The 72089-nt window shown below is 42.1% G+C and overlaps 1 protein-coding gene and 1 pseudogene across 1 annotated transcript; both read left to right on the top strand.

The window, feature by feature from the left end:
• The first annotated feature begins 1918 nt into the window (after window positions 1–1918).
• On the top strand, window positions 1919–17239 carry LOC136693809 (zinc-alpha-2-glycoprotein-like). The gene is made up of 6 exons (XM_066666983.1): window positions 1919–2115; window positions 5736–6020; window positions 7539–7829; window positions 10738–11025; window positions 11165–11257; window positions 15681–17239. The coding sequence occupies exons 1-6, from the start codon at window positions 2052–2054 to the stop codon at window positions 15779–15781; spliced, it is 1122 nt and encodes a 373-aa protein (XP_066523080.1). The 5' UTR covers window positions 1919–2051; the 3' UTR covers window positions 15782–17239.
• A 16944-nt stretch (window positions 17240–34183) lies between these two features.
• On the top strand, window positions 34184–70645 carry LOC136693808 (H-2 class I histocompatibility antigen, alpha chain-like; annotated as a pseudogene).
• The last annotated feature ends 1444 nt before the right edge of the window (window positions 70646–72089 follow it).

The following is a 72089-nucleotide window of genomic DNA, read 5'->3' as shown; positions in this document are numbered from 1 at the left end:
CACTTATGGCCCACTGTTCAAATAAATATTTAAAGCAGCTCCTTTCCATTAATGAACATGAGAGAAATGGTGCTAATAACTTACAAACAGTTGTAATATTCAGCACACCTCCCATGAGCACTCAGTCATAGTGGGTGTATATGACACAGAGTCAGTGCCTGTAGCTACAAGTGAGGTGAACTTAGTAAAGTGGAAACTCACTGTAATGTAGTTATGGTTTAATGAATTCCAAGATAGTGGTGCAATCTTTCAGGAAATTTGGCTCAATTAAGAATATAAACAGACATTCAGAGAAGTTCACTGTACTTCATTTAGTTCCTCTGTGTGGTTTTAAATGATTCTTTATAGAAGTATGTCCTTGTTGTAGAGTATTGTGTATTACTCTTTGTGTTCAGATGATCACACATGCTTTGATTTGGCATCAGAACCAGGTCCTGGAACACAATACTCACAAAATTAGTTTAATCAAGTTTGTTTGAACAGGTAGAATAGGATCAGAGTTGGATAACACTGACTTAGACTGTCAGAAAGCCTCTCTTTGTGAATTTGTAGAAGGACTATCATTCATTCATTCATTGTCTGAAACTGCTTATCCAAATCAGGGTCGCTGTGGGTCCAGTCCGGAGCCTAACCGGAATCACTGGGTGCAAGACAGGAACACACCAGTCCCTCACAGGGCATACACACACTCTTTCACGTCACATGCAGTGTGGCTCAAACCCACAGGTCCCTGGAGCTGTGTGACTGCAACACTACCTACCGCACCACCGTGCCGCCCGAAGGGCTATCAAATGATTTTAATATAGTTAATTTATTAAGTTTAATTTATCTCAGAAATACACCATATGTACAAATATTTGAGGACAAATTTGTAATGAATGTATTCTACATTAAGTTATACCCGTTACTAACACAGACGTGCACACACTGCCTCTCTAATCCCTGTAGAGAAACACTGACAATAGAACTGGATTCTCTGGAGTAGAGAAACATGAACCTAATGCCAGGTGAAGAATATATAGCCCCCCAGCACTGAGCTGTGCTGATGAACCCATATTTACTGTCATGTCTCTTGTCAGGAAGTGAGTAGTAGCCTCTATGTGAGCAAACATTATCATTCTCAGTGTGGTCTCAGTTAAATGGTTATTCTCTTTATTTATTGCAAGAATTTCACATATTAATCCAACCACAAACAAGTCTGTGAATCACATGATCCTGAAAATGTACTCCATATAATGTATTCAATGTTTACAAGGTACAATATTAACACTGAACACAGAACAGTTATTAGATGGTCACCAGGCACACAGCTGTACTACAAAATACACAATAATCAAACACAGTGTCCCAAAGAACTCACTGACATTCTCTTAAACTTCCAAAAAAACGCTCAAACAGAGCGATCTGAGCTGCATTAGTTATAGAAATGTGTTAGAAGAAAGAAAATAACTAGGATACCTATTTTGTGCAGGGCATTTTACACAAAGCAGGACGTCACAGTTAAACAGACAGCCTGGGTTTCTAAAAGTATCAAACTATACACACTGTCTGAACTGTGGTGTATAAGGTGCCCTGCAGTCTAGTATCTGTGTCTTAAGAATTGAGGTGAGGGCCCTACAGTCCAGTTTACATACCTTAAAAATTCTGGGGTGAGGGGCATGGCGTAACCACAAACATCGCATTGACCCTGAGACCCTGCTCATCAACACAAGCTTTTAGAAACAGCTCCATATCAGCCCTGTTTTTAAAAACAAATTAAAAGGGTTCTTTAGTCTCTGGGTCGTCTCCAGAGCCTTTATGACAACTACATATCTCGAAGCCAGCGACGTGCTTGAGTCGTGTTTAAAATGTTCTTCCGCCCTCACTTGGAGCTGTACCTCCCACTTGGAGCTGTCTCCGGCCTGCAGAGATACCCTTCTCAGCGGATGCGACTCTGGTCTGGGAAAAGCTGTAATGGCGGACTCTGTTTTTGGCGGACTGTGTATTTGTTGTTGTTTTTTTCTCGGACCCTGATGAACTGAGATGAGCGATTATCGGAACTCCTGTGTAAGATGCTCTTGGACCGGGGCTGGTGTTGTTTATTCACTATCTTGGTCGCTGTTCTGGTTCAGAAAGGTGAGAAACCGCGGTGTATAAACGGTCGAAGTGAAAGTGAAAGTGAGTCGTGTTTTCAGAAAATTTAACTATTCAAATTGGAAAATGCTGCCTTCGTCAGGTGAAATTACCCGTTATAAGATAAGTCTGTCTGGCTGACTGCAGCACCGGACTGACCTATGTCGGTAAAGATAGGTTTATATCGGATATTAAGCGGATATTCGGGTTCGCTCTTGCTCAAAAACAACGTCCTAAAATCTCTGTACAGTACAACTTTAGTTGTAGATGTGTACCTCGTATAAATGTCTGACTGTAACAATTTAATGTTTGAAAAAAATTAAATTGAACTAAGGCATATTTTTATGAAATAAGGTTTGTAGTATGTTGGTTCGATATGTCTCTGTGAACCACGCCTGTTTTTATAGCTTTAAGTTACATGAATGCTTCACAGTAGTGGTTTCTTGGCTGTATAATACGTGCTTTTGAAAGCCGTGTGCATTAGTGACAGCTCACAGTGCACGTTTGAATCGTTTGTCATGTACAGATAACACCTGAGATTTACATGTTCAAAGTGTACGAACGCAGTCAGTCAGTCTAATGTGATGTGACATGGGAACAGTTCTGTCAGCATACACTCTTTTCAGCATGGTGTGCTGTGCCTCAAATGAGCTGTTTATCAAACCTAAGCACACACACACACACACACACACATGGAGAGAGAGAGAGATTCTTGTAGAAACTGAGCATGGTGTTGATAGTATCAGCAAAGCACAACTAAAAACTGTGAAATTACCAGGCAATTTAAGGACACCGGCTATTTCCTGACATAATTTTTCACATGCATGTCTGTCTTTTCACGACATATGGAGTAGATCTGCAAATACTTTTGGGAAAACAGGTCGTGAAATTGAGAAATAGGATCACAAGACTGCCCATGCTGTGAGACAAGTGACCAAAAATTCTTACATGTCAGAAATCCATCCGATCGCCCAACTGGTCAATCAGGGCTCATTTGGGCAGTTAATCAGACTTCTCACACTGCACGTCAGACGTCAGCCAATATCTGGGCCGATTCTGAAATCCAGTCGGCTACGATCATATCTGGCTTAAAATCGAGCTAAAATCTCAGTGTATTCATGACAACAAGCCGCACTGTGAGCTGCACCATAAGCTTGAGATTAGGGTTTTAAAGCGTGCGTCTGGCGTAGATTCTCTTCGTATGTCAGTTGATTTTTGTATAGCAGCCTGTGTCTTGTAAGACCTGTGTCTTGTCTTTTTTGTGGTTTAAACCATCAAACAAAAATTCTATTCGCGGTCCAGGGACTGAGCACTACAACAAAACTGTCAACCTCAAGATTTCAATATGCCTTGAGTTTTCTAAAAAAAATTAACCCTCTGGTTATGTTCGTTTTTCAGGAACAGCAACGATGTTCGCGGGTCAGTTTGACCCCGGTGCATGTTTAATTATCCAAAAGATGTCTGAAACTAAAAAAAAATCCCAACAAGCAGTGTGAATATGTAATTACTAACTCCATTACTAATTATTCAATCAATATTTAGTGCAGTGGTGTTCCTTACCTCTAACAGGTAATGGTTCAATGTAATGGTTCAATTAGGATAATTCACTCGTTTTACATAAAAAATATAACTTTTTTTTATTTTTCACCACTTTATTACTTTTGAAAGACTGGCTGTCGATTCATCCTTTGACTTATAGACCCCAGCCAGGATGAGGAGCCCCAAATATGCATCTACATGTGTTTTATTTAACATTACGCTTAAAAAGTGCTTTTCTAGAAACCCAAGGACGCTTTTGAATCAACACTCAACATTCAGTCCACACACACTGTCGAGAAGCAGCAGCTAAATGCGCAGTGTACTCTCAACCAGGAACGACCGTCCACCTGGAGGACTGCATCGAGCACTAGGGTTTCACCCAGGACAGAGCACTGATCCATTTCTGGGCACACACACATTCACTCACACAAACAGACATTCTTTCACATACACACTCTTTCACTCACACACCAGGACAGTTATGAGAGAAGCCAATTCACCTAAACTCCATAATTTTTGGACTGTGGGAGAAACCAGAATCCCCGGAGGATTTGTCATTCATTTATTGTTTGTAACCACTTATCCAATTCAGGGTCTACTCAGAATCACTGGGCGCAGATGGGAACACAGCCTGGAGGGAGCGCCAGTCCTTCACAGGGCGACACACACACTCACATATTCACACCTACGGACACTTGAGTCGCCAATCCACCTACCAACGTGTGTTTTTGGACCACATGAGGAAACCGGAGCACCCAGGGGAAACCCACACAGACACAGGGAGAACACACCACACTCCTCACAGACAGTCACCCGGAGGAAACCCACACAAACACAGGGAGAACACACCACACTCCTCACAGACAGTCACCCGGAGGAAACCCACGCAGACACAGGGAGAACACACCACACTCCTCACAGACATTCACCCGGAGGAAACCCACACAAACACAGGGAGAACACACCAAACTCCTCACAAACAGTCACCCGGAGGAAACCCACGCAGACACAGGGAGAACACACCAAACTCCTCACAAACAGTCACCCGGAGGAAACCCACGCAGACACAGGGAGAACACACCACACTCCTCACAGACAGTCACCCGGAGGAAACCCACACAGACACAGGGAGAACACACCACACTCCTCACAGACAGTCACCCTGAGGAAACCCATGCAGACACAGGGAGAACACACCACACTCCTCACAGACAGTCACCCGGAGGAAACCCACGCAGACACAGGGAGAACACATCACACTCCTCACAGACAGTCACCGGGAGCGGGACTTGAACCCACAACCTCCAGGTTCCTGGAGCTGTGTGACTGAGACACTACCTGCTGCACCACCGTGCTGCCCCAATATCAGAATCATTTGAATCAGAATTTAGCTCAAGATAGCCTTCGTCTTCAGACACATCCTCCTCTATTTCACTGTCATGATCAATGATGATTCCAGAGCCTCGTGGACTGTCATCATTTTGGTTCGGCTGCTCATTTTGTAAAGGTCTGTCTGACACAGTGTAATGTTGGTAAGACTCCAATGCAGAGAATCTTTTATGTTTTGTCCCTCCCCTGTTTAGTGTCCACTGAATGTGGGTGGAGTTTTCATGCGAGAACATGAAGAGTTCATGTCAAAAGTCATAACATCTGCACCTGTGTAACTGTGTGTGTGTGTGTGAGATTGGGCTGAAATGTGTCTCACAGTTGCAAACAAAGAAATACTCTGACATTTCTGACACCCTTTTACCTCCAGTTTGACTGCCAGGTCAAATTGACCCAAACAGTATCTATGTAATATAAACATGCAGGGGGTGGTTGCAAATATGTGAGATGAACAATTTTCATATTATATGTTGATTACACTAATTAAGGCAAGCAGAAGAAGTTTCATACTGAAAAAATAATTTTAACTACTTTTCCAAGATCTTCAAACTTTAAAATGGGTCAATTTGACCCCAACATAACAGGAGGGTTAAACATTTGTTGTGATTAGCAGATGCTTACATAAAAACATAAATGGTTCTCAGTGTGTGTTCTAGCTCTTCTGAAAATTCCTAACAATAAATCTCATTTTACTTCAGTCTCCCAAACTCCAGAGAAGCACTCTCTGATCTACTACTACACTGAACTGGCGAAGGATCTTTCCCCTCTGGGCTTTACTGAGTTCACTGCACTGGGTCTGCTCGATGACAGGAAGCTGTACTACTACGATGGTAAGAACCAGATCACTGGTGCTGAGCAGGACTGGAAGAAAGAAGACTTGAATGTGGATCACCTGATCCAAAATCCTGAGGAGCTTCAGTGGTTAAGAGACTGGTTTAGAAAACAGAGCCAAATTGTGGCGAACTGCACCTGGCCGTGTCCTGGTAAGTTCCTTGATTTGTAGCTGTGTCCTACTGCAGGACGATATGAATAAAATACACACTGTGATATTTAACAGTGCCAAAGATTGGTTGGTCTGGTTTCAGTGATCAGTTGTTAGATTACACTATTCCTTTATTCATCAGAACATTAAGAGAGGGGACAAAAGATGGTGGTGTAGTCTGCAGTCGGCTTTCCTGAGCTCCACACCACTCTGTGTCTGTTTCTAATATAATCAAGGATATTTAAGAGTCCTTAGGTGTTAGTCATTGTAATATAAACATTGATATATGAATATTTTTGAGGCACTCTGACACTTTGTCGTCAAAACTCCCTGTAAAACTGGTTCTGAACGTTCCAGTCATATATCAACTTATGAGCAACTATCATCACTGGGTAATGTACACACATATGGTAAAGAACCTCAGTTTATTGAACAGTTTATTCATACATATATGTAAAGAAATTTGCCCCTTGTCCTGTTTTTAATTAAAATTGTATGTTTGAAAAAGATATTTGCAAATTCTCAAAATAAGCAAAACAAATCAAATGTACTACGGCTTAAACATCTGTTGTTTGCTGGCTTGGCATATTCTGGGCAAGGAATACTAAGGCTACGTTCACACAGCAGGTAAAGAAGCCCAGTCATATGTGGCTGTGTGAAAAGAACAATTCACATTGAATCTGACTTTTTGAATCTGCATTCTGAAAGACCAGGTCAGAATTCATGTGATTTTCTCTCCGGCTGCTGAGAATAATCTCTGGACTATGATCCAAAGCATTTTTGTTTTCATTTTAATGTGAGGTGTTTAGGAAGTGGAAATGACCAAGTCAAAGGATTTTTGTTTTGTAAAAAATACTGGAAAACGAAAAACCTGTGAAACTCCTGAAACCAGGTTCCTATTTATCATTTATGAGAAAACATGTGGAAATTTGTATAAAGGTGTTGTTTTTTTTAAATAACTTTTTTTTAGTAGTTCTATATCAGTCTGATATTGTTCGTGTCAGTATGAAGCTGTATAAATGTGGCTCATGGAAATATTAAATTAAACTCATTATGTCTGTGCTCATCATCTTCTCTTTTTAGACTCGTGTTTGTGACAGACCCAGGAAATTTGTGCTTAGAGTGAAAGAAAAATCAGTTCACGTTTTCATATTCTATAGGAGTCTTTAATTAATACTCTGTTTTTAACATAGAACTCATTTGGAATAAAAAAGGGAGGTTTTTTGACACTCTGTTTGTTGGGATTGAAATAAAATATAATATTGTGGTCAGCGAAAATCATCGCAGTTATCTCAAATAATCACATTGATGAAATTATGTAATAATCGCGACAGGTCTAGTAACATCAAAAATGTCTCGTGGAAATGAGTCTTATCAGAAATGACTTGTGGAAATGAGCAATGTCGGAAATGAATCATGTAAGAAATGGTATATTGATAAAAGATGTCAATATAAAACTGAATGACCTAACGACTGTAAACCGCTAATCCTTTATCCCATATTTTTATAATGATTTTAGATCTTCATGTGCTGCAGAGGAGATTTGGGTGTGAGGTTGAGGAACATCAGGATGGATCAGTTCAGTTTTTCAAGGCCGTTGAAGAGTATGGCTTTGATGGAGAGGATCTTATCACCTTCGACACTGATGCCCTGCAGTGGAAGGCTGAAGTTCCAAAAGCCAGAACAATCAAAATGATTTGGGATAAAGAACAAGGGAGGAACCTGAGAACCGGCATTTACCTTAAGAATGAATGCAGAGAAAACCTGTTTAAATCCCTCAGCTTCAGCAGTGGGAGAAGAAAAACACCTTGTGAGTTCTTCACATTAGTTTTTAATTTTTTAAATATTTATTTCTGTGAACCATTGGTTCACAAAAATGCACACACAATATTTATGAAAGTGATTAAATTTTTTTTTGACTATTATGTCAAGTGTAGCTCATTGGAGGAGAAGTGTTTGTCATCCCTAAACAATTCAGTTTAACTCCAGAGAGCAGGTCGTCTACATGGGAGTAGAAATGTTAACAATTCGTTTAGTACAGAATCTCTGAAACATCAAGCCACTAGGTGTCAGTATAACAGCTGCTACATAACATGAAAAAGTGGAGAAAATGACTGCTTCTTTAAATTCCAGCTGTCTTCACAGGTACCTGACCTACATGACAAAAGTCTGACAGAGAGCCAAGCATTGCTTATTAGAACAATATGCCACGTCCCCTGTTATATATATATATACAAACAGGATTCCAAAAAAGTTGGGACACTAAACAAATTGTGAATAAAAACTGAATGCAATGATGTGGAGGTGTCAACATCTAATATTTTATTCAGAATCGAACACAAATCACAGATCAACAGTTTAAACTGAGAGAATGTATCATTTTAAGGGAAAAATATGTTGTTTCAAAATTTCATGGCGTCAACAAATCCCAAAAAAAGTTTGGGACAAGGCCATTTTTTACCACTGTGTGGCATCCCCCCTTCTTCTTACAACACTCAATAGACGTCTGGGGACAGAGGAGACCAGTTTCTCAAGTTTAGAAATAGGAATGCTCTCCCATTCATGTCTAATACAGGCCTCTAACTGTTCAATCGTCTTGGGCCTTCTTTGTCACACCTTCCACTTTATGATGTGCCAAATGTTCTCTATAGGTGAAAGATCTGGACTGCAGGCTGCCATTTCAGTCCCCGGATCCTTCTCCTACGTAGCCATGATGTTGTGATTGCTGCAGAATGTGGTCTGGCATTATCTTGTTGTAAAATGCAGGGTCTTCCCTGAAAGAGATGACGTCTAGATGGGAGCATATGTTGTTCTAGAACCTGAACATAGTTCTCTGCATTAATGGTGCCTTTCCAGACATGCAAGCTGCCCATGCCACAAGCACTCATGCAACCCCATACCATCAGTGATGCAGGCTTCTGAACGGAGCGTTGATAACAACTTGGGTTATCCTTGTCCTCTCTGGTCCGGATGACATGGCGTCCCAGTGTTCCATAAAGAACTTCAAATCGTGACTCATCTGACCACAGAACAGTCTTCCATTTTGCCACACTCCATTTTAAAAGACCCCTGGCCCAGTGCAAACGTCTGAGCTTGTGGAGCTTGCTTAGAAATGGCTTCCTCTTTGCACTGTGGAGTTTCAGCTGGCAACGGCGGATGGCACGGTGGATTGTGTTCACTGACAATGCTTTCTGGTAGTATTCCTGAGCCCATTCTGTTATTTCCTTGACAGTGGCATTCCTGTTTGAGGTGCAGTGACGTTTAAGGGCCCGGAGATCATGAGCATCCAGTAGAGTTTTATGGCCTTGACCCTTACGCACAGCAATTGTTCCAGATTCTCTGAATCTTTTGATGATGTTATGCATGATTGATGATGAGAACTTAAAAGTCTTTGCTATTTTACGCTGGGTAACACCATTCTGGTATTGCTGCACTATCTTTCTGCGCAACAATGGTGGAATTGGTGATCCTCTTACCATCCTGGCTTCAGAGAGACACTGACACTCTGAGAAGCTCTTTTTATACCCAATCATGGTGTCAATTGACCTAATTAGTGTTAATTGGTCTTCCAGCTGTTTGTTATAGGCTCAATTTCCTTTTTCCAGCCACTTATTGCTACTTGTCCCAACTTTTTTGGGATTTGTTGAATCAACATATTTTTCCTTTAAAATGTTACCTTTACTCAGATTAAACTTTTGATCTGTCATCTATGTTCTATTACGAATAAAATATTGATATTTGCCATCTTCACATCATTGCATTCAGTTTTTATTCACAATTTGTTTAGTGTCCCAACGTCTTTGGAATCCGGTTTGTATATGTTATAACCAGATATACTAGTTTTTACCACAAATACTAGTTTAATGTTGTATAGATATATTTAACAATGCTGTCTAATGCATGTGAAAATTAATTTTTACCTATAATATTTGATCAAATTAAATATTAATACTTTGGCTGAATGATTTAAGGGGCCTCATATAAAATATGATACATTTTTCACTCTCTGGTCTTCAGGTTTTTTATTTTAGGAGAACAAGTGCCAGAATAATAATTATTGTGAAGTTTACAGAAGTCGTACTGACCAGATCTCTTACTGCTCTCTCTACACGGCTCTGGCTGCTCTGGGTGTCCATGCAGAATTTTGCCCAAAATTAATCAGTACCATATTCGCTATATACTTCACCCCATAGAGAGCAGTGTAGGGAATAGAAGCTCAAAAAAAGATCCTTAACATGACAGTAGTCTGGGGAAATATCCCACCATCTTGAAATGGGCCGTACAGAAAAAAACCTAACGCTGATTGGACTGTGATACTTATGGTGGGACAAACCGTCTGGCAGAGCGTGGATAATACAGAGCCATTGGTGTTTATTGTAGTAGAATGAAAGGAAAAAAATTCCTCCCTTTCCCTTTTGGTGGTGCTTCACCCCATCACCCTCATGAATGAACCACGCTTGTAGAAGGGGACCCCAGTGGTTTAGCTTATATTTAGACGTAATAATAATAGTGATAACATTAACCCAAAACCAAATGCACTGTTGGAGAAAATGTGCTGGTATTAGATCTGGTCCAAGATGGGTTAGGGGTCTTTTAGCCCCAGTTTCCCTTCTAACACACAGTATCTACTGATGGTAACTGTAGCAGCTGGGTTTTTTAAGCCACTTCACATGGTAAAGATTTACAGTGTACTTCCATTTTCTTTCTTTTCATGCAAGCTGAACCTGGTTTCCATAATTCAGTGTTCCCAAAAACGTCCTTTGGAAAAACCAGACTGACACTGACCTGCATGGCCTCGGGCTTCTACCCCAAAGACCTGAAGATGAGACTGAGGAGATTCAACACTTCACTCCCTGATCATCTACTAACATCCTCAGGAGTCAGACCCAATGGTGATGGAACCTACCAGCTGAGGAAGAGTGTGGACGTCCAGGAGGAAGATGCAGCAGGATACGACTGTAGAATAGAGCACAGCAGTCTGGACTCACCAGTCACTGTTCCCTGGGGTAAATAATGCCTTTTAAATATGAATCCCCAGACTTAAAGATACCTGAGATGATTTTCATAGATGCATAACAGGACTTCAGTTTTTAAATTGATTTCTTTATTAACCTGTAGTTTGTTATTTATTTATTTTTTAAACAGATGGCAGAAGGCGAGACTCTGAGGGGAGGCATCGGATCGTATGGGTAGTTTTACTGATTGTTGTTATTGGGATCATCTTCTTCGTATGTAAATGTAAGTAGTTCCACCTGATTATTTCTGTTTTATCCACTCACTGAAGTTTGAAGTCCTGGTGTTTGAGTAGGTCAGTCACACTTTAACAACCCTAAACACTGTCTAAAACAGGATAAATTAAATTAAGGATAAAATAAGTTGTGGTTTTTTACCTTGCAAATAAGAAATTCAAAAACAGTAGCCTAGGACAGGGGTGTTCAGTTCCTGCCACAAGCACTCTTAGGTTTCTTAAACATAAGTTATTCAAATCCACTGACCACACAGGAGCACTTTGCAGTTATACAATTACAGACTGTAGTCCATGTAGTGATGCATGAGCTAAGTAATTTTTAAATTACTGATTAATTATTAATTATTTATTAATTAATCTACTAGTTGGTTAAAGCATATAACTTCATTCAACTATGAATATGCAATTTCCCAAAATTAAAAGGTGAGTTCTTGGACTTGGTTGTACACTTGACCTTTATGAACAAATTCAACACAAACACAGAACACTGGTATTGTACAGAAAAGTTGTTTATTTGGAGAACAATAGTTTTCACAACATGAGACTAATAATTAAAATTTCATAGATGGGCAAATTGGTGAATCAATTCTCTTTATGACCTTCAATGATGTGCATTTGAAGGAAATTACTGTGTAGAGTGTGTTAACTAAGACTATTAAGAGATTAATTACGACTGGTTACGACTATTACGACTAAAAGAGGCGTGTAGTCGTTAAGGTTAAATTGGATCTCGCATTCACCCTGAAAACACGCATGAGCGCCTGCCAGACCACTGAAGAATGAGCTTTTCACAGTGGTTCTCCAGATGAAGTTCCGGTCTGAGGTTGGGATCCTGACAGTGCCGACCTTTAGCTTCTTAGTTAGGGAAACTGAAGGCAATCTCTGGTGGAGCCCTGAGAAGCGGTGAATCCTTGTTGGAGGTCTCAAGCCTTTTCGGGTACGCCGTCAGTTGTCGATCTGGGCTGGATGGTCTTTCTGCACTCTAGATGGTGGGCGGTGGCTTGATGAAACGCTTGTTCCTGGGTGAATGCTGACATCTGGGAACTATACTTCTGTTCTGTAAAAACTAATCTCAGATGTGCTCACTTGTTGGGCCAAAAACAAGCTTTTGTGGAGCAACAAAGGACGAATAAAAGAAATAAAGAAACAAATAATATTTTTAAAAAATACTATATTTTTGCAGAAGGCTCAATACTTAAAATTGTGTCAGTTCTTTTCTGAGATTTTCTTGGTGAAGTCAGAGTTTTTCTCAGAGCAGTTGACTGCTGTTGTGGATCTTTGAGTCGATTCTCTTTGTTGAAGCTTGGCTTTTGCTGTCGTTGATTCCATTCTCCATTCGACTCTTGACTGACTCAACTTATTCTGAGCGCTGTCTTTTCATGGGTTACTTGGCTCCCTCCTCATTGCACCCTGAGATTTTAGACCAAGACATTGATTATTTGTTCATTCGTAACGGAGTGTATTCATGATAAAATATGTTTCTTAGTCACTTGGTTTTTCTCCTGGTGTGTTTTTCTACAGAGTGTTGTACATAGCATATACACAGTTTTAAAACAAATACAGAATAATACATGGAATAAGGGAAGGGTTTCTTTCAACATCATGTTAAACCAGGCACCTACAGTTCATCCCCTTATTCATTCAACTGAGTGTTGCCCGTGGAAACAAAAATGTGCATCTGTACAAATACAGGTTGTATTATATCAGGGGTTTCAGGAACAGGAGTATGTTTTACCACCTGGATTTGACAAGATTAAATTGTAGGAAGGAATTGTCACAGACGCTAGAACAAAAGACTGCTTTGATGTCGTGTGGCGTTGTAGCTTAAAGCTTCATCCCATGTCGTTGCAGTCTTTCTTAAAAGTTTGTTTGTTTGTTTTGTCATTTTAATTGTCGAGTGAAGACTCTGTGTTATGTTGTAACATGTATTATTTTTAAAGTTGAAGTGTAGGAACTCCATGTTTTTAACTTTGGTCAGGAAGACAGGGAATGTCTTGATTGATGGTTTGATTGATGTCTTGACCCTTTGTGGTGAGGTGGATCAGCTCAGTAGACTCCTAGGTGTGGAGTCACAAGGTGTCCTGTGAGTGAATTTCTGTGTTCATGAATATAGAATTGACTCCAAAGGTTGTGGGGGAAAGCCTTCCCCCCTTTCGCTTTGATCATCTGGTCCTTGTAGGAGAGGCAGACCTGTGGTCTGACCAAAAGGTCAGTTTTTTTACTTTTTCCTCAAAAGGAAAACAGAACATTTTAATTTTGGACATCAACTCGAGAGGTGTTTGATTTAAAATTTCAGGTCCTGACTTCACTACATCCAGCACATCACTCTTTATGTTATTAATGTTAGATAGGGGTTAGATAGACACCTGCTTTTCTTTTCTAAGAGGCTAATGCTTTGCTAGTTATCAGTCAGGCTCTGTCCACTGTGTGAGTGTACAGAAGAGTACTGTGTGTGTGTATTATGTGGATTAGCTCATTAATATTATAGAGTTATAGAATGAAACAACCAAAGGGATCAAGAGATAAATGATGCTCACCCAACTCCTAACATGGTGTGTGTGTGTGTGTGTGTGTGTGTGTGTGTGTGTGTGTGTGTGTTTTATTAAAGCAAACGTCATCCACAAGATTGTCATAAGTTTTAAGCTGTGAATATAATGAATAAACACAAAGCTTATGAAGGGTCTGTGGAAAAGTTTGACTAAGGAAAAGCAACCAAACTCCTGTGTGCTGTGACACCACTAAAGGAAAACATGTTTTATTATAATAATATACATTATTTAATGAAAAATTATAGAAAACAGTGTCATTTTTGTTGGCCAATTCACAGTAAAAAAATTTGCCCATAATGACTCAGCCTAATTTCACAATGAAGTTCAGAAATACTTTAGCTTTATAAAGAGACCAATCAACCCTAACCCCGCATTTTGCGGGGTAGAAACACACCTTATATAATCAGCTTTGTAAGTCTTGAATGTCTGAATGTGTCTGTGAGCTCCGTATACCGTTAGAAAGCGCAGATCCTACCATTTCTAAAAATAGCGCTCTTATCGCGGTGCTGTGAAGCCTCTGGGAGTAATCCAGTGTGAAAAACCACCTAAAAATCAAGGCGCTCCTTCAAAATTTGTGTGTCATGTTCGTCATGAAAGATTCTAATGATATTCGCTAAAATCAGAAATAAAGACGCTGCAAAGGAACAAGAAAGACGGCGTTTACTTTCAGTTTCGTTTTGACTCAAATGATGTCATCTCACGCTGTCTCTGAGCAGAAAAATGAATCATCAGCAAAAACATATTCCTATTATTGATTTATAGGTTTTCAAGGTTTTTGTAGGTTTCACATCAAATAATAATGCATTAGATCAACAAATATAAACTAAAAAGCTTAAATAATTCTTTATTGTGTATTTTTATCTTTAATAGCTATATACATAGGGTTCCTGCAGACAGACATGGATGCAGTGTTTTTTTTTTTTTTTTTTTTTTTTTTTGCTTTTGAATTAATTGTTAAATTTCTAAGGTGTCTCATTGTGTGATTAAAATGTTAATTGTGGGTGTTAATTTACGCGTGTGTGTGTGTGCGCGCACTATGTTTGTTTCTGTGGTATTTCATTTGTTTGCTAATATGTTCATAGTGATTGCAATTGTGGAAGTTAAAGTGGTTGCTATGGTATGTCAGATGGTTGCTGGGGTGTTGCTTAGTAGTTGCTGTGGTAGTTCATGCGACTGGTTCATTATTATCATTGGTTTGATGTTGGTTTTGTGGACAAAGTGGACACCATAAGTCCATGCAGAAAGCTGTTTAGAAACGCACATCACACAGACAGGCCAAACACTCTGGACCTGGAGTGCTGTGTAACGTCCTGTCTGTTTTCCTCACCATGTGCTCATGTAGCACATGGCTCTGGTTGTTGTTCTTGTCTCTGCCCTAGTCCCGCCTTAGCTCCGCCCTCTCATCAGTGTCTCCTTTGTAGTCCTGCCCTCTCGTTATTGTCCCCAGGTGTTCCTTGTCAATACTCTGTGTATATAGTCCCTTTGTTTCAGCGTTCACTTGTTGGTTCTTGTGTGCGTAGATGTGTTTTTCTTTCTCTGCGTCTCCCATGTCTACCCCTGTTCTCGGTTGTCTGTCTGTCTGTCTGTCTGTCTGTCTGTCTGTCTGTCTGTCTGTCTGTTTCGTTCGTGTGGTTAGTTTGTGAAACTCCTTGCTCGTGTTTGTTTTGTTTTTGGTCCTGTTAAATAAAAGATTCCTTGCCTTTACGTCCACCTCCCTTGTCTGTCCTGCCCAGCCGTGACATGCTGCTAGTATCTCAGAAACTGTGAGATGTGTTAATGGACAAATATCTGGCAGAGAAATAATAATTATAAACAATCAATTGGACTCATTGTTGAAAAATAAACATCTTCTGTTTCTTTGCAGGCACAAGCGACTCAGGATGCACCTTTGAACTGGAGGGACTCCTAGGTATGCTGAGCCTTATGCAGACTCGGGCTCTACATCAAAACCCTTACAACTTTTAAGATTCAGCCTTTGACTTTCTTTTTTTAAAAAACTTCAAAAAAGGTCCATACCTACACTAAGTGGTCGGTTCGAACGTTATGACCAGCATTAGACCAAAAGATAACTCTTAAATCAGTTAAAGAACCCCGGGGAGTGGACACCAAACCTATCAACTGATAGAACTCCCTGGATCAGAGTTCAATCCAGCCGGAACAGCATGGACCAACAGTGCCTCCAAGTGGACATTTGGGAAATCATATGTCACCGAGAGCACCCGGTTCTCTCTCTCTCTCTCTCTCTCTCTCTCTCTCTCTCTCTCTCTCTCTCGTTTATCGCTGTCCCAAAAAAAGATTTATCTTGGATACTTATGCTTTTCTGAATCCAGTTATGCATTATGCAATGTTTTATTATTGTCCATCATATGTTATACTCAGGTGAATATATACTAACATTTGATGAATTAATGTGCCTTTTCAAATCACCAAGACCAATTCCTTTTTCAAGTTAAAAGAATGTTAATTAATCTCTAATAACTAGAATAGTTGGTATAACTATATCAGTATACTCAATGTATTATCAGAGAATGTCTACCTCCCAAGTGGGCATAACGGCGCCACATAGAAAACAGTAAAACGGCTGAAAGGGCGCATGTCAGAGTCGAGGAGTCACAGAGAAGTCAACAGAAGTCGCAAGATTCGAGCAGCTGAACGGAGTCAACTCCACACCTTCTGAAAGACTCTGATAACGGACCAATCTTATAAAACTGAACAAGGGATGCTTTGGTCAGTTTAGCATTGCTTAATTTAGTGATTGAGTCAGATAGTTAAACCTGTAGAAATAACTCTGTCAGCTATTCTCAATTTACTTTGCTGTTTGTTTTTTTGTTGCCCAGTCAAAGCCTCGTTTTTACGACTGATCAAAGCAGGTGAAACATATTTTTGGCCAGAATAAGATACCACCTCTGAGATTGGTGATTTTTTTTATGAACGTTATACACGGACTTTAAGACATCACCTCTGAAAATTCGAGACAAAAGAGCCTCTTTTGACACCCCCTTTAAGGGACTCCCCACCAGGACAGTGAGCCTAGAGAAAATTCTCCAACTGATGTCACAACGCTTCCCCCCGTAAGTGATGCCTCCTTGGCGAGCTCAGCCTTAGCAGCTCCCACTGGGAGAACAGGACGAGCAAGGCTTGGACCCTCTGCTGCCACCACGGAATCGCTGTGCCCATCAGTTGGTCGACCTGCTCTAAGAGTAAACTCCAAAAATATAATTTTCAGAGCTGATGTCTAATTAAGTTTCTTGATAAATTTACATATTAATCATTAGTTATATTTCATTTAGCAACACATATTATTCACAAGCCCAATAGCCTAGCCACTTATTAGATTCATAAGGGTTCATCTGTGTTGATCCCGTTTGTGAGATTATGATAATTGTGCTATGTTTATTAACTGATAATTATTCTTTTCCAATAAAGTGTTCTTTGATTTGAAATAATACTGTGTAGAAAGTTTGTCCATAAACTCTGAAGATCCTGAAAACTCACACCCTAGCGTGAATAGTATCCAAATTTCTGATAAATTATCAATATTGTTATTGTCTAAAATTAGTAATAATAATAATTTATCATTGATAACCACAATTAAGTAGAAATAATTCAAGTATTGTTACCACGCTACACCCTGGACAATAAACGTTTCACTGATGTATACAAGGTTAGATCTTTTTTAAAGAAAATACTGCTCATACACCCTTAAACACTATGATTGAGTTGATCTATCCTGAAATACCAACAAAGCCCACTGTAATTAAACACACATCAGTAATTATGTTTCACATGAATTGTAAGAGTCTCTTGGCCAGCACCTAGAATCCCATTTAAAATGTTTTCATCCGTTTGGATGTTTGCCCTTGTATTGCTTTCATAAATGGATTCATGCTCAATATAATTTGTCTTCACTGTCAATGGAGAGAAGATACCACTCTTGGAAGAGCAGCCAATGTGAAGCCTTAGAACGTTGTATTATGCCAAGCTCTCAGAATGGAACATGGATCACTGTATCATTACACAACTCTCAGAAGGCCTGGCAAAGGTAGACCAAAGCCACCTCCCAAGAAAACTCAAGTTCTGGTGCTTTCAGTTCACCCCTTACCTGATCTTACCTGTGTAACGTCTCCCTAACTATAGTACAGGGGATGGATTCTCATCTGGTCCACGTGTGACATACTTTCAAGCCTTTGGAGTTTACATCTGTGATAAGGATGTAAAAACCCCAAACCCCCAGCTTGCAGGACATTCTTTCTGAGTGTAATATAGCTTTGACCCAGGGCCAGAACGGGTGATTCCAAAACCAAATGCTCAAGGAACTGACAGGTTTTGGAGAGATGTAGGATAGAAGCCAACAGCAGCATGGTCCATACTGAAACCAGAATGTGAATAGCAGATGAGGGTCAACCTTAACTTGAACATTTGGTTTTGGAATCACCCATGCTGGTTGTGTTCAGTCAGAAGTAACCACAACTCCCTTATGGCCAGATGTCATCTTGTGGTCCATGCCTGCCACAACAGTAATCATGGCAGAGTGCACTGTACAATGGAAGGAAATGATCAATAAATCACTCAAATCATATTTATATAGACCTTTTCACAACAGAATGTCATTACAAAGCAGATTTACAGAGATCCAGGTCCAAGCCTCCTATGAGCGAGCCAGGGGCAACAGTGGCAAGGAAAAACTCCCTCAGCACACGAGGAAGAAACCTTGGAAGGAACCAAGACACATACGGGGAACCCATCCTCCTCGGGTCGACACCGTAGATAAAGCAGAGAACAGAACAGAAGTAAAAGTGAAATGATGACAGGTGAAGGGGTTGTAGTAATGTGAATGTAGAATATTAGTGATATATGAGTCTGAGGAAGGAGGAGGGGATCAGTGATTCTGTGGGAGTTTAAAGTATGTGCAGAGTTAATTTGAGATAAAACGACATGGCCAAGCAAGTGTAGGTGAGACAAGGCCAGGATCTTGTACAGGATGCATAGGGTTAGGGGCTGGATCAGGGCAACACCTGGAGAGCAGCAGGAACAGGACATCTCAAAGCATGAGAAAGACAGGAGAAAGAAAACCAGACAAAGGGAACAAACAAAAATACAGAGGTTAGTGGATTCATGGTGAAGCACAATAAATTATGATTTTCTTGTATTTTTGTAGCATCATTATCAATATTTCTCCTCAGTACATAATATAGAAGCAGGAACAAAGCTGTGGAGAGGGATCAGGGGGAATCTCAAATATTCCTTCACTTCAGTAATAAAATTCCTACTGTGCCCTTTTAATTCATGAGAACTAATTGCATCCTGGTTCCCTTTTCCACCCTTGGATCCTCTGAATTACAATTTTATGAACGAGCTGAAATGTGAAGAATGCTGAACCTGCAAGTACAGTCCAACACTATAACCAACCACTCGCCCCTCCTTAAACAGGAGTCTGACCCTATGTTCACACTAACAGAGGAGACATGTCGCTTACATCGCTCCACATTGGTTGTTGCCTGTGGGTGTGTCAAGAGAAGATATAGTGCAGGGATATGGAAGTGGGTTACAGAAAACTTAATATAATATATACAGTAAGGAGTGCGTTGTGTTCTCCCTGTGTCTGCGTGGGTTTCCTCCAGGTGACTGTCTGTGAGGAGTGTGGTGTGTTCTCCCCATGTCTGTTTGGGTTCCCTCCAGGTGACTGTCTGTGAGGAGTGTGGTGTGTTTTCACTGTGTCTGCGTGGGTTTCCTCCAGGTGAATGTCTGTGAGGAGTTGGTGTGTTCTCCCTGTGTCCCTGTGTCTGCGTGGGTTTCCTCCGGGTGACTGTCTGTGAGGAGTGTGGTGTGTTCTCCCTGTGTCTGCGTGGGTTTCCTCCGGGTGACTGTCTGTGAGGAGTGTGGTGTGTTCTCCCTGTGTCTGCGTGGGTTTCCTCCGGGTGACTGTCTGTGAGGAGTGTGGTGTGTTCTCTCTGTGTCTGCGTGGGTTTCCTCCGGGTGACTGTCTGTGAGGAGTGTGGTGTGTTCTCCCTGTGTCTGCGTGGGTTTCCTCCGGGTGACTGTCTGTGAGGAGTGTGGTGTGTTTGCCCTGTGTCTGCGTGGGTTTCCTCCGGGTGACTGTCTGTGAGGAGTGTGGTGTGTTCTCCCTGTGTCTGCGTGGGTTTCCTCCGGGTGACTGTCTGTGAGGAGTGTGGTGTGTTCTCCCTGTGTCTGCGTGGGTTTCCCCCGGGTGACTGTCTGTGAGGAGTGTGGTGTGTTTGCCCTGTGTCTGCGTGGGTTTCCTCCGGGTGACTGTCTGTGAGGAGTGTGGTGTGTTCTCCCTGTGTCTGCGTGGGTTTCCTCCGGGTGACTGTCTGTGAGGAGTGTGATGTGTTCTCCCTGTGTCTGCGTGGGTTTCCTTCGGGTGACTGTCTGTGAGGAGTGTGGTGTATTCTCCCTGTGTCTGTGTGCATTTCTTCCGGGTGACTGTCTGTGAGGAGTGTGGTGTGTTCTCCCTGTGTCTGCGTGGCTTTCCTCCGGGTGACTGTCTGTGAGGAGTGTGGTGTGTTCTCCCTGTGTCTGCGTGGGTTTCCTCCGGGTGACTGTCTGTGAGGAGTGTGGTGTGTTCTCTCTGTGTCTGCGTGGGTTTCCTGTGGGTGACTGTCTGTGAGGAGTGTGGTGTGTTCTCCCTGTGTTCGCGTGGGTTTCCTCCGGGTGCTCCAGTTTCTTCACACAGTCCAAAAACACACGTTGGTATGTGGACTGGAGACTAAAAAGTGTCCATAGGTGTGAGTGTGTGAGTGAAAGTGTGTGTGTGTGTCTGTGTTGCCCTGTGAAGGACTGGCGCCCCCTCCAGGGTGTATTCCTGCCTTGCGCCCAATGATTCCAGGTAGGCTCTGGACCCACAGCAACCTTGAATTGGATAAGCGGTTACAGATAATGAATGAATGAATGAATATATATACATATAAACATATGGGTTCTGTACACATGAGACACACAAGGGCAGCCTTAGCAGGTATTGCACTAAAACATGAAAATATATATTACAACACAAGCCAAACATGTCTATAAGTGTAAATTACAATGTAAATGTCAAGTACAGAGCAGCATAATTATTATTGCTACTAGTGGTGTTCAGAGGCAGTGAAGTTGTCAGTAAATCTATTCTTAGTACTAGGAGCCACAGAGACAAAAATGGTCTGTCCAGAGAGCAGAATAATAATGTGGACCATTAGCAAGTCAGACACAAAGCAGTGACAATGAGTGCATCAGGTCATGGTATAAATGACAGTACACACTGGACATGTAACAGTACTGTGTAGATCAGCACAGTTCAGACAGCAGGAGATCAGTCATGTCCCTGCAGTAAGGAGAGACTTGTTGTAAAGCCTTATTGTTGTGGGAAGAAATAACCTCACACCACAGCGCAGCTCTATCAGTTTTCCACTGAACGTGCTTCTCTGTTTGTCCACTAAAGTGTGCAGGGGGTGTGAAGGATTGTCCATAATGTCCAGCAGCTTGTTAAGAGTCATTATTCTGTCACCACCTCCAGAGTGTCCAGTATGACAGAGCAAGCCTTCCTTATTACTTTGGTCAGAGCACTTTTGTTAATGCTGTAGCTCCAGCACACAACAGCACAGAACATAGCACTAGTGACAACAGACTGGTAGAAAGACCACAGGGGTTTAGTGGACACTCTGAAGGACCAGAGTTTCCTCAGAAAGTACAGATGGCTCTGTCTTTTCAAAAACACTGCACAGGTGTTGGTGCTTCAGTCCAGTCAGTCATCAAATCAAATCAATTTATTTGTGTAGAGCTTTTTAGAACGGATGTTGTCACAAAGCAGCTTCACCTAATTCCTGTAAAGACAAAGGTTTAACATGAAACGTGAAATCCCCCAGGTGAGGGAGGCCTGGGTCAACAGTGGCAAGGAAAAACTGAAAGATGAAACCTTAGGAGGAACCAATGTGTGTCTGTAACCACCTCCTCTTCCACTCTATTCCACTGGTGACTGATGATGGGGCAGGTCTAATATTCCACCACCATCTCCTTTGTCTTACTGATGTTCAGCTCACACCAGCTGACAAAGTCTGACACCAGGGACTTTGGTTCTGGGTGTTTTGCGATGGTAGTGTGGATGTGTAGAATATGTGCGGATGACTGCACTGCACTGGGGGAAGGTGGAATGTACACTGTTTATTTAAACAGTACCTATTGTTTTGCTAAGTACGAGCAGTAAGCGGGAGATGGGGTGGGGAGTGACAGGCTGCACTCTGTGCTTCAGAGAAGAGTCAGAGTTTACCGTGCAGCACTGGACCAAAGTGTTGGTTGTTTGTATTTTAGCCGTCGTGTGCATTTATGTTTAAAAAAAAACACCTGGATGCACATGACGGCTAAAATACAAACAGCGCCCAAACAGTTAAACATGTCCTAGACTTTCTCTCGTCCAAAGCTGGTATTTTGAGGAGATAAGCTCTTGCAATAATATGGTGAAAATGTGTGGTGCTTGAAAGGCAGGATATGTGCACGTTGGTGAATACTCATTTACTCGATGCCAGCCAAATAGCGGACTCTGAGTATTTCAATAAGAAAGGAAACATTTTCACCAACGAAGGGCAGGGGAAGAAATATAGAGATACACTGTACCAAATTCAAGATAAAAGGCAAATGTTGCAAGGTTTATTTATTTCTTTATTTTACATAATAATAAAATATAAACTATGAAACAAGAAATGAATCTTGATATAGATTAATGATCTACAAGGGTTGGACAATGAACGTGAAACACCTGGTTTTAGACCACAATAATTTATTAGTACGGTGTAGGGCCTCCTTTTGCAGCCAATACAGCGTCAATTCATCTTGGGAATGACATATACAAGTCCTGCACAGTGGTCAGAGGGATTTGAAGCCATTCTTCTTGCAGGATAGTGGCCAGGTCACTACGTGATGCTGGTGGAGGAAAACGTTTCCTGACTCGCTCCTCCAAAACACTCAATAATATTTAGATCTGGTGACTGTGCAGGTCATAGGAGATGTTCAACTTCACTTTCATGTTCATCAAACCAGTCTTTCACCAGTCTCTCTGTGTGTATTGGTGCATTGTCGTCCTGATACACGGCACCGCCTTCAGGACACAATGTTTGAACCATTAGATGCACATGGTCCTCCAGAATGGTTCGGTAGACCTTGGCAGTGATGCACCCATCGAGCACAAGTATTGGGCCAAGGGAATGCCATGATATGGCAGCCCAAACCATCACTGATCCACCCCCATGCTTCATTCGGGGCATGCAACAGTCTGAGTGGTACGCTTCTTTGGGCTTTCACCACACCGTAACTCTCCTGGATGTGGAGAAAACAGGAAAGGTGGACTCATCAGAGAACAATACATGTTTCAACAAGACGTGCACCAACAATTTGTCCTCTTTTCAACTCTGGTATGTCACCCATAATGTTGTGTGCATTGCAATATTTTGAGCAAAACTGCTCTTACCCTCTGCTAATTAAACCTTCACACTCTGCTCTTACTGGTGCAATGTGCATTTAATGAAGATTGGTCACCAGGCTGCTTGTCATACCTAACGAGTCTCCCTACCTCTCTATTAACCCTCAGGACAGGTTGGACTTCAATTCCCAGGATCCCACTCTGTCCCAAGTTCCTGTCACATGCCCACAGTCAGTCAATCAGGGAGGGCTTTCTCGTTCATCATCCCCTGAGTTCTAATCTGTGTCACCTGGATAACTCAGCATGAGGGTATATTAGGACAGACTGTTTTATGCTCATTGCGAAGTAGTGCCTTTGGTTGCGTTGCTATACTGAGCTGCTATTTTTGGACTTCGATTACCGTGCTTCTTTCGTGTTTGTGTTTTCCGTTGTTTTCTGGCTTCTGTTACTGTGACTGTGTGTTCGTGTCATCAGTTATCTTGTATGTTAGGTTCTGCCTCATGTATGTTCTTCCCTGTGTGAATAAATCCTGTCTTCAACTGCAAGCGTCTGCCCCATTCCGGTGTCGTTACAGTAATACTTCGCCTAATTATGCAGACGGCGGATACCGACGGGATTCATACCGCCGTTAGTACCCAGGGACAATTACTGGGACAACACCACCAACTTCTGGATTCGCTAAGTAATAATAAGTAGTAATAGTAAATAATATGGGACAACTTGTTTCTCAGTTTCAACAACAGAATCCTACGAGCTTTCCTGCTCATCCCCCTTCTTCCCCTGATACAATTGAGCAAAGTCCTTTCTTGGTCAGTAAACCAGAGATGTTTAACGGTTCCCCTAATCAATGCAAGGGTTTTTTGTTACAGTGTTCTTTTTTTTTTTGCCAATTCTCCTCCTAGCTCGGATCAACAGCGCATTTCATTTTTGATTTCTCGGTTAACAGGCAAGGCGTTAGATTGGGCTACGGCCGTTTGGACCACCGTTCAGCCTTAAACGTATGAGAAATTTATCCAGGAATTCAAAACTGTGTTTGATCATCTGCATGAGGGACGCTCTTTAGGGGAACTACTGTTACAACTTAAACAGGGTACTCAATCCGTGTCGGAGTATGCGCTAAGATTTCGGACTCTTGCAGCCGGTAGTGGTTGGAACAACCCTGCCTTGATCATAGCCTTCCGAAATGGATTAAAATCTGACATTCTGACTGAGATGGCTTGTAGGATGATGGCTTGTCATTAGACGAGATAATTTCTCTGGCTATTCGGCTTGATCAATTGAGACGTGGTAGAGGTTCACGGAGACTCCCTACATCTAATTCAGCCATCAGCTCTCCACGTCGGATCGTCCCTGTGCATTGGGATCGCTCTGAGGACTCTCACCCAGATCCAGAGCCACCCCAACCTATGCAATGGGATGGGTTTCGCCTGTCTCCAGAGGAGAGGCTCCGTCGTCTGCAGAGAGGTCTGTGCCTGTACTGTGGGATTCCCGGTCATGTGATATGGGAGTGTAGGAGTTGCCCTCGTAGAACCATGGCACCGACCCCAGGAAAGCGCGTGGAATCTATTCCACACGCTAATGTGGTGAGTATACCCACGTTGGGGTTGGTATCCAAGTCCTTTTTCCTCCCTGTGATGTTTGACTGCTCTACGTCTCTTGGTGTGGTTTCAGCCTTAATAGATTCCGGAGCGGAGGGAAATTTTATTCATTCCAGGCTAGTGGAGCAGCTCCAGATCCCTGTCGAACATCTTGATACACCATTGAGACTGTCGGCTGTGGATGGGGATCCAGTGGGAGAAGGAGTTGTCTCTCTAATCACCAGACCCATTTCTGTTTCTGTTAGTGCTCTCCACAGAGAGAGAACGTGTTTTGTTGTCATTAACTCAACTGATTATGAAATAATCTTGGGGTTACCCTGGCTTCAGAGACACAATCCTGTTATCTCCTGGGCAGAGAGGGAAATTATATCCTGGTCAACATATTGCCATTACCACTGTCTTAAATTCCCCTCAGTTAAACTTCAGTCCACCACCATAGAGAGTCCAAATACTCTTACCCCTGTTGATCTTCCCTCAGAATACAATGATCTTATAGAAGTGTTCAGTAAAACTAAGGCCACCCAGCTTCCTCCTCACCAAGAATATGACTGTGCTATAGACCTGATAGAGGGTGCTATTCTACCCAAGTCCCAGGTATATCCCTTAACTCAGGGTGAGGAGAGAGCTATGGAGGAGTATATCAAGGAGGCTTTAGAACAGGGTTTTATACGGCCTTCTACCTCTCCTGTTGCAGCCGGGTTTTTCTTTGTTAAAAAGAGGGACGGGTGGCTTCGACCTTGTATAGACTACCGTGGGCTTAATCAGATATCTAGAACCTATTCTTATCCTTTGCCTCTAGTCCCGGTCACCTTAGAACAGCTTTGCGGTGCTACTATATTTTCTAAATTAGATCTCCGTAGTGCCTACAACTTAATCCGAATTCGTGAAGGTGATGAGTGGAAGACGGCCTTTATTACCACTAGGGGGCACTACGAATACACTGTAATGCCTTTTGGGTTAAAAAATTCACCAGCAGTGTTTCAGGCCTTTTTGAATGATGTTTTAAGGGAGATGCTTGGTGTATATGTTATTGCGTATATCGATGATATACTAATTTACTCCCCGAATAGGGAGAGTCACGTTCAACATGTGAGAAATGTGCTTACCCGTCTCCTGGAACATCAGTTGTATGCGAAGGGAGAGAAGTGTGAATTTCATCGTTCTTCTGTATCATTCTTAGGTTACATCATCAGTTCCCGAGGGGATTGTAATGGATGATCATAAAATTGATGCTATTTTGAACTGGCCGACTCCAACTTCCATCAAGGATCTACAGAGGTTCCTAGGGTTTGCAAATTTCTATCGCCGTTTAATACGATATTTTAGCAGCAAGGCCTCACCCTTGACTAATTTGCTAAAGGGTAGTCCTAAAGGGTTGATCTGGAATACGGAGGCTCAGGGGGCCTTTGAGAATTTAAAGGAGATGTTTACTACCGCCCCCATTTTAAAACATCCGGACCCCTCTCAGCCCTTTGTTGTTGAGGTAGATGCCTCAGAAGTGGGAGTTGGAGCCATTTTATCACAAAGGGTTGGTGAACCTAAGAGATTGCATCCCATAGCCTTTTATTCGCACAAAATGTCTTCCACTGAACGTAATTATGGTATTGGTGACAGAGAGCTCCTAGCCATTAAATTAGCTTTAGAGGAGTGGCGCCATTGGCTGGAGGGGGCGTTACACCCTTTTGTGGTGCTCACAGACCACAAAAATCTAGAATATTTGAAAACTGCTAAAAGACTGAATCCTCGTCAGGCTCGTTGGTCTCTATTTTTCTCTCGTTTTAATTTCTCCATATCCTATCTCCCGGGCACCCGTAATATTAAGGCTGACGCCCTATCTCGAATATACATGCCTTCTGAGTTGGCCACTACTCCCCAATGGGTGTTACCACCGTCGGTTTCGGTTTCCTCTGTTCGATGGGAGATAGATGAGGAGATAGATCAGGCACTTTCCCAGAGTAGTATTCCTCCTCAATGTCCTAGGGGGAAAAAATTTGTACCTAAGCAGTGTAGAGACAAGCTCATTACTTGGGCCCACTCAGCCCTCACTTCTGGCCATCCAGGGGAAACTCGCAACATGCAGTTAATCAAGGGTAGATATTGGTGGGAGGACATGTCTTCTGATGTGCATCGCTTTGTTTCTTCTTGCTCCACGTGCTCTCAGTGTAAAATACCTAGAACCCTCCCTGCAGGCAAGCTTATGCCCTTACCAGTCCCATCTCGCCCCTGGTCACACATTGCTGTAGATTTCATCACTGATTTGCCCTTATCACAAGGCCACACAGTTATACTTACAATAATAGACAGGTTCTCACGAGCAGTCAGGTTCATCCCTTTTCCTAACCTCCCTACAGCTTTCCAAACCGCTGAGACATCGTTTAACCAGGTCTTCCGTCTCTATGGTATCCCTGAAGATGTAATGTCAGATAGAGGACCCCAGTTTACCTCTTGAGTGTGGTCAGCCTTTTTTGAGATGCTTGGAGTGAATGTTAGCCTCACTCCATGGGCGGAGATTGCTCAGAACTCTCTAACGAGCTTGGTTACTGGTTTAACTCCTTTTGAGTGTATTTTAGGCTTCCAACCCCCGCTTATGCCTTGGACAGCTTCCTGCAGTGGATGATTGGATGCAGCGTAGTGAACAGGTGTGGGAGCAAACTCATCAGCGAATCAAGGAGGTTATACGCCGTCATAAGAGACAGGCAGACAACCGTCGAGGTGAGACACCCGTGTATCTCCCAGGGGACCGAGTGTGGCTCTCTACTAGGGATTTCAGATCTTCAGAGGGGAGTAAGAAGTTGTTGCCCAAGTTTATTGGACCTTTTAAAACAATTTGGAGAGTCAATGAAGTGACCTATAAACTTCATTTACCTGTTCAGTATCATGTATCTAATACATTTCATGTCTCCCTCTTAAAGCCGGTGAACCCCGGTCCGTTAGACGAGTCTACGCCTGACAGCGTGCCTCCGCCTCCAGCTGGTCTCGGGGGGGTCTCCTGTGTATGCCGTCCGACGGTTGCTGGATTCCAGGAGGAGGAGAGGTAATCTCCAATATCTAGTAGATTGGGAGGTCTATGGACCGGAGGAGTGTAGTTGGGTACCCGCCGGAGATGTGTTGGATCCTGGCCTTAAGGAGGACTTCCATGAATGGCATCCAGAGAAGCCTGGCCCCAGATCGAGAGGCCGGCCTCAGAGGCGCGTGAGGAGTCCCTCCACAGGTTCCTCCAACCTTTTTCCCAGAGGGCGCGTTTCTAGGGACTCCTCTGTTCCACACCAAGACGGATCCACGGGGGCCCAACTGGGGGCCGCAGGAGGAGGAGGGCACGCTCGTTGTCGGCGTCCTCGTCTTTCGGCATCCTCGGACTCCTTGGGGGGGAGTATTGTCATACCTAACGAGTCTCCCTACCTCTCTATTAACCCTCAGGACAGGTTGGACTTCAATTCCCAGGATCCCACTATGTCCCAAGTTCCTGTCACATGCCCACAGTCAGCCAATCAGGGAGGGCTTTCTCGTTCATCATCCCCTGAGTTCTAACCTGTGTAACCTGGATAACTCAGCATGAGGGTATATTAGGACAGACTGTTTTATGCTCATTGCGAAGTAGTGCCTTCGGTTGCGTTGCTATACTGAGCTGCTATTTTTGGACTTCGATTACCGTGCTTCTTTCGTGTTTGTGTTTTCCGTTGTCTTCTGGCTTCTGTTACTGTGACTGTGTGTTCGTGTCATCAGTTATCTTGTATGTTAGGTTCTGCCTCGTGTATGTTCTTCCCTGTGTGAATAAATCCTGTCTTCATCTGCAAGCGTCTGCCCCATTCCGGTGTCACTACACTGCTCCAATTTAGCCACGAAACCTCCAACACTAAAATGACAGGTGTTTCCGTTTGATTGTCCAACCCCTGTACATCATTCCAGCCATTCTCACCAGACTCAAATGTGATAAGGCTTTCAACCACTCCATGCCAAAACTAAACCTCACTCTTTCACCCCAAATCATTCCTGTTTCACCTTGATTCTTTTCTGATCTCTTCACCATTGGCTACCTGTTTTACGTCTTACTCGTAATGTCGTGAACCTTGGCTTTAACCCTTTCTTACCTTTAGTAGCTGCTTTAACGTCATTAATCTTATTGTCATTATTAGCTCTCCTTGCAAATTTGCCCCAAATTATCTTTGGCTTCACTTTGGAACCTAACTTCCTGTCTCTCTTCTCTTCCTTTTCTGGTGGCTTTGCTGAGTTCTGCTGCTGCCTGAATGATGTTTGGTTAACTGCAACATTGCTATAAAAATCCTCCTACCATTGATTTCTACAACACAAATGCATAGATTTTTACATGAATTTTCTGGCAATGAGTTCAGTTTTCTGAATATATTCACTTTCTGAGCATTTTATTGACTACGTCTCCTTGCTTCTACACTCTTTGTCCATTTTAAGTTGTGTTGGTTAGCCTCTAGTCATTCAGCAGTGGTCCCAGGGCACAGTCTAATAGTTATGTTTGGATGACTATTCTGAGTCCAGTAGATACACTCAGGGATGTAATAACTCCAGCAGCACTGCTGTGTCTGATCCACTAAGACTAGCACAAAACACACCAACACACCACCACCACATCAGCGTCACTGCAGCCCTGAGAATGATCCACCACCACATCACACCTGCTCTGTGGGGTCTGTGAATCCAACTTTGGACAAGGTGAAGAGGGGAAACAAAGAATGCAGAGCAACCGGTAGACTATAGTCTGTGATAATAGAACTACAAAGTGCTCCTGTGTGGTAAGTGTAGCTAATAAAATGGACAATGAGAGCTCAGTGTTCCAGACCTGGTCTAGAGCTGATGTTGAGGGGTGAGGGAATGATGTTCAGTGTATACCCATGGTGTTTTTATGAAGTCTTCTCTGCCTGCCAAGCTGTGGTGTGTAGTGGGGGTGTGGTGCTGGGGCATTAGATGTGGGGCATATGGAGGTGCACGTGCTGTATGTCTGTAGGCCGTGGATTACGTCCTGAATTGTTCTGGAAAGTGTTTGAGGTGTGGGTCGGTGTGATGTCTTTCAATGTCTTTACAAAAATGGGAGCTACGTCTTTGAGTAGACGGATGTGGTCAAAGAGGCAGGAGGTATCCAGAGTGGGGTGATGGGACAGATGGGTGTTCCCTGAAGATACTGGCATTGGTTTTCTGGATTGTGTAAGGGTGTTGATCTTTATGAGGCAGGAGAGTGGAAATGATGATCTTGGAGTTAGTGAAGGTGCTGCTGGCCCTCTGTATCTCTGCCCTCAGGGATGTAGCCACTCTCTCTCTTGCTGAGCCCTGAGTTCTGGCCCAGTGTGGATTATGATGTGACTTCGTGATTGACCCACTGAGAGCCGGTGGTTGGAGTAAGAGGACACGGCTGAGAGCCGGTGGTTGGAGTTGGAGGACACGGCTGTGAGCCGGTGGTTGGAGTTGGAGGACTCTGCTGAGAGCTGGTGGTTGGAGTTGGAGGACACTGCTGAGAGCTGATGTTTTGAGTTGAAGGACAAGGCTGAGAGCTGGTGGTTGGAGTTGGAGGACTCTGCTGAGAGCCGATGGTTGGAGTTGGAGGACACTGCTGAGAGCTGATGTTTTGAGTTGAAGGACAAGGCTGAGAGCTGGTGGTTGGAGTTGGAGGACTCTGCTAAGAGCCGATAGTTGGAGTTGGAGGACACTGCTGAGAGCTGATGTTTTGAGTTGAAGGACAAGGCTGAGAGCCGATGGTTGGAGTTGGAGGACACTGCTGAGAGCCAGTGGTTGGAGTTGGAGGACACTGCTGAGAGCCGGTGGTTGGAGTTGGAGGACTCTGCTAAGAGCCGGTGGTTGGAGTTGGAGGACTCTGCTAAGAGCCGATGGTTGGAGTGGGAGGACACTGCTGAGAGCCGGTGGTTGGAGTTGGAGGACACTGCTGAGAGCTGATGTTTTGAGTTGAAGGACAAGGCTGAGAGCCGATGGTTGGGGTTGGAGGACACTGCTGAGAGCCAGTGGTTGGAGTTGGAGGACTCTGCTAAGAGCCGATGGTTGGAGTTGGAGGACACTGCTGAGAGCCGGTGGTTGGAGTTGGAGGACACTGCTAAGAGCCGATGGTTGGAGTTGGAGGACACTGCTGAGAGCCGGTGGTTGGAGTTGGAGGACTCTGCTAAGAGCCGATGGTTGGAGTTGGAGGACTCTGCTAAGAGCCGATGGTTGGAGTTGGAGGACACAGCTGAGAGCCGGTGGTTGGAGTTGGAGGAATCTGCTGAGAGCCAGCAATTGAAGCTGCCCCCGTCCCAAGGACTCACTAACGCTTGACACTGATGACGCACAGGATTATGGGAGTTTTAAGGCAGCGAAGGACAAACGATTATCAGCAGGCTGTGGAGAGCATTCCAGTCATTTCAGTCACAGCCTCAGTGTCTTTGGCTGAGTGTATATTAAAGCTGTAACTTGTCCTATGGCCCCACCTTGTGTCCTGAATGAGGAACAAGCCTCAATGAAAAGGTAAAGTGTAAAATGATGACATTATCTTTGACTGGGGCTCCAGAAAGTCCAAGTTCACCCATGTGTAGTAGAGACAGATCTAATATGACTTCAACCCCCTTCATCTCCTTCCACCAGACCCACACCCACCCCATGTCCTGTCCCCTCTGTAAAACAAAGAATGTCAGCTCTGTCTCCCCCTGGTGGCGGGGAGACGACGAGCCGTTCGTCCCCTTACAATAAAGATGAGTCTGAAGAGGGACACAGTGTGTGAGGAAAGCTGATGGTTTTCAGCTGTAATCTTAGACTATTTTCTTATATCTTCTTTTTAATACAGAGTTTCACATTTAATTGATGCTTTTCCAACTCTGGATCCTCACATTAAAAAATTATAGTAGATTTTAATTGGAATAGCCCATGGAGCTGCACTGTCAACAAAACACAGATGAACAGTTCAGTCTGAGGGTCAGGCAGCAGGACGTAAAGTACACGTGCAGAATAAATAAATGAAAGCATAAATATAGGGATAAAGGCTGAAACATGACAAAGATTTTCTTTCAGAGAACACACCACCACAGCAACAGTGTGAAGTGTACAAACAAATACAAACAGAACACATTCAGAAAAACAGGAGAGAAGAGCCCAGACAGTCATAAAAACATAAAGGAAAGACCGTAGTGGAGTGAAACCATACGACATGCTACACACTGTCTGTAGTCTGGACAGTGAAAGAAAAGACAGCTGTGGTCTGAGGGTCAGAGAATCAGACTCAGGACTGAAACAGCAGCTGTTTGATCTCCTGAACCAGAGGAAATGTGGGGGCTGGGGGAGTTAAGAACAGCACTGTCTCCTCCTTCAACATCCACGACTGAGGAGACTCTGACTCTCTCTCTCAAGGAGCAAGAACCTAACCCCTAACAGTTCCCCTGACCCCACTGTCTGTCCTCTCTCTCGCTCTGTGTGTGTGTGTGTGTGTGTGTGTGTGTGTGTGTGAGAGAGAGATATATAGATTTCTCACTAGGGGTGTAACGAAGCTACACAATGCAAAAGTGTGATGATGTGCATTGTGGAGATGGACCATATTACGTTTAGTGAATTGCCATCTAACAATCGATTAAACCCACATTAACAAAACAGAGCATCCCAAACAGGTAGGAACATTTGTCCCCACTATGCATGCATGTCTTTTTTTAAATATTTAAAACTCATCTTTTTTTGTATTTGCAAATGTGGTACGACCTCAGGCTGTTTGGCTCAAAGGTTCTTCTATCTCTGCTATTTACAGACCCAGTCTGGGGCAGAAACAGAAAGATGGGAGCAGCTGCCACTGATGGAGAACCCAAACATGAACTGCTGGCCACAGCACATGGAACCGGTCAGGATCAACCTCCTCTAAAGAGAACAGCACTAGAATAACTTCTCGGGGGCTGTTTCACTGAACCAACTTCAGTCAAATGTTCATCAAAAGAAACTCCCACTGGCCAAAGAATATCTCTCAATTCCTGCAACTTCTGTTCCCAGTGAGTGTGTGTTTTCAACAGCGGGAGACATTGTAAAGGCTCAAATGTCTCAGCTTCTGCCTGAAAATGTGGACTTCAGTATCCTAGGATAGCAGTGAGGAAAGACATTAAGTGTGTTCCGCATGAGCTAAGCTCAGTAAACCTTTGTAAAATTTTGATTTAAATTTAAGATTTCTTTCTTAAGATTTGTTCTTCAGATATTTTATACAACAGTGCATTTTTGTATGATTCATACGTTAAAAAAATAAAAAGGAAATGTCTCAATTTTTTTTTCATTCAAATTCTGTTTCAAATATTGTGAGAAAATGTCATTGTGAATCGAATCGTGAGCAGACTGCATGGTTACACCCCTGTCTCTCACTCATCTGCACATGTAGGAGCTGCTCCACTAGTAGCAATATTGAGTGTCTTTTATCGGTGACACCAGGTCTGTGTCTGAAATGGCTCCCTATTCACTAATATAGTGCACTCTTATAGGAACCTGAATTCAGGAGGGTAGTGAATGTTCTCGGACACTAACTCATTCAGGTGTTCACTAAACAGCACAGTGCATTATCAGTACTCACTATCCACTAGGGTCAGCTAGTGTACATGAGTTATATACAAACTTTTGCAGTGTGTGTGTATGTGTTTCTGTTTGTTTCATCTGTTACATTTAGAGTAACAGTCTTCATCAGAGGGTAGGTCAGGAGTCCTCATCAGTGTCACCTCCTGCTCCTTTAACGTCTCCATCACCTGGAAAACAGCAGAACAAACACACACTGATTTCCAGATCAATGAGGAACAGCAGGAATTGGGTAAAAACACAGAACTCTGGGTCTAAACGTTTCTGAAGTTGGTCATAAACTTGTCCAGGGCCTCACTGCTCCCTAAAGACTGTTCCCAATGTTACAGCATTAACATTAGGGAAGATAAAAAAAAATTGTTAGATCTAGGACTGCAATCATAGAGGTCCCTTAATTCTCTCTGTTATCGACAACATGTGAAGAATAATAAAGATAAAGGAAATGTGCCACTGTGAATATTGAGACTAGTTTCTTCCGCGAGGATCTGGCGGATTAACACAACCGATTAAAGCGGAGGCGAGGATTTTTTTTTCGGAAAAAGCCTGGACAATACCGGTACAGTTTCAAATGCGTTACTTTATTTTCTGAGCTATGAATGGCCAGAATATAGACCCCGCCTAAACATCAGCCAATCGGAGCGCTGAGTCCTGCTTGGCAGGTCGGAAAACGGTGTTACACCAAATTGTGTGACCGTCGAATTCTGTGACCCTAGAGAGCGCTACTTCATAGCTTTGGCGGGGGGGGGGGGTCACACTCTCTGACAGCTGCCGTCAGACTTTGTGACCCCCACTGAATCTCAATATAAACTTTATAAATATTCAGGTTTAAGTACATTTATGTAACTAATATTCAGTGGGGTCACTAATTCTGTCCTATACTGGACATGAATTAGCGCACTCTAGGGTCACAGAACTCGACGGTCACAGAATTCGGTGTAACAACCCAAGTGAGTTTAAAAGGAGCTTCTGTTTGAAGAACAGGAAAACTGCTGAAGGAGAGAGAAACAGGGGGAAAAGGGGGAGATAGAGGGCGGAAACACGCCGACTACAGATCGAGGTAAACTCGGCTGGAGCGGGAAAGGCCTCAGGAAAAGAAACCTGGAGGAACAGCGACACTGAACAATGATTTATTACACGAATGGATTAAAGGAACTTTGTTAAACACTGAGGGGTAAAACGGAGAAAACCTACCCTCCATATGAGGGATAACGGATTCACTCCCGAGGAGACGGAGAGACCTTTAAACCAGCCCGGTTCTGTTCGGAGAGAAGAGTGAGAGGCGGGTTCCGCTCTTAGAGACCAGAGGGATGTATTGGGAAGCCATATTTCTCCTTTTAGCCAGATAACTTAAGCCCAAAATCAAGCCTGTAAACAGTAAACAGAGCTGAGGGAGATTCCTATTGGACAGTCCTCAACTTTGGGCTAAAGTTAGCTGGTTAACTGCTTTGTACTGTACCCCCAGTCTCTGACAGGGCCAGTGATAGATGGAAAGAGAAAGATCACCCCCTTCTTCAGACGGTTGTAAGAAGTTCCCCTGAGAGAAACAGAGAGATGAAGGTGGTCTTCTCCTGGAGCTGGTGTGTGTTCTACTCTCTCCTCGCCTCTGTGTTCACAGCTGTGGTCTCAGGTAAGACCCTCTCCTCTTTAACCAAACAACTCTCTTTATATTATTATAGTTTTAGAAGAAGAGGATTCACAGACTTGGCTCATTATTTTTCAGTTTGTATCTCTGCTCAGAACATCCTGTAGGAGTCCAGTAGAGAAAATCCCAAGGAATAGTATCATAAGAAATATCTTATTAATAATCTCACAATTTTACACTCATCTGCACTTCTGGGAAATGGTTTGTCTGATTAGCCTGAGATATGTTCGATTTTTCCTGATTTATTCTGTAAAACAATAAAAGACAAAGAACAACAAATCACTTTTTATTGATTTTAAATAGATTATTACCAAGTGAATGTGTGAGTGTGTGTTGCCCTGTGAAGGACTGCCAGGCTCCACACCCACCACCACCCTGAACTGGATAATAGTGATGTGCAGATCAATATTGAAATGTCGACACCTTCGATACTAGATCTTTATGCTCTAAAATCCATTCTCAAATCAAATACAGACACTTTTGATACTTCAGTAATTTGAGGGAATGTATATCATTAACAGGAACACAGTGGAACGTAACTAAACTATTGAGATCTTGTAGTTTGATACACGGTTGGTGGGATCTACTTTGTCTTCCACCTGCATAAGTGCGTAATGCGTAAGTGCACAGACACAATGGCAGATCGTGAACGGAGTCATCGGTGGAGATATTTCAGCTCTGTCTCTCTTCAGTCTCTGTTCTTTGGTGCTGCAGACAGGCACTGTCCAGGTTCAGAGGGAGAAAATGTGGAGCTTTAAGTGGTGCTAATCACTGTTGCTGTTGGAGTTGTTTATGAAATATGTAATAAAATAAATACATGCTTCAATATTAGGTGAATTTGCACAAAGTATTACCACCATCATAATCAGGCACTGATCAACTCATGTCTATTTTATAAGGTTTTTAGGGCTGCACTCAGTATATATTTACACACACACAGGTCTACACCACTGACAGGTGAGGTGAAGAACACTGATTCCCTTCATCCACAGTGGCACTAGTCAGGGAGTGGATTAGAGCTGCACGATAAATCGTTTTTCCATCGTCAACACGATGTGTGCATGTGCGATATTCACATTGCAGGGCGTACAGTGTCACAAGCAGAGTGAACAAAGCTGGACCTTCATATCTGGGTTCTCCCCTTGTGTCGTATATGGGTTCTATGTTGTAGTCGTATATGGGCTCTACGCTGTGGTCGTATATGGGCTTTACGCTGTGGTCGTATATGGGCTTTACGCTGTGGTCGTATATGGGCTCTACGCTGTGGTCGTATATGGGCTCTACGCTGTGGTCGTATATGGGCTCTACGCTGTGGTCGTATATGGGCTCTACGCTGTGGTCGTATATACGCTCTACGCTGTGGTCGTATATACGCTCTACGCTGTGGTCGTATATGGGCTCTACGCTGTGGTCGTATATGGGCTCTACGCTGTGGTCGTATATGGGCTCTACGCTGTGGTCGTATATGGGCTCTACGCTGTGGTCGTATATGGGCTTTACGCTGTGGTCGTATATGGGCTCTACGCTGTGGTCGTATATACGTTCTACGCTGTGGTCGTATCTGGGTTCTATGCTGTGGTCGTATATGGGCTCTATGCTGTGGTCGTATATGCGCTCTACGCTGTGGTCGTATATGGACTATGTTGTGGTCCTGTATGGCCTCTACGTTGTGGTCCTATATGGCCTTTACGTTGTGGTCGTATATGGTCTCTACATTGTGGTCCTATATGGCCTCTACGTTGTGGTCGTATATGGCCTCTACGCTGTGGTCGTATATTGACTACGTTGTGGTCGTATATGGGCTCTAAGTTGTGGTCGTATATGGACTATGCTGTGGTCGAATATGGGCTCTATGTTGTGGTCGTATATTGACTACGTTGTGGTCGTATATGGGCTCTATGTTGTGGTCGTATATGGACTATGTTGTGGTCGAATATGGGCTCTATGTTGTGGTCCTGTATGGGCTCTACGTTGTGGTCGTATATAGCCTCTACGTTGTGGTCGTATATGGGCTCTACGCTGTGAACTTGTATGGGCTCTATGCTGTGGTCGTGTATGGGCTCTATGCTGTGGTCGTGTATGGGCTCTATGCTGTGTTCGTGTATGGGCTCTATGCTGTGTTCGTGTATGGGCTCTACGCTGTGGTCGTGTATGGGCTCTACGCTGTGGTCGTGTATGGGCTCTACGCTGTGGTCGTGTATGGGCTCTACGCTGTGGTCGTGTATGGGCTCTACGCTGTGGTCGTGTATGGGCTCTACGCTGTGGTCGTGTATGGGCTCTACGCTGTGGTCGTGTATGGGCTCTACGCTGTGGTCGTGTATGGGCTCTACGCTGTGGTCGTGTATGGGCTCTACGCTGTGGTCGTGTATGGGCTCTACGCTGTGGTCGTGTATGGGCTCTATGCTGTGGTCGTGTATGGGCTCTACGCTGTGGTCGTATATGGGCTCTACGTTGAGAGAGAGAAAGAGACGTGCATACAGTGTGTGTCTGAGAGAGAGAGAGAGACAGAGAGACACACTACGTGTCTAACTGTGTTAAAACATAATTTTGAACCACACTTGCTTTTTTTAATTAAATAGTTGTCTACAGCTTCATTTACAACTTTTTTGCAGTTTGACAGAAAAGGAAAATTCGCACCATTCTCAGTCTCCATGACAGAGGAGATAATATATATTTTACTATGTATTGGAACTGGTTTGCAAGCGAATAGTGTAAGAAGTTTGGGGCTTCTAGACTGCCAGTATTCATGTTAGTTGGTATTATCATATTTTGTTTAATTTCTGACATCATTCTGTAAAAGCCTGGGGCTAGGATTGGCCAGAAATGTTTATAAAACTCAGCAGGGAATCCATCCAGTCTAGGAGCTTTGTTTGTTAGGCATATGATTTAGGGCATTATAAAGTTTTTCTTCATCGAGTGTTTGTTTTTGTTTCTGTTAGTTTTAGTAGGTTGATATTATTCAAAAATTTATTAATGTCTTCTAATTTAGGTTCTTGATATATTGAGTATACCTTTTTTCAAGAAAAACCTCAAAAGTACAATACATTTTTCTGATGTATGTACAATTTTGCCTGCTATTTTTGATTCTAGTTTTGCTTCACTTTATTTGTTTCTTTTTCTTTTAGCATATTGTAGCATATATTTTTATTCTTAATACTCCTTTGCTTGTCTCCCATAATAGTGGTGAGATTTCTGATGAATCATTTATTTCAAGAAAAGTTGCCCACTTTCTTTTGATGTAGGAATTGAATTCCTGATCATTGAGTAATGATGTATTAAAGCGCAATAGAAAGGTCGCTTTGAGTTGTTGGTTTCCATTCTATATGATTAAGACTGGGGCATGATTACTAATTGTGATAGGATGAGTTTGTGTATGTGCAATACTTGACCTCAAGTTGCTAATTAGAAAATAGTCAATGCCTGAAAAAGAACTATGTGATGCCTTAGTCACCAGCCATTGAAGACCTCTGTGAAAAAGTAATGGAAAACCATGGGGTTATCTGTATTTGGGCCATAGACACTTGCAATGGTGAAAATGTCTTTGTTAATAGTGATGTTTATTATGATAATATCTCCATCTGGGTCTGTGATTGTGGAACTTGTCTAAAATTGAAGGTGGCAGTAAATTTGTGTATAATCAAGTGACTTTAGTTTATTTTTGTCAGATTCTGTTAAATGGGTTTCTTGTAGGAGGCAGATGTCAGCTTTTAATCGATTAAGAAGTTGAAATTTTTACATATATTTACATATATATGTATATATACACATTTATTTTCTTGAGAGCCAGTACCACGTAATCCATGTAACAAAATTCACCCATGACAGGATAATAATGTTAAGTATTCTTTTATTCCTGAATGTTTTCACTGGGTTGTGTGCATGTGTGTGTGCTGCTATGAGGATGGTTCTCAGTATATAGAGATGTTTTGATAGAAATGTTCCTGTTAGTGGTTGGAAGCTTATGTGTATGCAAATTTATATAAGGTGTACAAAAATATGTACTGGTACTGGGGAATGTGAAAATTGCACATATATATATAGTGATATAGAGGGAGACAGAGAGAAATGCAAGGAAATATTAGAACAGAAAGTAGAATAAGTGTAAAGAATCTTCAGTTGTAGATAAGGATGATAGGAGTTACACTCCTGGTTTAGAAGTATGTTGTGATTAGGGCTGCAACAACTAATCGATTAAATCGATTAAAATCGAGTGTTAAAATAGTTGGCAACTAATTTAATAATCGATTAGTTGGGTCTAAGTTATTATACACATAGGTACAGTTGCTACACCCTATATACACTAATATGTGGCAGTAAGCCAACCAAAGTCATGGCAGTAAAGCACCATTAAGCTGGATGCCGACCGCCATAAAAGAAGGGAACCAATGCCATGCCTTGCACAGCTCAAGTGACGAACTCTGGAAGAAGCGTTTGAAAAATGGTGGAGGTGGTCACAGCAGAGGATAATGTTAGCACAAGCAGAGAGAAAAATGTACGACCCAAGTCATCAAAAGTATGGGAGCACTTTACATTAACACCTTCAAGGAACAGCGTTAGGTGCAAAATGTGCACAGCTGATCTCGCATGGCACAGCAGCACAACATCACTGCATGAGCACATGAAAAGGGAGCATGTTGGAGCTATGTGTGAAAGACATTAAGTATATTAAGTTAATCCTACTTTTTCTCTCACTCAATGTTACTAGAGCCTGCTAGAGTAGTTAAACAACATTTTTTTTTTTTTTTTAGTACATTGATATTACAGTCGCGTTTAGCAAACAAGCCTTAGCTTCCCCCCAAGTTTTTTTCTTCCACCTTAAATGTGTCAGCTCAACCAGCAGTTCCAAAACAGGCCGTAGTTTTAGTCAAGCTAACGTTAGCGACAAGTTCTATTTTTTTCTCTCACTCAATGTCACTAGAGCCTGCTAGAGCAGTTAAACAAGATGCCTCATTTTTAGTAAATTTATATCACTCTTGTATTTAGCGAGTTTTCCATTCCACCTTAAATGTGGCGGCAGTTACATTCGGAGTTAAAAAAAAATCCAAACATTTTTTAAATAATACATTTTAAAACCTTTTTCAAGGTCTTTTCTGACTCTGGCATTGAGTGTTAGTGTTTGAGTATCACAGCCAAGTGTATATTTACATCACATACACTGCTGTGTTATTAAATATTTATTAATATAAAATTAATGTTAATTCTTCATGTAAACACTAATTTTTAATAATGGTAGGTTGTGTGTTCCTTATACAATTACAACATTAGTTCTCTAAAATCTTAAATATCTTAACAATATCTGATCATGTGTTAGTTGAATTTCCCTTTTATTCTCAGCACATGGCAGCATCACCCAATATCCATTTATGTAATTTCAATTTGCCTGCATTGTTGTCTGCATTTTAGATCAGTAATTGTTAATTTTAAAAAGACATTTAAACTGTTCACCATCTGTAAATTCAATACTTGAATAGGATTTTGTTTAACAAACAATATAAAGAAATGCTGGTTGCACATTATAAAAAAAGATTTTGTGTTTCTTTACATTGATTCTGCTGCTATAAAATTAATTTTTTTGTACTCAATGTAGCATACATTTAATTTTTTATGTGAGTTGTTGGAAACAAGTTTTGTACAAAGACAGTTTCGTTTATTAAATTAAATGCAGGCTACAGGCCAATTTCTAATTTACCTTTCATTGGCAAAATCATTGAAAAAATAGTTTTCAGGAAAATCACTAATTTCTTGCCCATAAACAGTAGCCTAGACAAATTCCAGTCCGGGTTCTGTTTTAATCACAGCACTGAGACTGCTCTAATCAAGGTAATTAATGTCATCCGCTTAAATACAGAGGCTGGTATCTCTTCTATTACTTCTTGATGTCAGTGCTGCTTTTGATACCACCGACAATAAGATTCTTATAGATAGACTGGGTTGGGCTCTCAGGAACAGTCTTGAAGTGGTTCGTTTCTTACCTGGAAGGCAGGAACTACTTTGTAGAAATAGAAAATAATATTTCAGAGAACATGCCTGTAACCTGTGATGTCCCCCAAGCCTCTATTCTTGGTCCACTTTTATTTAATTTATACATGCTTCCTCTTGGCCAGATTCTGCAGAACGATGGGCTGTCCTATCACAGCTATGCAGATGATACTCAGATTTACATGGCCCTGTCCCCAAACGACCCTGGTTCAGTTGACCCATTAAGCAAGTGCCTTGAACACATCACAAACTGGATGGGACACAATTTTCTGCAGCTGAATAAAGATAAAACTGAGATTATACTATTTGGGAATAGCCCTGAGAGACAAAGATTGGCTACGTATCTGGATTCGAGGGCCCTCAAATCTAAACAACTGGCTCGCAACCTTGGTGTATTAATGGACTCAGATCTCAGTTTTAGTATCATATTAAAGTGGTTACTAGATCAGCATTTTACCGTCTTAAGAACATCAGTAAGATTAGAGATTTTCCAACTAAACCAGACCTGGAGAAATTTATCCATGCCTTTATTTCTAGCAGGATTGATTACTGTAATGGTCTCTTAGCTGGGCTTCCAAAAAAGACCATTAAACAGCTTCAGCTGATTCAAAATGCAGCTGCCAGAGTCTCACTCAGAGCAAAAGAAGAGATCATATCACCCCCATCCTAAAATCCTTACACTGGAGACCAGTCTGTTACAGAATAAATTTTTAAATTTTTTAGAGTGTTATTACTGCTCTATAAATGTCTAAATGGGGTAGGACCAGTGTATTTATCAGATCTGCTACAGAGATATGAGCAGAGCAGAGCTCTCAGATCTTTAGGAACTAGAGTTAGTCGTGCCTCAGGTCAAAACTAAACATGGGGAGGCAGTGTTTAGCTCCTGTGCCGCTTTTAAATGAACCAGCTGTCTGAGAATATTAGAAGAGCCCCAACATTAGACACTTTTAAATCAAGACTGAAAACATTCCTGTTTGAGCAGGCTTACAGCTCAGTTTAAAATATTCTGCACTTTTCTGTAACGGCATTTTATTTCTTTTCATTTATTGTCATTTTAAATTGTTTTAATCATTTTACTCTTTTTATGCAATTGTCGTATTGGAAATTTATGATTTTATTCTGGCTTTTAATTTAATTGTTTCTTTTTCTGTAAAGCACTTTGAATTGCTTCTGTATGAAAGGTGCTCTATAAAAAAAACTTGCCTTGCCTTCCCTTGCCTAGTAATCGATTAATCTAAAAAATAATCAACAAATTAATCAATTATCAAAATAATCGTTAGTTGCAGCCCTGGTATATTTTATTTCAATCCCAACAAACAGAAAATCAATTCTGTGTATTTCTAAACAAATAATAAGACAAATGAGTAAGGAGATTAAGGCTGTGCACATCACCTGCTTATACTCCTGTCTGCAGCATTTTTTTTTTTCTTGATACACTTCATCTATCAGAGCATGTGTTTATTTAAGCAAATGTAAGTATAAAGTACACTATGTGGCACGACAAAGTAGCACAACTCATCAGAACAGTCAGATTTGCTATTAAACAGTGGCTCTAAAAGATGACAATAAAACAAACCTCAGAAATCATCTGTGGAGCCACCACCACAGTTCACTGAACTTGGGAAGACAACGACATCAACAGATTCTTCCTGGCAGTTGGGTCTTCTGGAGGCTCTCGGGCGAGTATCTTGGTAAAAGTATATCAAATCTGATTTTGTCACCAAACCAGATTTTTTGTTCTGCTGTTCACACTGTCTATAAAATATGACCTATATCTTACATCAGTCTGAAAAGATCACGTTCCTTATCTGACCCACACGACAAAGAACGATGCTTCAGGTGCTGACCAGAAGGAAATGTCTGTCTGCTTCACACAGAGCACTTTCATTTTTTAAATGAAGGAATGGGACCGGACTGGAGTTTCACAGGGTTTTTCGTTTCCCAGTATTTTATACAAAACTGAAATCCTTTGACCTGGTCATTTCCACCTCCTAAACACCTCAAATAAAAAAAAAAAGCTTTGGACCATAGTCTGAAGATTATTCTCAGCAGCCGGCGTGACGTTAAAATCATATGAATTCTGACCTGGTTTTTCAGTCAAATTTCCACAGATAAACAGGGATAATATGAATGTGGCCCAAATCTGATGTGAAAAAGTAAGATTCAATGCGATTTGTTCTGTTCACACAGCCACATGTACAACACATCTGTGTCACGTATGACTTACTTTACTTTATTACATTTAGCAGACGCTTTTATCCAAAGCGACTTACAATGATAGAACAAAAAATATAAAAAATTAAAACATTGAACAATGCAACATTAAAAGATTATGTCTATACGCATCAGATAGTTAGACTGGCTAATGCAGGTGTTCTCTAAAGAGCTCAGTTTTTAGGAGTTTCTTAAAAGCGGCGAGGGACTGCTCTGGTGGAGGTAGGCAGCTTGTTCCACCATCTGGGAACTATGGAAGAGAACAGTCTGGATTGCTTAGTCCGGATGTTGGGTAAAGCAAGGCAATGTTCAGTGGAGGAGCGCAGTGGCCGAGGCGGGACATAGGCCTTTAGGAGCAAATGCAGGTAGTAGGGCGCCTGCTCTGTCATCACCTTGTAAGCAATAGTGCAGGCTTTATATTTGATGCGAGCAGCAACCGGAAGCCAGTGGAGCTCAGTGAGCTGTGGGGTGACATGTGCCCTTTTTGGATTGTTGAAGATCGGACGTGCTGCTGCATTCTGGATCATCTGTAATGGTTTTATAGCACAGGCTGGAAAGCCCGTTGACTGGGCCTCTTTACCTTCTGTGTGAACGTAGCTTTAGTATTCCTTGCCCAGAATATGCCAAGAATATGCCAGTAAATAACACATGTTTAAGCCGTAGTGAATTTGCAAATATCATTTTCAAACATACAATTTTAATAAAAAAAACAGGACAAGGGGCAAATATCTTTACATATCTTTATGAATAAAATGTTCAATAAACTGACGTTCTTTACCATAATAGTGTGTATACATTATTATGTTATCATTAAGAATAAAGGTCTATTAAAATACTGGGGCTGTAAAAAAAACACAAATCGTTAATCACAATTACTATATGACAAATAATTGTCATTTAAAATATTTATTTTCTCTCAGTTCCTGAGAATGTTGTTAAAGACTACAGTGACAGTTCAGTTTAACATTCTGCCCTTTATAAAAAAAATGTTCAGATCAGTTTAAGAATTTGAAGGTCTGTTTCTGCAGATTGCTGCATTAAACAAATGAAAATGAATATACATGAAAATCCCTGTTTTTGTGAGAATGAGAATTTTCTAAGAGCTCGTTTTCAGAGCGGAGAACAAAACTAAATACTGAACAGAATCTGTAGATACACTCTTACACTGAGTCAGTCCTTAAATCTGTTCTCTGTCCACCAGTAACCGAATCCAGACACCAGATCCGTTACAGATAGATTAACAATGTTGTCAGTGTATCTAATGGATGATCTGGTGTCCACAGAGTTTTGGCCACATACCGTAAATAGTCTACTCCATTCATAGTGAAGTAGAGGAGGTATAAAGGAAAAGAACAGAGGGACAGAGGAGGTGTAAAATCAGAGGGTAGTCTGAGGAGTTTAATTTCATTAATATATAATCTGATGATATGGAACACCATTCCATACCAACAAGAGTCTGAGAAAAGGACACCTAGCGCTGTGTAAACCTACATCTGTAAGAGGACTGAAACCTGTCAGTCACTCAGAATAAGAGGAGGCTCACTTTAAGAGGGTATCACTTTAGAATAAGACTGCACTGATAAAGGTTTATACATGGTGTAAAATCTGTTTATTCGTGGTTATTGTACAAAAGACTATTAATTTACATGTTCTCATGCTTCAAGTTTAGTATGCATGTAGTTTAGTTTTGTATGTAGTTATTTTGCACCAATGTATAACTAACAAACGTATGCTAAAAACGTTGTTCAGAGAGGCATGAAACGGTCTTCATTTGGTCGGTCTCATTGGTAGTGTGCGTCCATTGAACGTGAGTGGCATTATTTTTGCTTTATCTTTTGTTGTTAAAGACCGAGGTTGTATAGAACCGAGATATATATAAATATATTTTCATTGGGTTTTGTCGAGTGTTTTAAGTAATTTGGGGAAAGTAGCTGCTAGCTACTAGCTTTACCTAATTGATATATGTAAACCTGTATGTGACGCAGTACATGTCCGTAGTTCATGTTTTTGCTAATTGAATGCATCCATAAAAAGTTTGTGATGTATACCTTATGTTGAATAGATTACTTTAGCTGTAATAAGTAATGTATGTGCATTTATATTGTACCTGATTAATATTAATGGACAAGTTAAATTAAAGACAATTTCAAGTTAAATCCTGGACCTGAATAGTATCTCCATTTATCTCAACTCACCTGAACATATATAATTGTTGTCCTGACCCGACCCCTGAAGTGATTGTTAATATACATACAAACCAGTTACAGTCATTAATACAAATTTGGTCCTTCGAGCCGGATACAAGCAATCACTTCAGTCAATATGTCCAGGCCACATGAGAGAGATATCAGAGTCGTAGACCGGCCAAAGAGATCAAGGCATATACCATCCTACCTCCAGGACTATGAGGTCAGCTACAACTCAAGGTGCCTCGTTTCTGAAGAACAGCAGGTATCTTCATCTGAAGTGATCAGATATCTCCACAGCATGAGAGATGAAAATGATCAGTTATGCAGAGATGTCCAGCGTCTTACAGACATGACCCAAAAATCTCTTAGACAGGCCTCACAACATCATTTACCGTCCAAACGGGGAGATGAGAATACATCCAATGCACCAGCACCTACAAGTAAGCCGACGCCATCTAGTGGTCCTAAAGGCCCACGTCTGCTGGTAAGTGCTCCACCTGTGTGTAGTGATGCCCTTCCATCTCCACAATGCCACTGTGATTCTATGGAAGACCTCACTTGCCGCTTGTAGGAAGTAGGATTAATCACTAAAGATGAAATTTCACCAGCAACATCTCGAAGCTCATCTCCCTGCTCCCAAGCCAAAATGCTAGATTTAGACATTGATTACTGTCCAGAGAAGGATCCGTCACGTCACAAGGACTGTAAGACACGTAGTAAAGCTTGTGTTAATTCACGTGATAGTCATTACGCCAAGTATCGTCCCAACATTGATGACGAACACAATCGCTATGATAAGCCCTATCACTGTGATGACAGATATTACCGCTCTTACAGCATCTCTACACCTAATCCAAGTCATCCATATTATGGTGATGATTATAGTCTGACTAAGCCCTATCGAATAAATAGTCCAAGGGCTCTCCGTGATGGCTGCTACTATGGGCATGAGAAAGGATACTCTTCTGATTACAGATGTTATCCTGACAACTCTTATTCATCTCATTATGGATATGACAGAGATAGATATAAAGGAGGCAGATATTCATCTGACCAACAATATTATTACTCACACTGTTCACACTCACACATTCACCCTTCAAGTTCGCGCATTAGTGGGGATGCTGCAACAACTTGGAAGCCAAGGATGGACAGAACTGAGGCGTGGCTCACATGTATCTCGCCTATTAGTCAAGTTGCCATATGATCTAAGAGCAAACTTTTACAGATTTGTGAATCCCATTACCACTCCAGTTCCAACCCTGCTTCATCTGGCCGATTGGCTTGAGTATGAAATATGTGTTCAAGTTAGCGGTGACCAGCAAAACAGTACCTTTGTTAGAGAGAGACAAGCTCTGTTTAAGAGCCGTCGTCCCGACTATAAGTCACAAAGATATACTGCTATTCTACTCGGTAGTGAATCCTGTCATTCAAAGGCAAAAGGGGATAAGTAGCCAACTGTGAAGGAAGTCATCCAATACAAGCCAAAGAAATACTGTCCTTTCTGTAATATGAGCAACATTATTTGAATCAGTGCAGCAATTTCAAGCTCTTGTCAGTAAAGCAGAAGACAGAGTGGATTAAATCAAACAGTCGATGTTGGCGATGTGGCCGTGAACATCAGGCAGCCAAGTGCAACCTCAAAGCCAAGTGCAAACAGTGTGAGAGGTAGCATTTGGATATCCTGCATGAGGTCAATATCGGCCACAATCCTACAGCGATTGGGAAACCCCAAGCACCTGAGCCAAGCATATGCCTAGTGCCAGTTCTGTGTCAGAGACTCTGTACATTGATCGTGCAGCTAATAGCCACCAAGTGTTACTCAAGTTGATTCGTGTCCTCCTTCAGAGCGGCCCAAATGTACTTGAGACCTATGCAATATTGGATGATGGGTCAGAGCGCACAATACTGCTACATGATGCTACAGTTCATCTTGGTCTTCAAGGGAAACCTGAAGATCTCACACTCTGCACAGTGCGTCAAGAACTCTGTACCATCAGTGGAGCCACTGTTTTCTTCTCAGTTGCTCCCGTATCACAACCTAACAAGTCATATCAAATCAATAAAGCCTTTACAGCTAAAGAATTGAATCTAGCATGCCATACATACCCAGTCGAAGCTCTGCAGGAAAAGTACCGCCATCTCAGAGACATTCCACTGCCAGCCATTAAAGGGGCCCAACCATTACTGCTCATTGGGTCAGATTACCCACATTTAATGACTCCAGTGGAACCAGTACGTCTTGGTCCACCGGGTGGACCTGCAGCTGTTCACACTAGACTAGGATGGACTTTACAAGGCCCTACAAGTCTATTACGCCACCAGCTGTCCCCACAGCAGTGCCTCTTCACTACCTGCCGGCCCCCAGAAGCTGAGCTCCTAAATCATGTGGATAAGCTGTGGCAGTTAGATACGCTGCCATAGAGGAGTGAGCGGTTGATCACTAGATCAAGACAGGATGCCGAGGCAGCCCGCATATTAGAGGAAAAGACCACCAGAGTAATGCTGAATGGTGTGAACAGGTATAGAACTCCATTGTTATGGAAACAGAACCTTCCCCCTCTCCATGCATCTGAAGAAGCAGTTCTGTCACAGCTGTGTGGGATGGAGAGAAGGCTAGTTAGAGACCCAGAGAAAGCTGCTATCTACTCCAAAGAAATCCACAAGCTTATTGATGCTGGTTACGTCCAAGCCATATCATCATCCAGAGCCAAAGAGAGCAATTATTCCTGGTTCATTCCACATCACCTTGTTCAACAAAATGGGAAGTACCGAATAGTCTTTAATTGCTCCTTTAATTTCAATGGGCAGAGTCTCAATCATCACCTCCTTCCTGGACCCACGCTAGGAGCCAGCCTTCTGGGAGTCCTAATTAGGTTCCGAGAATACCCTGTAGCCATCAGCAGCGACGTGAGGGGAATGTTTCATCAGGTCCGCCTGCTGGATGAGGACAAACCCTTCCTTCGCTTTCTGTGGCGAAATGTTAATGTAGACCAGGATCCTACCGTCTACGAGTGGCAAGTGCTTCCATTCGGCACAACATGCAGTCCATGTTGTGCTACCTTCGCACTACAGACTCATGTCCAGAGGCACACTGCTCAAGAAGAGGATGCTCGCTTGTCAGTAGAACGTTGCTTCTACATTGATAATTGTTTGCAGAGCCTCCATTCAGAAGATCAAGCCAAGCAGCTGGTGAGTCGATTGCAGACATTGCTCCTTGAAGGTGGATTTGAGCTCAGAGAATGGGCCACCAATGTTCCTGCTGTCATTGAATATCTGCCCAAATGCTCAAGGTCAGAGAGCAGCACATTCTGGTTCACACAACAGAAGGTTGACCCTCAAGATTGCTCACTCGGACTATTATGGCAGTGTAAGTCAGACACAATTCGTTATAAGCAGCACCACAGTGAATGCCACAAACTGACTATACGCAACATCTACCGCCTTCTTGCTCAAAAATACGATCCTCTGGGATATATTATTCCATACACAACCAGAGCCAAGATCATTGTACAGCGACTCTGGGACAAGAAGAGAGGTTGGGATGATCCCAATCTCCCTGAAGGTCTGATTCAATCTTGGAAATCTTGGGAAGACGAACTTCCTCAGTTGTCCCAGATCACATTGCCCAGGTGCTATACTGACCACAACACAGACTGTAGTACCACCACTCAAACTATCCATGTGTTCTGTGACGCTTCTGAATGCGCTCACAGATCTGTGGCGTATTTGCGCACTGACTGTGGTAACAAGTTCAAGTGGCATTCTTAGCGGCCAGATCCAGAGTTGCGCCAAGGAAGCAACTATCCATTCCTAGACTAGAGTTGTGTGGCGCTTTAACCGGAGCACAGTTAGCTTCAGTGTTGCTCAAAGAACTCACCATCCAGATCCAAGAGGTAGTATATTGGACAGATTCTACTACAGTACTTAATTGGATCCAATCCGAATCTTGCCGATTTAAAGTGTTTGTAGGCACAAGAGTCTCAGAGATACAAGAGTTATCAGACACCAGAGCTTGGCACTACGTTGACTCAGCCTCTAACCCAAGCAGACGATATCATGAGAGGGAAGACACTATCTCAGCTCAGTGGAGTGAGTCGCTGGAGCAATGGACCTTCTTTTCTGCTGCATTCATCTGACCATTGGCCTGAGACACCATCTGCCCAAGTCACAGAAGAAACAGAGGAGCTAAGGAGTACCATCTTTTGTGGCTTGACAACTAGTGCACCAGATCCAGCTATTCCTGAAGTACAGCAGTTTAACACCTTCAAAGAGCTACTAGAAGTTACTATGCGAGCGCGACAAGGGGCTTCCTGTGACACGTCTCCCACTGCTGATGACTATCACAACACTGAGTTGGCACTCCTCAGACATGCACAGATTGAGAGCTTCCCTGAAGAGGTGACACTACTCAAAGCCAGTGAGGCGCTCCCATCGACCAGTAGATTGATTACACTAACCCCTGAATATGATCAGACGTCAGGTTTAATCCGGGTTGGAGGTAGGCTCCGCAGATGCGACAGCTTAAGTCCAGCTGTGCTGCATCCCATTCTCCTTTCCTCCTCTCACCCAGTCTCCAAGTTACTGATTCAGCATTATGACAATCAGTTGCACCATCCTGGAGCAGAGTGTGTCTTTGCAGAGCTGCGCAGAAAATACTGGCTATTAAGAGGCAGAGAGGCAGTCAAGAATCACCAGCGTAACTGTATTGATTGCAGAAAATGGAGAGGCAGCCCACAAGTCCCAAGAATGGCAGATTTACCTCCGTCCAGTTTACGTCTTTTCTGACCTGCCTTCTATTCAACAGGAGTTGACTGTTTTGGCCCTATGTTTGTAAAGATAGGACGGCGCACTGAAAAGAGATGGGGCATTTTATACAAGTGCCTTACAACTAGAGCTATCCATCTTGATCTGTTACCAAACATGGATACAGACTCCTTTCTTATGTCACTCAGACGTTTCATAGCTCGCAGAGGAAAGCCCTATGAGATCCTCTCAGACCAGGGCACTAATTTCAAAGGAGGAAGCAGGGAGCTACAGGAAGCCTTTAATGCAATTGAACCTGCAGTTAAAACCCAACTTGCTTCTCAACAGATTCACTTTCGGTTTAATCCCCCCAATGTTTCCCATTTTGGTGGGTCATGGGAGCGAGAGGTGAGATCTGTTAAGAATGCTCTCCGCACCACTTTAGGAGCTCAGACAGTGCCAGAGGAGGTATTAAGGACAGTCCTTATCGAAGTAGAGGGAATACTCAACTCTAGGCCTCTGGGATACATTTCTTCTGACCTTGCTGACCCAGACCCAGTCACACCCAACTGCTTGTTGATGGGGCGGCCAGACTCTTCCCTTCCACAAGTGGTCTATCCCGATTCTGAGCTGTTAAGTTGAAAAAGGTGGCGTCATTCTCAAGTATTTGCGGATCACTTCTGGAAGCACTACATCCACTATTTTCTACCCAGCTTACAGATCCGACAGAAATGGCAGACCGAGAAAGATAATATCGCTGTAAGCACTGTAGTGCTCATTGTTGATCATCAAGCACCAAGAGCCCTCTGGCAAGTAGGAACAGTGAAGAGCGTCATACCTGGATCAGATGGACATGTGAGAACAGCTGTGGTTCAAGTAAAGAACCAGACCTACACACGCCCAGTTGTTCGGCTCATCAAACTGTCAGCCTTACCTCAAGATAATACAGTCAACTAGTGGTCAAATTTGCCCACCAAATTTGGGGATGGCTGTACAAAAGACTATTAATTTACATGTTCTCATGCTTCAAGTTTAGTATGCATGTAGTTTAGTTTTGTATGTAGTCATTTTTTCCACCACCCGAATGCACCAATGTATAACTAACAAACGTATGCTAAAAACGTGGTTCAGAGAGTCATGAAACGGTCTTCATTTGGTCAGTCTCATTGGTAGTGTGCGTCCATTGAACGTGAGTGGCATTATTTTTGCTTTATCTTTTGTTGTTCAAGACCGAGGTTGTATAGGGCAGATATATATATATATATATATATATATATATATATATATATATATATATATATATATATCTGCCCTATACAACCTCGGTCTTGAACAACAAAAGATAAAGCAAAAATAATGCCACTCACGTTCAATGGACGCACACTACCAATGAGACTGACCAAATGAAGACCGTTTCATGACTCTCTGAACCACGTTTTTAGCATACGTTTGTTAGTTATACATTGGTGCATTCGGGTGGTGGAAAAAATGACTACATACAAAACTAAACTACATGCATACTAAACTATATATATATATATATATTTTTTTTTTTTTTTTTTTTTTTTTTCATTGGGTTTTGTCGAGTGTTTTAAGTAATTTGGGGAAAGTAGCTGCTAGCTACTAGCTTTACCTAATTGATATATGTAAACCTGTATGTGACGCAGTACATGTCCGTAGTTCATATTTTTGCTAATTAAATGCATCCATAAAAAGTTTGTGATGTATACCTTATGTTGAATAGATTACTTTAGCTGTAATAAGTAATGTATGTGCATTTATATTGTACATTTTCAGTTCATTATGATTCGGTCTTAGCCTCGTGACAAACATTTAATTATGTTTATTTATTATAGACATTTTAAGTTGTATTTGTAATAAGGAGATTTGTAGATCAGTATTTCTAATTGTATTTGTTTATTATCTCTGTATAGAATACCACACTCACTTCTATTTACATGTGGAGACCTGTACCTGATTAATATTAATGGACAAGTCAAATTAAAGACAATTTCAAGTTAAATCCTGGACCTGAATAGTATCTCCATTTATCTCAACTCACCTGAACATATATAATTGTTGTCCTGACCCGACCCCTGAAGTGATTGTTAATATACATACAAACCAGTTACAGTCATTAATACAGTTATAAATTGTGTTGTTAATACATTGATAGTCATTAATAATCAGTAATAACACAGAGATAGAAAGGACAACAGTGACCTGTTGTTTGGTAAATAGTGAACCTACATTCATCTACAGTTAAACCTCAGAACTTGTCTGATACTGACCTTACATTGTCTTCTCCATCAGTCAGCACAAAGCCCTTGTATTCATCATATATTTGTTAATAAGTTTAACCATTTATTTAATTAACCACCAACAGAATGTCTTTTTTTTACATTAATTAATGATAATATAGTGTGAAATGTCTGTATTCATTCTCAGGTCTGGGATTATTCTTTCCCTTGATATTCTCTGTACATTCTCTGACACTTTCTGTATTAGAAATCTATATTATTGTATTACTGTATTAATATCTAATCTATTTATTCTCTGTTCCCCACAGATAAACACACTCTGTTTTACCTTTTCACTGTCCAGTCTGAAGACTTCTCACACAACATCTACCAGTTCAGTGTAGAGACTCTGCTGGACGACACACAGACGGACTCCTACAGCAGTCGGGATGGTATCAGGACTCCTAAACAGAGCTGGGTGAAGGAGATTAAGGAGAGTGTGTGGAGAACAGGAACTGAGAAGCTGAAGTATGAAGGAGGGTGGGTGAACAAGGTTCTTCAGTTACAGTTGGAGGCCTTCAGACACAAAGCGTCAGGTGAGAATATTAATTTATCTCTTAATTTATGATTTCATAATCTTCATGAAGAGAAGAGTTTGTAAATCCTACTTTTTAAAGAAGCTGTAATTGAGAAAGAACTGGTGAAGGTCCTGAACCTCACCATAACAGAGTCTACCTTAGGCCTGAGTGCATTAATGTGTGAAGAATGGGTAATGAGTGCGGTGTTCAACAGGGACTGGGTTCAGTGTCTGTGTGCAGCTGATTGTACAGTGTTGAGTAAGTTACAGTTGGTGTAAGTTACTAAAATCAACTAAAAGCGGTAAGTACCTGGCTACTACTGGCTGTTTTGCCTGCTCAGAGTGTGGCAAGTTTAGTTTAACCCCCTTTTCCACCTCTAGCGACAAAGATAGTGGTTGTGTTTGTACTAAGTGTCAGCTAGTTAGCTCTCTGGTGGATAAAGTGGACCAGCTAGAAGTGCGCATCCAGAGCTTATTATTGTCAAGGGATAAACAGCGAGATTCAGTGTTAGCAACTCCGGGTGCCTTAGGGAGAGTTAGCACCCCCTCGACTCCGGCGTTAGAGCCCTCACAGCGGGGTGAATGGGTGACGTCTCTGCATCATAGCCGGAAAGCTAAGGCTGATGCTAACACTGAGGCCAAAGCTAGCCCACCGGGACACCACGCTCCTCCGATTTGCATGTCAAACAGGTTTGCCCCGCTCAGCGAAGCACCCGCTGAGGAGCCTGTTAAGAGTGCTCTGGTTATAGGAGACTCTATTGTTCGACACATGAAATTAGCTACTCCTTTAGGGGCGCCGGCAGTAACAGTTAGCTGTTTATCGGGAGCCAGCGCGCCGGATATTAGTGGCAACCTTAGACTGTTAGCTAATAGGAGATACTCGAGGGTAGTCATTCATGTAGGGGCCAATGATATTCGTCTGCGGCAGTCTGAGGTAACTAAGGGTAATATTACAGAGGTGATTAAACTGGCCCAGACGATGTCCGATGCCGTAATCTGCTCTGGTCCCATACAAATACGGCGTGGCGACGAAGCTTACAGCAGACTTTGGGCGTTAAACTGCTGGATGTCCAAGTGGTGTTCCAAATATCAAGTGGGCTTTATAGACAATTGGTTACGTTTCGAGGGCAAGCCTGGTCTTATAGGTAGGGATGGTATCCACCCCACGCGGGAGGGTGCTGCCTTACTTTCTTGCAGCATAGCACATAGTCTTTTAGTTAGTCAGCAGGGTAGTGTAGACAGCTGCTGACAATCCAGAGCCGGGACCAGGCCGCAGACAGACAGGCTAAACCGACCGTCTGCGAACTGTCTTGAGGCGTCACCCAGGTTCAACTGTATTGAGGCTGTGTCTTTCCCCGAACTAAATGTAAAAGTAGAAAAACAAAATCAGCCTGTTTCAGCAACCTAATCAATATTAAATCATACACAACACCTAGCAGCAACACCTCAGAACTAAAATTTGGGTTACTCAACATAAGATCACTAAACTCAAAAGCACTCATTGTAAATGATATTATAAGTGATCATAAATTCAATGTTTTCTGTCTCACAGAAACGTGGGTTAGACCAAATGAATATTTAGCACTAAATGAAGCCACTCCCTTAGGCTATAATTATGCACATAGCCCAAGAATGTCAGGCAAAGGAGGTGGAGTATGTGTAATTTACCAAAATACCCTAGAAATTAGTCTTAAACAATATGACACCTTCTCTTCTTTTGAGGTTCTCTCCACTATTATTACAAATCCGGTCACAAAAAAGGACGCATTTTTATTATGTAACATTTACAGACCACCAGGGCCTTACTTAGAATTTCTGAAAGAATTCAGCAATTTTGCTACAAACCTAGCGGTATGCAATCATAAAGTTATAATTGTAGGAGATTTCAATATCCATTTTGAGAAGGAAAGTGACCCACTAAAAAATGCATTTACCTCAATCTTAGACTCTATTGGTATTACTCAAAATGTAACAGGGCCTACACACTACTGCAGTCACACTTTAGACTTAGTTCTGATACTAGGTCTTAACATTGACAAAATTAATATCTTACTGCAATCCTCAGCAATCTCCGACCATTACTTAATTTCATATGAGCTACGTCTTAGCCATAATATATGTAAGAACCCTCGTTATTCTTCAAGGCGTATAATAAAACCATCTACCGCCCTACAATTTATAGAAAACCTCCTAGAACTATCAAGCCCAGTTCCAACTCCATCAGACCCAATGGACCTAGATGTACTAACTGATTACCTAGAAAATACCTGTCGATCTACTTTAGAAAAGGTAGCACCACTTAAACATAAAAGTATAAGACAGAAAAAGCTTGCACCATGGTATAATGATAAGACCCGTACTTTAAAACAAACATTACGAAAACTAGAGCGGAAATGGCGATCAACCAAGCTGGAAGTGTTCCATTCTGCCTGGAAGGACAGCCTTATAGAGTATAGAAATGCCCTCACTAAAGCTCGCTCAGCATATCTGGCCTCGCTGATCTCCAATAATAAAAATAATCCGAGAGCACTGTTTAGTGTGTTTTCTAGAATTACAAAAAATCAAGCAGGTTCCGAACAATTAATTACAGCAACTCTCACCATTAAAGTTTTTATGGACTTTTTTAATAATAAAATTGAGAATATTAGACAACAAACTCAAGCCACAGGATTAAATCCATCCTGGCTGCCACCCGATGTAAATGATATAAAATATAATGTAACTGTAAAAGAAAGACTTGAACCCTTTTACCCACTCCCACAATTAGAACTACCCACTTCCGCAAACTGTACAACTTGCACACTTGATGCAATTCCCACAAAATTGCTCAAAGAAGTACTACCAGCTATTATTGATCCTTTTTTAACTATAGTAAACTCATCCCTTAGCCTGGGCCATGTACTCAAAGCTTTTAAACTAGCAGTTATTAAACCTATGATCAAGAAACCAAATCTTGATGCTAGTACACTGTCTAATTACAGGCCTATTTCAAATTTGCCATTTCTGACTAAGATCTTAGAAAAAGCCGTGGCCCAACAACTTAGTTCATATCTACATAAGAATCATATATATGAAAAATTCCAATCTGGATTCAGGCAACATCATAGTACAGAGACAGCTCTAGTCAAGATAACAAATGATCTTCTTCTTGCCTCTGATCAAGGCCACGTATCCCTGTTGGTGCTTCTTGACCTAAGCGCAGCCTTCGATACAATAGACCACAATATTCCCCTAGAAAGGTTAGAAAACATGGTTGGAATCACAGGGACAGCCCTATTATGGTTTAAATCTTACTTAACGGAACCTTACCAATTCGTAAAAGTAAACAATCTAAATTCAAATTATTCTAAAGTAAGATTTGGAATTCCACAAGGCTCTATTTTAGGACCATTATTGTTTACATTATACATGTTACCGCTAGGCACAGTTATAAGAAACCATGACATTAACTTTCACTGTTACGCAGACGACACGCAATTGTATATTTCAGCCAAGCCCGATGACAAACACAGATTAAAGAAAATAGAGGACTGTGTAAAAGACGTGAAAGGCTGGATGTTGCGTAACTTCCTCCTTCTAAACAGCAACAAAACAGAGGTCCTGCTTTTGGGTCCAAAAGTGGCAAGAAATAAATTATCAGATTTAATTTTAAATCTCGCTGACTTTCCAGTTAAACCTGGTTCAGCAGCAAAAAACCTTGGTGTCATAATTGACCCGGATTTATCATTTGATCAGCACATAGGCAATATCACTAGGACAGCTTTTTTACATCTTCGCAATATTGCTAAGATTAGAAATGTCTTATCCCTTCAGGATGCAGAAACATTAGTACATGCCTTTATTACTTCAAGGCTTGACTACTGTAACGCACTACTGTCAGGATGCACCAGCAGCAATTTAAGAAAACTTCAACTAGTTCAAAATGCTGTAGCCAGGGTCCTCACTAAAACTAGAAAATTTGAACACATTAGCCCAGCTCTTTCATCACTTCATTGGCTGCCTGTTAAATTCCGCATTGACTACAAAATTTTGTTATTAACATATAAAGCTCTACATGGGCTTGCTCCTGAATATCTTCAAGATACAATTTCCTATTATGAGCCTCCACGTTTACTCAGATCACAGAATACTGGATTTTTAATTGTTCCCAGAATTCAGAAGGCCTCAGCTGGGGGAAGAGCCTTTTCTTATAAAGCCCCCAAACTCTGGAATGATCTTCCAGAAAATGTTCGGGACTCAGACACAGTCGCAATCTTCAAATGTAGGCTAAAAACTCATTTGTTTAGTTTATCATTTGGTAGCTAATGCTCCCCCATAGATAAAGGTGGCAGATCCGGGAGGTGCAGGGACACAGGGAATTATAGTAAACTGAGACGCTGGTGCTGTCGTCCCGCCGCTTCTCGCGATCACTCAGGTTTGTTGACGGTGGAGCGGAGGGATGCCAGTGTTTCAGGATGCTCCCGTGTCTGTGTGTCCTTCTGGTTCTCTCCTTTTAGTTAAAGCTGTCATAGTCAGATCTGCCGGAGTCATTAGCCACACTCTGGAAATTTTCATATTTTCTACTTTAAAAACAAAAAACAGTTCAAAACTAATTCCATCCCTTTACATCTTTCCGAGTAAACGACTGCCCACCTGTCTGTCTGGACACTGATGGATGACTGTCGAGATCCTCCTCCACGCTTCAGATCAGCTGCCCACGCTCCTGCAACCACCAAGTGCCTTGAAGCTGCCCCTACACTGAAGTTCTCACGGACTACTAACTATTATCACCAGTAGATTGACCAGAGGAGGATGGGTCACCCCTTGTGAGCCTTGGTTCCTCCCAAGGTTTCTTCCTCAGCTGGGGGAGTTTTTCCTTGCCACTGTCGCCCCTGGCTTGCTCACTTGAGGGTTTTACATTTTGTTTTTACATTTCATGTCAAATCTTGTCTTACTGGAATTCTGTGAAGCCGCTTTGTGACAACATCAGTTGTGAAAAGCGCTATACGAATAAATTTGATTTGATTTGATTTGAGGGTGTGAGGATGATTCCAGGTCTTCTCCTGTTTCAGAGCGTCATGTTCTTCAGTGGAGAAACGGCTGTGAGGGGGAAAAGCTTCCTGACGGCTCAGTGTCAACTTTAAACTGCATTAATGAATACGGCTACGATGGAGAAGATTTAATGTCTAAAATAACTGGACCTCGAGACAGTGGTCAGTCTCAGTGAAGGAGGCCCAGGAGACGGTGGAGAAGTTTAATTCTGGAAGTGCTCAAGATTCTGCTCTGGTTTGTCAGGACTGTTGGGGGTGGATGGGGATTTATTTACAGTACAGTCGTCAACACATACCCAGTGAGTATCTGGAAACTTGTCGTAATCAGAGTCTGTGATTTCACTCTCATTAATAACAGCAGGAGCAGTAGAGTCCATATCAGTGTTGTACACACCACAGCTGTGTTGGGTTCTCTGTCCTCACACACACACAGTGAAGATAAACACAGCATTAAAGTCAGACTCAGCAGTGGGTTGGTGATTAGCACGTTTACCGTGGGTTCAAGTCCCATCTGTGTGGAGTTTCCGTGTTCTCCCTGTGTCTGCAAGGGTTCCTGGTTTCTTAGTACAGTCCTCTAAACTGTACTGGTGTGAGTGAATGAGTGTGTAAATGAATGTCTGAATGTGTGTGAGACCAGATAAGGATGGCCTCTCACTCCTCGTCTGTGTGTGGATTGAATGTTGAATCGAATGGTATTTTGTGTTGATTGTAAAGCATCCTACGGTGTGTAGAAAGGTGTATTATAACTGTGTAATATAACTCTGTAAATAAATTAATATAAATATTACTAGAATTTAAATTCATACTAAAACAGTCTATATATTTATTTCAGAACAAGTTCCTTTAAAATCTACATTTGATTGAATGTAGAATGTTGTATCTGCACTTTTCCCCTCTGCAGCTGTTCCAGATGTGTATGTGTTTGTGAAGAAACCTCAGACTGAGTCCAGCAGACTGATCCTGACCTGCCTGGCCACGGGCTTCTACCCCAAAGACCTGAAGATGAGACTGAGGATATTCACCACTTCACTCCCTGATCATCTACTAACATCCTCAGGAGTCAGACCCAATGGTGATGGAACCTACCAGCTGAGGAAGAGTGTGGACGTCCAGGAGGAAGATGCAGCAGGATACGACTGTTCTGTTTCTCACGTCTCCTTCAGTGAAGCAGTAATTACACCATGGGGTAAATATATCTGTGTTTTGAAGAATTAATGTTCTTTTTGGACCGTTCCCAAAGTAATTAAAATTTAGAAGATCTCCAAAAGATCCAAAATACACCCTCTCTCCTGAGGGAGGCTTGCTCGTTCCGGAAGTTTCACAAAGACCAGTCGAGTGAAGTTCGAAGCAAATCAAAGTATTTATTTTAATACTGGAACCAGGAGAACTAATACATAAGAAACGCAACCTAGTGCCCTTCCACGCAAAGTTCTGACCTCTCCCCCATCTGACTCCAGTTTTATACCCCAAATGACGAATACCCTGCTGGCAAGGCATTTCTGGCTGATTAACATATATTAATATGCATAATTAGACATGTCAGTACTCAGGTTCCTCGCGTGCAGGTTTCCCATGCACCTATGACCCCAAAACACTCATCACGCCCTTCTGACTCTGTAGGTTTTATTACCCACATTCCTTTTCTGTCACCAAGATTCAGAGGGGTCACTAATGGACTTAAGGTCACTGATGGACTTAAGGTCACTGAGATGCCCTAAAGTTCAACTGTCCTAACTAACACTTGGAATTTATACTACAAGCCTAAGTGCAGATCTGTTAAAGATCTAAGAAATTAGAAAGGTGTAAACACTGAGTCAGCATTCCAGTTAGTGTGCAGATTCTAAACTGTTTAAATGCATGGTTAAAATACTGGTTAATCATTCATATGAATACAAGGTTTCATACAATGAATATGTAATTATACTTTCTAATTTTAACTAATCATCATTTAAGGATATTTGTCCACTAATACAAAGTAATACAATTATTTTTCACAACAATTCCCCCTTTTGACCTGTCCAACTGACAGGTCAATACATTTAAATAAATGGTAAGCAATTAATGTTAAATTGGTCTGCCTATGTCACCCCCGGGTTGGCGAGTGACTTAGGTAAAGCGTGATGGCAGATTGTGGTGGTAGCGGGCAATTACACCACTCCTGTTAGGAGTGGACACCTCTGTCCTACCACTCACCCTCTGGACTAAGAGATTACAATGAGCCCTATATGTGTATGTGTTAAAGTGTATTCTTCATCCGTTGGTAGGGATCTGCGCTGGGGGCAAGGATAGACTTTCCTTGTCGTGCCCCTGCCTCAGGGGATTATTCTGCCCCTATGTTGGTTGAGGCTGCTTGATCAGCCTCTTCTTAGTCGTTGTTTTCCTTCAGTGAATGTTTGATGTTAGGTGCCGGTGCGGCTCTGCACTGTGTGAGGTGGTACCACTATAAGCCTTTACCCTTCAGCCGGACTGCACAACTGGTTCTCTCTGTCACTTGGTAGGGTCCTGTCCAGCGAGGTTCGTACCACTTCCGCTTGATGACCTTCAGGAGGACCCAGGGTGAGACTGTCACTTCTGGACCCTTCTCCTCCGTTTCTTCTCCTTCTCTCCTTTCCTTCACCTGTATAGAGAAATCTTTACAAACAGCTTTTAGTTCTTCATATAGCTGTCGGTACTCTGCTTGAGGTAGTTTCTGGGGGGACGCAAGCGCGCTGGAGTGGCCTGGAAAAGGGATGCCCCTCCCTGATTCAAAAGGAGTGAACCCTGTATTTCTGTTCACTTAACTACGGACACTAATTAAAACAATTGGAAGGGCATCAAGCCAATTCATGCCCGTGACCAGTTTGATTTTTGCTAATTTGGTTTTTAAATTTTGATTCATCCTCTCCACCTGACCTTGTGAGGCAGGATGATACACACAACCATAGCTATGGCGCAGCCCCAACGACTGCTCCACCCACTGCAGTGTTTTACTCGTGAAATGACTCCCGTTATCTGAAAAAATATAAAAAATACAAAATTTTTCTAGGAAACCTATGGTTCGTAATCCAACAATTAATCAGAAACTTACAGACTGATTTTACATCTTCCCTCAGAGTGGGGAGTGCCTCTACCCACCCCGATAATCTATCTACTACGACCAGGAGATATCTATATCTCCTAATGGGGTCAATCATATCTGTGTAATCCATTTGAATCTCATATCCATGAGAATCTGGCAATGGAAACCTTCCTGGAGCTAGTTTAAATGCTTTTGCTACATTCCGAGTGTTACAAATCTGACATTTAGTGATATAATCAACCACTAATGCTGACATGTATGGGTGCCACCATTGTTTTTTTAATTTTCCAGTGTTTTGTTGTTTTCCTATATGTGCCACTTCTAATGCTGAAATTACTGCTAGCAGTTCTGCCTTCTGCGCCGATGGGTTTTGTTTCACTTCGTCTGCAATAACTGTCTGAAACTCATGTGTTTTCCCCTTCACTTCCTGAACTACTGCGTATCCTGCTCTGACTTCACCTGTATCTGCCCTGTACCCACACCCATCCGTCCATAAATTCCATGACCCTGGAATGGGTGTGGCTTGTAAGTCTGATCTTACTTTTCCTTGCCTTTCCACCTGTTCCTCGCATTCATGTGGTGGACCTTCCAACATCCCATCTGCCATATTAACTCCTTCGTGTGTGTAGATGATGTTGGGTGCAGTCAATGCTTTGTGAATGCGTCTCTGTCTCAATGTAGTGAGTGTGAACATCTGTGAGTTTATGTACGCTACTACTCCATGTGTGGTTAGAATGCGCAATGGATATCCTGCTACCAAATGTGCTGTTTTCTGAACTAATTTAGTCAGTCCTGCTACATGTCTTGTGCACTGTGATTGTCTCCTCTCTATAAGGTCCAATGGGACACTTAAATACATTAGTACTGCTCTACCATCCCCCTTCTTCTGAAACAGTACACCATTAATCACAGTGTCTGTTTCAGAAACATTCATGTAAAAAGGTAATGAATAGTCAGGTCTGGCTAAGTAAACTGCAGCAGATAAGGCTTGTTTAACATCTATAAACGCCTGTACCGACTCCACCGTCCAATTCAGCTTACCAGACAAATTTCTCATCCCTAGCGATTTCACCATGTCCCTAAAAGATTATGTTCGTCCGACAAAATCAGTAATGTATTGTCTGCTGTAACCAGTCAGTTCTAAAAATGCTAACATGTCTTACACAGTCTCTGGTTTTTTGTTTATATTTGGCAATCCAAATTGGTTGTGTAATATTCATACAAAAAGAGACAGGTGTCTGATTAGTATATCCTACATCATCTGGTCCTATGGACCACAATGTGTCAGGTAGTGATGCCAATAATACCTCCATCTGTAGATAATCACAGTCCTCACAACCATGGTGTCTAGGCAGCAATTGATGGTGCAATGTGACTAAGATGGGTGAGTTATCAGTGATGTGATATGTCTGTGTGGACTGCGAAAACATGACACCAGGCAGCTGGGTCCGGAACCAATCCGTGGCCTCATTTGCTCTTTTTACCATAGGACCCAACTGCTTGGCCTTGTGTCTCTGATCGAGAGCTAGTGAAATGTGTGGTGCCGCCATGTCAGACAGTTTGTACCAACAATGTTGTTGTGGTGTTAGTGAAACAGGAGATGCCACCCCTTCAGGACCCACACAAATCCCTGTGGTGTCAACCGACCACTATGTACCCTCTAATTCTGTTTGAAAATATTCATAATAAGTTAAATCTCCCCCTACATCATAAAACAGGGTTACATATAATGGGTCGGGCGGAGGAACGTAGGGTGCCATGGCTGTAATCCAAGTCGACCAGTGGTGAAACAAGGCAATTAGTCGTGGTGACTGGTCCGTCTGTCCAGTCACCAAAGCCCAGGAAATGTCCATCGACTCATCCTGTTGAGGTCTCATCAGGTACATACCATCAGTGTACCCCACCACTGCCACAGTTTTGTGTCCGTCCAACCACATAAGTGTGATCCCATCTGGTTGGCATAAAATAGTCTCTACCACAAATGTTCAAGGGTGCTTGTGATGCAATTATGTGACACAGTCTGTGTACCAGTACTGACTGGCAAATGTCTTGTTTTTTGCAGTGATGTAGATTTCCCCGAAAAGCCCCTTTCTTGCACAGTGTGTTCGCTCATCAGATGTGCAGGCAATACTTTATTGATGGCTGACCATGTGGCTCCCGTGTCAACCAGAAAAACAATTTCGGAGGCCCCCACAGTTAATGACAGCATGGGTTCTGCCCTGGCCCTGCTGTCCTGGTGCTCCTCATGGCCCCGTCAATGTCCACCCCACGGCTCCATGCTGTATTGGCCAGCAGGAAGATGTGATGGCTCCGGTTTTGGTGCCGCCTGTGGTTGTGGTGCCTGGTGTGGATAGCTGGTGTCAGTAGACAGTGGTGCCCTACATTGTGCTGCCCAGTGGTCCAAAGCTCCACATCTTAGACACGCCCCTGTCCGACGGCTGACCCTGCCCCTCCACCTACCATTACCACGCCCCCTGCCCCATGAGTAGGGCTGATATGGGAAATATGTAGTTGTTTCATAATTATACGGTGGGTTTTGTGGTGGCCCAGATTGAGTAGGCATGTATGTGTTTTTGTTCATAAATATTTGTGGTGATTGCATATGTGGCAATGCAGTCATAGTCATCATGGTGTCAGACTTCGTTTGCTTTTTATTATCATTTACAGATTTCCTGGCTTCTGCTAGTTGAACAGTTAGTAGGTCTCTTTGTAACTTAAGTATCTCCTTGTCTTTATTATCTAATTTTTCCTTATGATTGTTCATATAGAAAAGATCATAGTTAGGTTCAGTAAATGTCTGAGCCTGTTTCTCTATTTCAGCTGCTTCCATGGAAGTAGTTGATCTTTTAATAATATTTCTAAAATCCCCAAGTGCTAGAGTCATGCCACCAGTCAGACTGTCCAGCTTTCTAATCCAGGCAGCCGCTCCACTACATAAAGGCAGAAGCTGATCGACCAAAGTCTGTGCATCAGTTAATGATAATGGTACATATTTATATGTCCCTGTGCTAGTGGCCACTAATGGAAACATAGTGTCGACGTTAGTGTCAGTTGTATATCTGTCAGACGGGTGTCGGGGTCTGGTGCTTCGTCTCAAAATGTCCGTTTTGTCTGAGGTGTGCATGTCGCATTCTAAAGACTGTTGTTTTAAGTCCAATTGTCTCTGGTCTTCTAGTATAAGTTTTTCCATGGCACGCAATGTTTTGTTCAAATCAGTAATCCGTCTACCACCACGTCGTCCATTCGCACTGTCCTCATCATCTACTATATGTCCGTCATCCTGATCACAGTCAGCCGTTGTGACATGTCCCTCTAAATCTGCTTTAATCCTGATGTTTTGTTTATTTTTACGTGGCATCGGGTTCTTAAATGATGTAGTCAGTGTTTGTTTATCGACAAGGCACGGTTTATCCTGTTCTATATAATTCCCTGTGGTATCTATAATGTCATAATAGTCAGTGTTAATATCTTTGTGTTGATTTAAAACTGACTCGTGTTGCTTTCGCAATTGGAATGGGTCGTCTGTGTGTGCGTTTGTGTCTGTGTCTCTTTGAGCTGGCTGCTCACAAGCAAAATCCCGGCCCCTTGTGTCTGTCTGTACGCTCACTTTGCCGGAATCAACACTTAAAACAGGGAGGATATTATCAACTGGTGGGACGTGACCTATGTTATATCGGGGAGGCTGAGCTGTAGGAGCTGTAGGCTCCTCCCCCTTGTGGTTCATATACTCAATGTCCACTTCCGTGTTCACGGCAGTTAGTTAAACGGCGTTCCAGTGTGACTGACCTGTTGTTGTCAAAGTAAGAGCTGCGTAATGAGACTGAGTAATGCCATTTTAAAATTTAGAAGCTCCGCAATGTCTATTTTAGCTATTTTTAAACTTGTCTTTGCCTTAGGTCTTTGGAAAAGGCTAGCCTTACTAACCTCTGCTTCAGCCTGAGATAATATTTCCTCCAGCTCTCTTTTCAACTGATTAATACCGGTGATTAAATAAGTTTTATCCCCTGTATGTAATTTAGCCCACATTTCAAATCTCTGTAGCACACTTTTGTGCACAATATCCCGCTTTTCCAAATATATTTCTCCCTGTTTTAATCCCTCAGTTATTATTTCAATTTGTTATACAAACTATTTCCATTCCCAATTCCCCACGCCGTAAATGGCGTTTTAATTCATTATGTGAATCACTAGTAGTAGCCATATTGTCTGTAAGAAGCTGATTAAAAAATTGGACCTTACCTCAATTGGTCTTCGTTCTAGTTCACCCTTTAATTGCAAATCAATTATCACCGCTAGGTTTCATTGCAATTCATAGTGAACCAAAACAGTTTCCCAGCACCCACGCAAATCGCCCACGCAGCCGCCGCTGCTCTCAGCACAGTCCGCCTTAGTTTATATAAAAGAAAAAGTCCAAAGTTTTACAGTCAAGTTTACAAACTCAGCCAATAAAAGCAGAACCTCCTCAACCCTGTGAATAATTTCACAGGTGGATAGAAAACATAAGTTCGTCTTCAAACACAGCATTGAATTTAAAAGCAAGTCAAGCCTAATTTACATGAAGTATGAAACCGACCCACGGACCGAAAAAGCTTATTAGTCAAAAGCAAATAACACGCCAATATATAAAATAAAAGATCATTTATTTTTACCTTATGTTGTTTTAAAACGTCTTCCGTTCAGGCTCATTGTCATAGATAAACAAACCCCTCATTTTATTGAGGTTCATATTCTTTAAATAACTGTCCTTGAACGAAGCTCATAATTTATACCATTACAAATTTCTTTCCCTATTAATTTATAAATTTCTCATTTATTATCACATTACCCCTTTTTTCTAAACACACCCACAAAAAATTTATGGCTCTTTACAGCACATGGAGGGTTTTCCACACACACACAGTCAAAAACAACCGCAGGAGAAAAGGGGGTTGATCAGTCCCCCACTTTCTCCATTTTCTCCCAAAAAAAATCTTTCAGCTGACACACACACATACACATACACAGCAAGAAACTCCTCTATCGCCCTCTAGCAAGCAGAAACATACACGACAGTCACATAACAGCCTCTAAAAATAACAGGCAATCAAAACAAACATAAAACATCAATACACAATCAAATTTCATTAAAATATACAACAAATTGTGGCGGGAACAACATCCGCTCTTTTAATCATTTCGCGGGGACAACTTCCGCTGTGAATATACTTCTGAGGAGACGAACTCTCACGGCCTACCCTTAGACCAGGCAATTAACACGAAACCTCGTCAGGTTCCGAGCTGAGGACGCCACCACTCTGTCTCAGATGGGCACAACATCCATCTATACCATTTTTAAATACCATGATGGCTATACCATTTTTAAATACCATGATGGGCAAAACATCCATCTAAACCATTTTTAAATGCCATAACCAAGCAACCCCAAATGTATAAACCAATAAAAAATTATAAAAACATATTTAAAATAAATTGATTTGCTCATTACCTCACTCCAGACCGCCTTCAGACCTCCGCACCACTCTGATTTAGAAATTCCAATATGCAGAATTTGAATAAAACAGGGTCTGCTCACCCACCTCAATAAATTGCGGCCGCGAGTGGAAAGGAGTCCGAAGTCGGTCTTGTTCTCACACTTCCGCACGTCCGGGGTCACCAATTGAAGAATTAATGTTCTTTTTGGACCGTTCCCAAAGTAATTAAAATTTAGAAGATCTCCAAAAGATCCAAAATACACCCTCTCTCCTGAGGGAGGCGTGCTCGTTCCGGAAGTTTCACAAAGACCAGTCGAGTGAAGTTCGAAGCAAATCAAAGTATTTATTTTAATACTGGAACCAGGAGAACTAATACATAAGAAACGCAACCTAGTGCCCTTCCACGCAAAGTTCTGACCTCTCCCCCATCTGACTCCAGTTTTATACCCCAAATGACGAATACCCTGTTGGCAAGGCGTTTCTGGCTGATTAACATATATTAATATGCATAATTAGACATGTCAGTACTCAGGTTCCTCGCGTGCAGGTTTCCCATGCACCTATGACCCCAAAACACTCATCATGCCCTTCTGACTCTATAGGTTTTATTACCCACATTCCTTTTCTGTCACCAAGATTCAGAGGGGTCACTAATGGACTTAAGGTCACTGATGGACTTAAGGTCACTGAGATGCCCTAAAGTTCAACTGTCCTAACTAACACTTGGAATTTATACTACAAGCCTAAGTGCAGATCTGTTAAAGATCTAAGAAATTAGAAAGGTGTAAACACTGAGTCAGCACCTCAGAAGGTGTGCAGATTCTAAACTCTTTAAATGCATGGTTAAAATACTGGTTAATCATTCATATGAATATGTAATTATACTTTCTAATTTTAACTAATCATCATTTAAGGATATTTGTCCACTAATACAAAGTAATAAAATTATTTTTCACAACAGTTTGTAACTGTACACAACGGCAGATGTGTCCACACCACACTAACAATAACCTTCATTCCTGTAGGAAACGGGTGACGAGATTAAAACTTCACTGTGTTTCTCCACTTTAATCAATATTAACTTCTATAATTATTGGTAAAACGCCACATTACATATGTGTTCTGTCTGATACAGTTCCAGTTCCACTGTGTACAAAAGGTTTTAGACTCCTTTCAGTGTCTCTTCTGAAGTCAAGGCTGTTAATAGTGAAGTAAAATCAGCTGATCCTGGCTGTTAGGACTCGTGCTGATGGGTTCAGATCTAGTTAATGTTCACTTGATGAACTCTTGAAGCAGTTTTCCAGTTTAATTCTGGTGCAGGTCTCAGTGTTGTTCTTGTGCTTGGCGACTGTATCCTCACCTGGAACAATAAAAACAGGTAAACCAGGCTGTTTATAGAGTGAGAGGAAGAAGAACACCACTGAAGTTCTAGAGTCTGAGCTCAGATCCATTTTCTCTACACTGAGTTATTGGAGCCTTTATTAGGACGTTATTGTAAGATCCATGATGTTCTCACTCCAGCTCATTTAAACACTGATCAGGGGTCAGTCAGTCAGTGACTCAGTAAGAGTCGTCAGCTCCTGTAGACAGACTCATAGTGCAGGAAACATTTAGTGCTGGGATGGGACTGATTCTCACCACTGCTCTGTTTACAGACGGAAGATGCTCCAACTGCAGGAATAATCTGAGTCCAGGAGAGAGTGGAGGAGTGATTGTAGGAGTGACTATAGGAGTGATTGAAGGAGTGATCTCACTGGTTTTACTGTGTTTAGTCATCTTTATTCTCTTTAGGAGAAGAAGGAAGACTGGTGAGTACAGACCACATCCACAGACTCTGCTCAAAGACATACAGTAAACACTGAAAATCTACTAAAACATGCAGTTTTCACGTAAACGGCTGTGAATCGTAGAGAAAGTGAGCTCAGAGTCCTCAGTCCACAGAGACTCAGCCCCTTCTCTGTTGACTGACTCAATAAAACCATCCATCCATCCATCCATTATCTGTAACCGCTTATCCAATTTAGGGTCGCGGGGGGTCCAGAGCCTACCTGGAATCATCGGGCGCAAGGCGGGAATACACCCTGGAGGGGGCGCCAGTCCTTCACAGGGCAACACATTCATTCACACACTCACACCTACGGACACTTTCGAATCGCCAATCCACCTGTAACGTGTGTTTTTGGACTGTGGGAGGAAACCGGAGCACCCGGAGGAAACCCACGCGGACACGGGGAGAACACACCAACTCCTCACAGACAGTCACCCGGAGTGGGAATCGAACCCACAACCTCCAGGTCCCTGGAGCTGTGTGACTGCGACACTACCTGCTGCGCCACCGTGCCGCCCTCAATAAAACCAGTAACTCAATAAAACAACCCCTTAAACACCCCTCGACTAACATCACAGAGGCCCAGAGCATGCTGGGAGATCCCTGTGAGCCCCACAGCCCCTCCCACAGTCAGCACTGCCACAGTATGATGTAGGAGCTGTAGGAGAGGAGTTTTAGAAATAAGAACAGGGCGAGTTAAAGCACTTTAATGTAAATCTACTCAGTTACAGACGCCTGAATGGATAATGTTTTTAATTTATTCAGTGTGTCATTTTAAACAGTGTAAAGTTCAGCTGAAATCAAACCACCTCAGTACTGTTTCATCACCATGGAAACTCTACTGAGTTCTGTTCAGTGTTAACAGTTCATATTCATTATTCAGTAGATATTATTTCTCTTTTACATTGTGTTAGACCTGGTTTCTCCTCTGTAATAAATGAGTGTAAACACAGAGAGAGAAACACTGTAAATCTACAGGACTTTACACTGGCTCTGTGTAGGGCACTGTTTTATCAGGGGACTATTAATCTAACGTCTCACTTTAACTCTTCTCAGGGTCAGTGTGTCTCCTCTTTCTTCCTCTTAGTTTATTTCTGGGTTGTGGTGGTAACAGAGTGAACAGAGAAACCCAGAGTGTGAGCTTGTGTTTTACTTTAATCTTGTGTGTGTTTAACAGACTGGAGACGTGGTGGAGGATCAGATCCAATCAGAAATGACCCTGAGGGAGTTACTCCAGTTCCTACAGGTGAGTTAGTTTTGTAGATCTGGAGATCTGAACCACACCTTTTCAGCTTCTACCAACACGTACCACAGTAACACACCAGAGGGAGTGTTATACTGTGAGAGACGAGTACTGTCACTCGTAGAGTAACTCTCAGCCAATCACATTACAGAGAAATAACATGTAATGAACTACACAGTGACTTTACTCTCAGACACTTTACTCTTTTATTCTTTCATTTTTCAGCTAACGGAGATGGGAACAGTGTTATTTACAGAGTCGGTAGTGGAGTCAGTAACGGAGTCTGTAACGGAGACAGTAACCCCACTGTAAACGGTCCTGAGGGAGTCCAGCTGCTGCCCCCTGGTGAAGGTAAAGTGTGTGTCCTACATTTGAGAAAAGCTCAGTGACGCTCAGACGTGCAGTTTGTGGGTTTGTTTGTTCCAGTGGTGGTTTAATCAGGAAGAAAACTCTAGTCTCTGAGACACATCAGGACAATGCTGTAACATTGGGAACAGTCTTTAGGGAGCAGTGAGGCCCTGGACAAGTTTATGACCAACTTCAGAAACGTTTAGACCCAGAGTTCTGTGTTTTTTCCCAATTCCTGCAGTTCCTCATTGATCTGGAAATCAGTGTGTGTTTGTTCTGCTGTTTTCCAGGTGATGGAGACGTTAAAGGAGCAGGAGGTGACACTGACGAGGGCTCTGATTCCTGACCTACCCTCTGATGAAGACTGTTACTCTAAACGTGTCAGTACTGTGTTATACGGGGGATGTGGGGGAGGTTACGTCTTGTTGAATGTTTAGGGACCAGTGAAGTTTTAGTGAGAGATGAAGCTGGTTTAGTTCCTTGAGCAGAAACACAGTCAGATAAGATTACAGCTGAAAACCATCAGCTTTCCTCACACACTGTGTCCCTCTTCAGACTCAGGGTTCTGAGATCAGTTTTTACACACAGCTTCACTCTGCTTCTTTAAAGACTGAATATTTTACTGAGTCCAGGGCTGTATTTACTATGTACTGTTTGAGATTTCTAAAAGTGTCACATAAAGCTTTACACCCTCTTTACTGTTTACACTTAAATAAAGCTCTTTTTAAATGTCTCTGTCTGTGGTGTTTTATACAGCGTCCAAACCACACTCTTCTCTGACTGTGGGGTCAGTGTGAACGCTCAGTGAGCTGCTGTCTTCACTGTAGGACTGACTGATCTGAGACCAGTGCAGCTGCTGAGAGTTTACAACATCTAAATCTGTACAAACCCATCCTTACTGTAAGGGGCTGAGCGACTTGTCCTCCCCCCACCACCAGGGGGAGACAGAGCTGACACTCAGACTGATTTAAAGCAGCAGCAGGTCATTTTTACAAACAGAGAACAATAAAGAGTTTATGACAGTGATTGTTTATTATTTTTACCTTTTTCTCTGAAGCTCAAACTCACAGGAGGTGAAGACTCGCACTGCTCTGTCGTCTCTGGATGAAGCAGTTTATTCTCCATAGAGCGGGTCCTCTGGACGGGACGACCCTGAACTGGATAAACAGTTACAGACAATGAATGAATGAAAGTTTTTGTGATGTTCCAATTCTTTGACAAAATAGAAAGTATAAATGTATCATGAGCAGATTTTGAACTTGAGAGAGAGAGAGTGTCATGAGAAAAGAAACACACAGCTGATGAATTAGAGTATATTTATTAGACAAAACAATCAAATAGCAAACCATCACGGCAGCAGCAAAGAGCAAAAGTACAGGGCTCCCCAAACCCCATTAAAATCACAGTTAAACATACCAAACACACCAGTACGATTGTACACAGCTCATGGGACCATGGGTCAAAGAGCTAATTAATCAAGGATATGTTCCACACTTCCTGTAAACCATCATCAACAACTGATCAGGGGAGCATTACACATTGCTCATATTAACCTTCACAAGAGAGATAGTTAATTAAGGTAATATCAGCCAATTACACAAATTAAAAAGGGAAAACAGTGGCTACCTCAGTATCTGCCTCAACACTCTCTGTCAACTACCTTTCTTTTGTAGGTTACTGCAGCTACTTTTAAAAACCCAAACTGACGTCCTCAGAGGGCTTCTCCGTCACCAGCCCCCACAGATAATGGGTATAGGAATGTAAACAGCCTTAACCCTAACCCAAGCCCATAAGAGACTGCTTACAACACAGCAATGAGGTTAAAACGAGAGTCAGCCGTCCTCCAAACTTATAACCCATGTTAAAAACAGAGATTTATCATACGAGAGAAAGGGAAATAATGACCTGTGAATCCAGCCTCACTCTACTGCCCTATTCACAGTCAGTCAGACAATGACACCAGAGCTCACAGATGGAGGAGGATCCTGGTGGATTTACTGACTCTTAATAAAGACATGAGAACTTCAGCTTTAGACGTGTTTCTGTTCCTCTCTTTACTTCTCCCCGTTTTTGCAGGTGAGTCTTTATGGAATAAGATTTGTACCAAAAAGAATCTCTCTCTCTCTCTTTCTCTCTCTCTCTCTCTCTCTCTCTATTTCT

This window comes from Hoplias malabaricus, chromosome 4, assembly GCF_029633855.1.
Source record: "Hoplias malabaricus isolate fHopMal1 chromosome 4, fHopMal1.hap1, whole genome shotgun sequence".
NCBI lineage: Eukaryota > Metazoa > Chordata > Actinopteri > Characiformes > Erythrinidae > Hoplias > Hoplias malabaricus.
Note: the sequence above shows the minus strand (reverse complement) of the source record. Positions and strands in the feature narration are given on the sequence as shown.

Coding starts and splice junctions, on each gene's coding strand:
- LOC136693809 (XM_066666983.1), top strand. CDS start 2,052: ATGCTCTTGGACCGGGGCTGGTGTTGTTTATTCACTATCTTGGTCGCT. Junction 7,830..10,737: donor TGGGAGAAGAAAAACACCTT/GTGAGTTCTTCA, acceptor TTTTCATGCAAG/CTGAACCTGGTTTCCATAAT. Junction 11,258..15,680: donor CATCTTCTTCGTATGTAAAT/GTAAGTAGTTCC, acceptor GTTTCTTTGCAG/GCACAAGCGACTCAGGATGC.